General features: G+C 36.4%; 2 protein-coding genes and 2 long non-coding RNA genes across 4 annotated transcripts; 1 reads left to right on the top strand and 3 right to left on the bottom strand.

Annotated features, from left to right (window-relative positions):
• Positions 1-34,257: 34,257 nt before the first annotated feature.
• LOC110800001 (cytochrome P450 734A1) lies at positions 34,258-44,487 on the bottom strand. Its single transcript, XM_022005293.2, has 5 exons — positions 43,846-44,487; positions 42,126-42,349; positions 41,688-41,947; positions 38,883-39,414; positions 34,258-35,247 (listed from the first exon to the last, which is right to left on the bottom strand). Exons 1-5 carry the CDS (start codon positions 44,135-44,137, stop codon positions 34,771-34,773), a joined length of 1,785 nt encoding a protein of 594 aa, XP_021860985.1. The 5' UTR covers positions 44,138-44,487; the 3' UTR covers positions 34,258-34,770.
• A 4,609-nt stretch (positions 44,488-49,096) lies between these two features.
• LOC130467559 (uncharacterized) lies at positions 49,097-52,964 on the top strand. Its single transcript, XM_056836101.1, has 6 exons — positions 49,097-49,237; positions 49,533-49,923; positions 50,189-50,375; positions 50,508-51,186; positions 51,277-52,776; positions 52,842-52,964. The coding sequence occupies exons 1-6, from the start codon at positions 49,097-49,099 to the stop codon at positions 52,962-52,964; spliced, it is 3,021 nt and encodes a 1,006-aa protein (XP_056692079.1).
• Positions 52,965-56,554: 3,590 nt separating this feature from the next.
• Positions 56,555-57,941, bottom strand: LOC130467017 (uncharacterized). Its single transcript, XR_008927177.1, has 4 exons — positions 57,480-57,941; positions 57,339-57,387; positions 57,135-57,249; positions 56,555-56,618 (listed from the first exon to the last, which is right to left on the bottom strand). It is a non-coding gene; the product is annotated as an uncharacterized lncRNA (long non-coding RNA).
• A 5,373-nt stretch (positions 57,942-63,314) lies between these two features.
• LOC110797884 (uncharacterized) lies at positions 63,315-65,063 on the bottom strand. The gene is made up of 4 exons (XR_008927176.1): positions 64,592-65,063; positions 64,451-64,499; positions 64,247-64,361; positions 63,315-63,730 (listed from the first exon to the last, which is right to left on the bottom strand). It is a non-coding gene; the product is annotated as an uncharacterized lncRNA (long non-coding RNA).
• Between the last annotated feature and the right edge of the window lie 2,273 nt (positions 65,064-67,336).

The raw sequence follows: 67,336 nt of genomic DNA, 5'->3' as shown, positions 1-67,336 counted from the left end.
CAAGTGACAAAGTCCATTGAGATACAGTCCCACTTCCAACTCGGAATCTCCAAAGGTTGGACCTTTCCCTGAGGTCTCCTATGCTCTATCTTAACTTTCTGACAAGTCAAACACCTTGCCACGAATTCAGCCACTTCGTTTTTCATCCTTGGCCACCAATAGACCTTCTTTAGATCCTTATACAGCTTGTCACCGCCCGGGTGAACAGAATATGGAGTATTGTGACCTTCTCTCATCAACTTCTCCTTTAGTTCATCATACTTTTGAGGTACACACCAACGTCCTTTATACCTCAAACTTCCATCCCCGTGAATCTTAAAATCAACCTCCTTTCCTTGCGAAATCTTCTCCTTGGTCCGCTCTAGCTTAACATCACCAGCCTGATTCTCCCTGATTTCATCCAATACTGACGACTGGATGGTTAAGGCATTCATCACACCCTCAAGGCATTCTCCACTTACTATTTCCAGATTCAATCGTTGCATGTCCTTACACAGCTCATTAGCAACTACTAACGCATTCACACCATGACTTGATTTCCTACTCAAGCCATCTGCAACTACATTGGCTTTTCCCTCATGGTATTGAATATCCAGATCATAGTCCTTGATTAACTCCAACCACCTTCGTTGGCGCATATTTAAGTCCTTCTGCGTGAAAATGTACTTCAAGCTCTTATGATCCGTGAATATCCTATATTTCACACCATACAGATAGTGTCTCCATATCTTAAATGCAAACACTATGGCGGCTAACATCAACACGCACCCTAAACCATTCTTAGAGGCATCACTATACACATCATAAGTACCGCTCTCATCTGGCAAAGTTAACACCGACGCGGTTGTCAATCGCGTCTTTAAGGCTTGGAACGCTTCCTCACACTGGTCATTCCACTCAAACTTCGCTTCTTTCTTCATCAAGGTTGTCATTGGTTTGGCGATTCTAGAAAAGTCTTGCACAAAGCGTCTATAATAACCCGCTAAACCAAGAATACTCCGAATATCGGTGACACTCTTAGGTGTAGGCCACTCACTAACAGCTTTTATCTTTGCAGGATCCACTGCAACTCCTTCCTTGGATACAAAATATCCTTAGAACGTAACTCTTTCCAGCCAGAATTCACACTTCGAGAATTTGGCATACAACTGATTGTCTCTTAGGGTACTCAACACTGACCTTAAGTGTTCTGCATGATCCTCCTCATTCTTAGAGTAGACCAGAATATCATCTATGAAAACCACTACAAACTTGTCCAAGAATGCATGGAATACTAGGATCATTAAGTCTATAAAGATTGCAGGTGGATTGGTTAACCCAAAAGGCATAACTGTGAACTCATAATGACCGTATCTAGTCCTAAATGCATTCTTTGGTATATCGTGCTCTGCGATTCTCAACTGATGATAACCTGACCTTAAGTCAATCTTTGAAAACATTCCCGCTCCTTTCAACTGGTCAAATAGATCACAACTGGTCAAATAGATCATCTATCCTAGGCAAAGGATACTTATTCTTGATTGTGACCTTATTGAGCTCCCTGTAGTCTATACAGAGTCTCATACTATCGTCCTTCTTCTTCACAAACAAGAGTGGCGCTCCCCAAGGCGATGCACTTGGTCTAATATAACCTTTCCCGAGCAATTCCTCAAGTTGACCCTTTAACTCACTCATTTCTGCTGGAGCCATCCGGTATGGGGCTTTCGAGATAGGTGAAGTTCCGGGTGCTTAGTCTATGGTAAAATTGATTGGTCGATTGGGCGGCATTCCCGGAATCTCCTCCGGAAACACGTCCAAGAATTCACTCACCACTGCAATATCCCTTGGTTTCTCTTTCATTACATGGTCTAGGTCTCTTACATTGCATAAGAAAACAGGGTTCCCTTTGTGTATTAACTTCACGAGTTCCATTGCCGTGACGATCCCTACACTCCTAAGCTTCCCAAAGCGGCGATATGATACCACCTTTCCTAGACTAGACTTCAAGTGAATCTTCTGCTTCTCACAGTCAAACTTAGCTTTGAACATGGCCAACCGGTCCATTCCGAAAATCACATCTAAATCCCCTAACTCAAACTCAATTAGGCTAGACAAGAATATGGTCTTGGCTATGGTTAAAGGTACATCCCTATGGATCTTAGTGCATTTCACGATCTCACCGGTTGGTATCACTATGGGTACTTCTATATCTTCAGGTTCTTCCAATCCTAACTTCTCTAAGGTACCCTTTGATATAAATGAATAAGTCGCACCAGAATCAAATAGTACTTTAACTAAAATGGAGTTAATAGAAAAAGTACCAGCTATGACGTCAGACGAGTTTTCGGCTTCTTGCCTAGTGATCACATTCAGCTTTCCTTGGGCAACTCCCTTGTTATAACCACCACCATTGGCATTTCGGTTCCCATTCTGCTGATAGTTCCCTCCGGGCTGTCCATTACCCTGGCCATTATTGTCATTATTACCATTCTGGTTACCTCTTTAGTTTCCACCATTGTTCCCTCCATTCCGGTTTTGGTTATTCCGGTTGTTGTTCTGGCGGTTGCCTTGGTTGACTTGGTTGGGTTTCCCATTCTTGGCCCAACACTCAAACTCTCTATGGCCTAGCTTCTCACAAAACCTACAGACAACTTGGTTTCCATTACAGTCTCGACCTGGGTGATTAGTATGGCAACGTCTACACTCATAGACTCTCGTTCCATTCCCTGCAGACTAATTCTTATCTCCATTGTTATTGTGGAAGTTGTTCCTGTTTCCTCCCTGGTTTCCCCTGAACTGGAAATGGTTGTTTCCTTTGTTTTTCTTAAAGTTCCCCTGGTTCTGCTGGCCACCACCTTGATTATGGTTACCAACATCCTTCCTCTTTTCACCAATTCCATTTTTCCTTTGCTGCAGACCATACAAATGGGCAGCTTTTCCATATAGGGTGTCAAGAGATGTAAAGGTCACTCCAGCAAGCATTAGTTGCAACACCATAGTCAATCCACTCTCAAATCTTTGGGGACTAAGCTCCTCCGTTGCCACCACTTCCGGTGCAAACCTAGACAACTCTATGAACTTCGAATAGTACTCTGTCACAGACATACCATCCATTTTCAACTCGATGAACTCTTGAGCTTTCTGCTTCTTCAGATATGGTGGGTAAAACTTGTTCCTTAAGGCTGCTTTGAATGATTCCCATCCAAATCCAGGTGTAGCTCTCAAAGCATTCTCACATCTTTTCCACCATAAATCGGCTTCTCCCCTAAGGTAATAAACAACACTACTAACCCTAAGGTCCTCTGGGCAATTGACAGCTACGATAAGCTTATCGAACTCCCTTAGCCAATTCTCAAGTACAGTTGGGTCTATCTCCCCTTGATACAAAGGAGGCTTACTCTGGGACACCTTCTTAAACATCTCACCAGCTGGATCAACTCCCTGGTTATTCCTATTCTGTGCTAAGTTCTGCACTACTTCAGCTAGTTGCCTAACCACGTCGGCAATCCCTTGGGTAGTCATTTCCCTTCTCCTGAATAAAACAAAAGACTAACTTTAACAACTGAGGTTGGACACTGCCTTACTAAAACATTGCACTAACTAGTCATTCAAGGGATACACATGCATGAAATTTTTGGACCCTAAGTAAGATAGGCGCCTGTTATGGGCCGCTTTTCCCCTTAGTCCGCATCACAAAGTTCAAGTGGTGAAAATTTTGACCACCTTGCAAGTATAATTTCATTGAAGAAATACATGAAATTCCTTTGCGATAATCTCTCAAAGAAACATAAACTTAGAATTGAGGGTAAAAGAAGGAATTCTAAGCTTTATTACTTCAATGGAAAATATTACATCCTTTGGATCGTACTTTATTCGGAAAAACACAAAACAGAACTACTAAAACCATAAATAGTAGTGTACTACTTTATTGCTTCACTAAATCTAAGCACTAGCTATTACATTAGAAAAGTCTTTTAGAATGCTACTCTACTATCCAACCACCTCTACAAACTGGTGAAGAGTGCTCATGGTCTTCAAAGTCATCAAAGTCTTCTTCTGGATCAGACTCATACTCCATATCCTCATTGTTCTGCTGTGGCACACTGTTCACTTCATCATTGTTGGTTTCAGGCTCAATTTCTGTGTCACTGGAGATCTCAATAGTGGGTTCAGGAACGATAGGATTAGGGTTCTCAATCTCAACAACATCATCGTCACTATCCTCATCCATCTGAGTTTCTGTCTCATGATATATTCCTACATTGTGAACACTTGACACTATCTTACCATCCACAAAATATTCCTCCGCATGTTCTATAATCGTAGTCATAATCTCCAAATCATACCTCCATCTACCATCTGGAGTACCATACTTGTAGTAATTAGGAATACCATTTTCCATATGCATATCACGAAATCGGTTCTTAAGCTCTATGTATGGGTTCTTGGAAGGTAAGCAATGAATAACCATCTCTGCCATAACATCTTTCTTCCTTAGTTCATGTAAGTTCTTCACTGTAGCAAAGTAATTGCAGGCAAACTCGATCTTCTTCACATAAATGTGTGGGGTTTCACAATCTAGCTTCTCTAGGTTTCCTAGATTTGCGTACTTCGAAATCAACATCTTAACCCTGAAAGTTAACAACTACAAAGTCTTACTAAAGTGTTCCAAAAACAAAGTAAGTTCGTTGAGCCATACAATTTCAATGCACAAGTACATGCATAATCATGAATCTTGATGCAATTAATCACATAAAGCAAAACAAGACATGATCAAACTTTAATTAAAAGATCACAAAAATCAAGGCATAATCACATAAACACTTGATTAGAAAGACATACTTAAATCAAACACATACTTAGTCTAATTGTACCCTTCTTAATCTACCATTTCCTCACTTAGAAAAATAAATAAATAAATTCGAATTTAATTTAAATAAATTACTTCAAATATTCACGAAATTATTAAAAATTAAAATCGAAAATTAAAATAATTAATTGAATAATTTAATTAATTAATTCGATCATTTTCAAAAATAATTAAAAGAAATAAATAATTAATTAATTCGGAATTTACAAAAAAAAAAATTGAAAAATTCGGAATTATTTCGGAATTCAAAATAATTAATTGAAAAAAAAATCGAGTAATTAAAACGATTTTCAAATTCTTGAAATAATTGGTATTTGGCTTTTCAAAGTTTTGAGTACTCAAAAATAACATTTTTGACTTTAGGAAAATAGTTTTCGAAAATCCTAAAATTCCGCAATCGTAGTTTAAGGATTTACCACTTTGCACTATTAATTAATGCAAAACAACTCTCAAACTAGAGCTCTGATACCACTTTGTAACACCCTAATAATTCCTTGCTTTTTATAAAACATTTTCCAACTTAAAACACAGGAATTACCAAGATATTACCGCCACCGTGATAACGGCTAAGGCTATTTACCAGAGTTACGCAGCGGAATTAACTAACTTTTAAAACATAATAAATAAATAGTTAATGGTCATTAAACAAATTGGAACCGTTGAGGCCCAAGTTCAAAATAATAAACCGTTGAAATCCATTAACTGAAAATTGTACTCATGACTTTAAATAAAAAATAACAGAGTTTATAAATTACGGAAAAATAAACTCTCAACTCGAATCCCATGATAACTTCTCCCGCAAGTTATCTCTACAAACCTGCTTTATTGAAAATCTACTCCCCAACCACGCAAATGCACTTGATGGATCATCATAGGGTCATTAAGGCAAAGGCCATGACCAAAAGACATGAAGCACGAAGTCAGCAAAAGCCGAGTACGAACAAGCTAGAATAACATTCTATCCTAACATGCTTCACTCGACGAATTAAATAATCCACATGCAAAAGCCATATAATAAACAATTAAACATGGAGACAAGACTCGACACATTACACGACTCTTGACTCACAGTTTAATAAAAAGATAGCTTCGAACGGGTAAAATAAAGTATCCTCAAAAGGAAAGAAACGGTGATGGGAGCCCACCATACACCAAATAATAATAAGTCGGACTCCTACCAACAGTCGGATCCTTCCGACGGAATTCCAACGCACAACGGCCTAAAAAGAAAGAATGAAACAACGTCTTGTATCATTCGAGGAGTACAAGTTTTCTGGCAAGTCTCCACCCATTGTTCATACTCGAGGTATCTACGTTCCAAGAGTTTTGAAGCTCCTTTGGGTTACGCTTTACGTTAATTAATATATTATGTTCAAGGCGACTCAAGACACAACATACGAACAATTAAACAATGACACTTCATTATTTTACTTCTTTTAGGACTTGTGATCAAACAAGACTCAAGTGAAATTACTCCAATTGTTCCTTCTCAAAAACACTGTTTGAGATAACCCAACATTACCTATTAACAAGCGGGGTGTGCCCTTAGCACGAATTGTCCTTAATTCAATTCACATAGACTCTCCAACATATTCTACCCCTTGGTAGAATATATATTGCTCACTGGCAATATTCGACTGGCTCAATGATTATGCTAGACATCCTGTACTATAGCATAATAATAATAACAACTTGCATGCGCACTACTCATACATGCAAACCAACTTGAACAACATGCTTGACATAATTCAACGATTATAAAAGTCCATAACATGATAGTTCAACGGAATATATAAAGCATAATCCAATTCATAACATGCTCGTTCACATAGATTCAACAATAATAATAACATGCTCGTTCTCAATATTAAACATGAATTCATGACAACATATTCATTCCCAATCATCAAACATGATTTCACAACAACATATAAGTTTACATGATTCGCATTCAACACTTCACAAAGTCCTCAATGGATGGGTGGTCACCCTAGTCTTGTACGTACCTGGAATACCTAAGTACGGGGGCCACTGTGCGAATCACGACTCACTAGAAATCAACTCCTATAAACAAAACAAGAGAACTAAATTATTATCCATGTTTACTAAATTTCCAGCAACTATTTAAGATTTTAAAACTCTTAGTTTAATTAGAAATCATTCATTAATTGGTAATTTAATAGTCTCAAATAGTCAACTCAAGTCCTAACATAAAAACATTGACTTTTTAGCTTTAAAACCCTTAAAAACCAACTTTTTAAAGCTTATAAACATTCTGAAAATTTAAGTTGATTCCCATAATTTAAATTGCCATTAAATTATGTAAATCAATCACTCAATCAATTTGCAACCAAAACCCAAACAATAGTTTAATCCGAAAACATCTTTTGACTTCAAAAATCAACACTTTATAAACTTATTAAATCTGAAAATTATAAACTCAATCATCAAAACCAATCTCTTTAATTAAAACATAATACTAACCCAATACGGTGTTCACAACCGTTTTAATTAATCTAAACAACCCAAATAATTAAACTTAATCACAATAATTAAATCAATTTAAAAACTGAAAATTAATATTTTTGAAAACATAATTTTATTAAACAATTGATCAACACACACACAACGATTAATTGATCGTGTGTGTGTGTGTGCCGACCAACACACACGACAACAACAATAGCAACAGCAGCAGCGCAACGCACCACAGGGCGCGCGCGCAAAGGGGCAGGCGATAGGGCACAACGCACAGCGGGGCACAGCGCACAAGCGGGCACAGCGCACAGGCAGGGGCACATCAGCGCGCGCGCAGACAGCACTGCTGTTGTGCTGCGACGCGTCGCAAAGGGCGAGCAAGGGGGCGTTGGCGAGCACGACCACACACAGCGCGCAGGCACACTCGTGCTACGCTCCGGCTGTGAGGCGGGCGAGCTGGGCGACGGGCTAGGCTGGGCGCGCACGGCTTCCTTGCGCCGCAAGCAAGGACGAACGAAGAGAGGGGTGAGGGGCGTGGAGTGTGCCGCAAGGAGAGGAAAAGAGGAGAGGGAGAGATTTCTGAATTTTTGATTTGGGGGGTTTGAGAGGAGGTCTTTTTATAGGTTTTTTCTCCTTTGTGGGCTAGGTTAGGGTAATTTTGAGTTGGGCACATTACCGGGCTCATTTAAGTTTACTCCTTGCAGGCTTTGTTGGGTTTGATTAAATCAAAACGACCGAGCTTTAAGTTTATTAAATTCGTTTTTGAAATACGACCCAACAATTCCCAATTAAATAAATTCATTGAATTTATTTAATAAAAATACGATTTTCGAAATAATTAATATTTAAATTAATTAGAAATAAAAGCGCATTTAATTCTCATTAAATGAAATTAATTTGTAAAAATACACGAAATGCTTTATAAATATAATAAAATATATTATATTTATAATTATAGAAAAATATGAGGTATTACACATATCGCGTATATTTATTAAATTTGTAAAACATCAATTCACCCCCCCCCCCTCTTGTGGAACTCCGTAAAACTAACAATTGGTGTTAGAGCTAGAACCCTTTTATTGCAGGTAACTCTGACGGGAAAAAGGTTCTGGAACAATGAACACTACGGAGAAACTGGAAGAAGGATACTCTACCCAAAGACCTCCCATGTTCAGTGGAAAATACTACTCATACTGGAGAAACATAATGGAGATCTCCATCTGAGAACTATCAAGTGTAGAGAGTAATCGAAGTTGGAGACTTTCAAGTCACCAAGTTGAACGCCTCTGGGGAGACTGTGCCCAAACCTGTTGCTGAATTTGACAAATCTGATTATGAGAAGTTGGAACTCAACGCCATGGCAGTCAAGATACTACACTGCGGGTTGGGTCCAAATGAACACAACAGGGTGATGGGATGCAAAAATTCAAAACAAATATGGGATCTTCTCCAAGTTACTCATGAAGGAACTAACGAAGTCAAAAGATCAAAAATTGATCTCCTAATGCATAAGTACGAACTGTTCTCCATGAAAGCATCTGAATCCATCCAAGACATGATAACTCGTTTTACTAACATCATAAACGAGTTAAACTCACTTGGAAAAAGCATCACCCCCGAAGAACAAGTCATGAAGGTCCTCAGAAGTCTTCCTCAAGACCCATGGATGGACAAAGTAACTGCCCTTCAAGAAACCAAGGACTTGACCAAGTTCAACCTGGAACGGCTAGCTGGATCACTCCTGACCCATGAATTACAACTAAACGCCAGGCCATTAGAAACTCCAAAGAACAGAACCCTAGCCCACAAAACTGAAAATGATGAGAACTCTGAGGATGATGAAGAAACAACCCTATTTGCAAGAAGATTCAGAAGGATGATCAGAAATTTCAAAGATAGAGAACAAAGGAACAAACCCAATAGGAAATTCACCAAGATAGATACAGGCTGTCACAAATGTGGGAACCTAGAACATCGCATCAGGGAATGTCCCCTCTGGGAACAAGAAAGAGGAAAAGGAAAAGGAAAAGAACCTTCTAAAGTGAGGTTCAGAGAAAACAGAAATACGTTCTCCAAAACAGAAGTTAGAAAAGCAATGATCGCAGCTTGGGGAGATTCCTCATCAGACGAGGAACAGGAACAATCCAATGAAGAAACAACTCACTTGTGCCTAGTTGCTGAAAGCGAAGAAGGAGAATCAGACTCAGAATCAGACAAGTTCCAGGCAAGTCTCGCTCAAATTCATAGTAAACTTGATACCTTATCTAAACAAGAAATCTTTGATTTACTTTCTTGTCTAACTAGTGACTATGAGGATCTCTTAAAAGAAAAATAAGACTCTGAACTAAAATTCCAAAAGGAGATAAAAGACCTTATCGAAGAACTCGAGTGGACAAAAGACATTAACATACAGATAGACAATCGCTTCTTCAATCTCTTTGACCAAAATCTTAGCATTAAAGAAACATACGAAGCCTTAAGGAGTGAGAACCCGTGGATGAAACAGGAACTGGCCAACTCAAAGATAATAAAAGCCAAAAACCTCTACAAAATGGAACTAGAAAGAAATCAACTAGAGCTAGTAAAAGTTCACCAAGAAAAGACCAACCTAGAAGGAGAAATTAAGAAGAAAATAGGCACAAGATTAGAGACGCCTAAATGGATCCAGGAAGCTAGAACCAAACGGACATAAGGCTTAGGATTCAATCACAAAAAATACAACCCAAAAAACACCCGAGTAGATCTCTATAGCAAAATTGTAGGCACCTTCTGTGGTCACGTGGGACACTATAGAGTTGTATGTCCTAAAAATAAAGAGAGCTTGGAAAGAAACATAAAATCAACTAAGAACAAATGGGTAAAGAAAACTGGTTTAAATCCAAGTAAGGAACCCAAGCTATGTTGGGTTCCTAAGAACTCCACCTAACAAACTTGAGCAGGTCGAAGTGAGAGGGAGCAACACATGGTACCTAGACAGTGGTTGTTCCAAACACATGACAAGAGATATTAACAGATCTCTCTCACTCATGACCTACGAAGGCGGAACGGTGACTTATGGTGACAACAAAAAGGGTAATATTATTACAATTGGCAAGGTCGGTAAGTCAAAATCCCATTCCATTGATAATGTATTTCTAGTTGAAGGTTTAGGACATAGTCTACTAAGTATTTCTCAATTTTGCGATAAGGGGAACTATGCTAAGTTCTCTTCAGATAAGTGTTATATCATTAACAGTAAAACTGAGACAGTGATTTTAGAGGGATAGAGAAAAGGGAACACCTACGTGGTCAACGGCAACACTGTTCCTCACTCCAACTTAACATGTATCAGTGTCATTGAAAATCATCCCTTACTCTGGCACAAAAAATTTGGTCATGCTAGTCTATCTCTAACAAATTAAGTACAAAAATCTAGTTGCAGGTCTTCCAAATACAAAATTCACAAAACTATCAGTGTGTGATGCATGTGTCAAAGGAAAGCAAGTTAGAACCTCGTTCAAGTCAAAAGGATTAATCAGCTCCACAAGACCTCTTGAACCTATCCACATGGATCTTTGTGGTCCAATGAGAACTCAAAGCAGAAGCGGTAAGAAATATGTTTTGGTGATCGTGGACGATTTTTCAAGGTACACATGGGTAACCTTCCTATCCAGCAAAGAAGAAACGTTTGATGAATTTGTGGCCTTTGCCACAAAAGTCTAAAGACAAAGTGGTCTTGAGTTGGTTCACATCAGGTCGGATCACGGAACAGAATTTCAAAATTCGAAATTAAATGACCTTTGCAAAGTTCGGGTCTAGATCACAATTTCTCAGCACACCGCAACAAAATGGAGTTGTGGAACAGAAAAACAAAACTCTAGAAGACATGACAAGGACCATGCTAATACCTAGTAAACTACCCAAGAGCTTTTGGGCAAAGGCACTAAACACCGCATGCTACATACTGAACAGGGTACTGATTAGAGCAATCAAAAATAAAACTCCCTATGAACTGTACAAAGGAAGAAAGCCATCTGTAATGCATCTCAGAACTTTCGGATGCAAATGTTTCGTTCACAACAATGGAAAGGACCAACTAGGAAAATTCGATGCACGCAGTGATGAAGCCATATTCTTGGGATATGCTCGAAGTAGTAAAGCTTATCAAGTGTACAACAAAAGAACCATGTGCGTGGAAGAAAGCATTCATATTATATTTGATGAAAATGATCCTTGTAATGCAGGAACAAGCCCCACAAAAGATGAGAGCTTTGATCTAGGACTCACTAAAGCAACAAAAGATGAAGAGATTCGAAGAAACCCTATTGAAGAAGAACCTACTAGTAATGATGAAATTACTGAAGAAGGAACAATAGAAGAGGAACAAGTTCAAAATGAGGAACACTCTGGAATAACAAACAACGAAGTGCAAAACACTAAAGATGTCACAACAGCATTCCAACCAAAGCCATTGAAGCACCAAAGCTCACACCCACTTTATTAGATTATAAGTGATCTCGGAAGAGGAACAACAACGAGATCATAACTTAAAAACTTTTGTGCTTTCTATGCTTACTTATCCCTGATTGAGCCTAAAAACTATAAAGAGGCACTAACTGACTCTGATTGGAACATTGCAATGTGGGAGGAACTAAATGAATTTGGAAGAAACAAAGTCTGACACCTCGAACCAAAACCCATAATCAACAGAGTAATAGGTCTCAAATAGGTCTTTCGAAACAAACAAGACGAACATGCCACTATCACAAGAAACAAAGCCAGACTGGTCGTCAAAGGGTATAATCAACAAGAAGGAATAGACTTTGAAGAAACCTTTGCTCCAATAGCCCGAATGGAAGCTATACACATCCTTATAGCCTTTTCCTCATACATGGGATTCAAGCTATATCAAATAGATTTAAGGTGTGCGTTACTAAATGGATATCTCAAAGAAGAAGTGTATGTGGAACAACTGCCGGGATTTGAAGATCCAGAACATCCCAATCATGTTTACAAGTTAGACAAGGCACTGTATGGACTAAAGCAAGCTCCAAGGGCCTGGTATGAGCGTCTCTCTCACTTTCTATTAAACAATCACTTCTCTCGAGGTAAAGTAGAAAAAACTCTATTCCTAAAATCAAGAGACACAAGTATAGTAATAGTTCAGATTTATGTACGTTGATGATATCATATTTGGAGCTACTAATGAAATTATATGAAAGGAGCTCTCTGACCTCATGCAACAGGAATTCCGAATGAGCATGATGGGAGAACTAAACTTCTTTCTATGACTTCAGATAAAACAAACGGGACATGGCATCATGATACACCAACAAAAATACATCAAGGATCTAATCAAGAAATATGGAATGGAGACAACAAAAACGAACCACACTCCTATGGGAACATCCACCAGGTTAGATGTATAATTTGATTCACACTTTTGCCATTTGGATCAGTATCTAATCTGGTGGTTGTTCCCATGGGAGTGTGATTTACTTTGGCAGATTCTAGCTCGTATTTCTTTAGGAGTTCCTTCACATACTTTTTTTGGTGAATCATGATTTCTTCTTCGGTTTGTTTGATTTGCAAACCAAGAAAAAAGTTGAGTTCCCCCATCATGCTCATTTCAAATTCACTGCTCATCAAGTTTGCAAATTCCTTGCACAAGGATTCGTTAGTTGCTCCAAATAATATATCATCAACATAAATTTGAACAACCAATAAGTCAGTTCCTTTTGATTTTAGAAATAAGGTTTTGTCTATTCTGCCTCGTTTAAAATGGTTTTGTAAAAGGAACTTTGATAACCTTTCATACCATGATCTAGGGCTTGCTTCAGCCCATAGAGAGCTTTATCAAGCTTATAGATATGGTTTGGGAATTCAAGATTTTTGAAACCAGTGGGTTGTTCCACATAGACATCCTCTTCTAAGAAACCATTTAAGAAAGAACATTTTACATCCATTTGATATAATTTAAAACCCATGAAGGGTGCAAAAGCAATTAAAATTCTAATGGCTTCTAGCCTAGCAACAGGAGCAAAAGTTTCTTCGAAGTCAATACCTTCATGTTGGTTGTAGCCTTCGACAACTAACCTTGCCTTGTTCCTTTTAATCGTTGCATGTTCATCTTTCTTATTCCGGAATACCCATTTCAATCCTATCACCTTCTAGTGCTTTGGTTTGGGTTCCAAGTGCCACACTTTGTTCCTTCTAAATTCATTCAACTCTTCTTGCATGGAAATTATCCAGTCGGCATCTTCCAAAGCCTCATTGTGGTTCCTTGGCTCAAATATGGAGAGGAACGCATGAAATGCACATAAGTTCCTGAGTTGTGACCTTGTCTGGGTTCCTTTTCTAATGTCATTCATGATGAGTTTTGTTGGATGGGAACTCTGATGTTTGTCTAGCTTGGTGGAACTCCACATCTTTGTCTGAAACAAGAGACAAACCAATTTCAAAATCTTCTTGTTGCTGGACTACATCAATTTTGTTAGTTTCATCAAAAATTATATGTACACTTTCCTCTACGCACATTGACTTTTTATTATAAACTCTGTAAGCTTTGCTATTTAGGGCATATCCTAGGAACACTGCCTCATCACTTCTTTCGTCAAACTTCCCCAAGTTCCTTTTGCCGTTATTGTGGACAAAACATTTACAACCAAAATCTCTAAAGTAAGAGATGTTGGGTTTAATACCTTTCATTAGTTCGTAGGGAGTTTTATTTAATATAGCTCGAATCATTACTCTGTTGACAATATAACATGTTGTGTTTACTACTTCAGCCCAGAAGTTCCTAGGTAAGGAACTGGCAATTTACATGGTTCTAGCCATGTCTTCCAAGGTTTTGTTTTTCCTCTCAACTACTCCATTTTGTTGTGGAGTCCTGGGAGCAGAGAAGTTTTGATCCATACCTTGTTCTTTGTAGTATTCATTGAATTTGTGATTCTGGGATTCGGTTCCATGATCTGATCTTATGTGAATCAGTTGATGACATGTGGTTCTTTGGATTTTCTTAGAAAAGGAAACAAATTCATCAAACGTTTCATCTTTGCTTGTTAGGAATATAACCCAAGTAAAACGAGAGTAATCATCAACAATAACGAAAACATATCTTTTTTCACTTCTACTTTGGATTCTCATTGGTCCACACAAGTCCATATGGATGAGTTCCAAAGGTTTGGTTGCGCTGACCATTTTCTTAGGTTTGAACGATCTTCTGACATGCTTGCCTTTTGCACATGTATCACAAAATTTATCATTTAGGAACTTGATTGAAGGAAGGCCTCAAACCAGTTCCTTTTATCTTAGTTTGTTAAGTAGTGAGAAGCTAGCATGTCCGAACCTCTTATGCCATAATAGTGGATTTTCTTCAATGGCACTGAGACAAGTTAAGTTGTTCTTTGGAACTGTATTGAGATCCACAGTATATGTGTTCCCTTTACGAGTTCCTTCCAAAATGACCTTCCCAGTGTCATTATTAATGATTTGACAGCTTTCAGAAGTAAAACTTACAGAGTTTCCCTTGTCACGAAAGTGGGAAATACTTAGCAGACTCTACATTAGGCCCTCGACTAAAAATACATTCTCAATGGCATGGGAACTTGACCTTCTAACCTTTCCAATACCAACAATTTCTCCTTTCATGTTGTCACCAAAGGTCACAGTTCCTCCATTGTAGGCTTCTAGTGAGAGGAATTTAGATTTGTCTCCTGTCATGTGTTTGGAACACCCGCTGTCGAGATACCACGAGTTTTTCCCCCTCATTAGAACCTGTAAAACAATCAGAGATTAATTACAGGAACTTGGGTTTCCCCGAGTTCCTTTTCAACTACAACATCTGACTTCTTAACCCATTTTTGTTTCACATAGTTTGAATTGTTTTCATCTTGTTCCTTTTTCTTGGAACACTCAGTACTGACATGCTTACCACTTCCACGGGAGAAACAGACTTTTACACTAGGCAGTTCCACATACTTTTTGGTTTTATTGTGGCTGGTTTTGTAGTTGAAACCTAGACCTTCTGTTCTTTTAGATTGAGCATTTTCAATCCACTTGGGGGGAACCTTAGGTGGTTGTTTCTGGGCCCTGGCCATGGCTAGTTCCCTTTCCAGTTTTTCTTTTTGTTCCTTTGTCGTAATCAGGTCTTTGTTTAATCTTTCTAGGTCGAAATTAAAAATTCCCATATTAATCTCAAGGGATCTTGTAGGGTCTAGACTTAGATTAAACATTTTATATTGACTGAGTTCTACTTATAGAAGGATGTTTTCATTTCTAACCTTTTCAAATGACTCAATAATGGAGGTGTTCCTATCTAACAATTCAAAGAACCTACCTTGGACATCAGATCTAACGTTGTTAAGGTAGTTCATGTGTTCCTTAATGAGTTCCAAGGCCTTAGCGCTTTGACCTTTTAGTATACTAAGCTTTTTATAGTCGTCTAGAGTTTCTAGCAACAGTTGAATTAATTTAGACTTTGAAAGGCAGTGAAGAGAGGAGGAACTTACTTCATCTGATGAACTCGTCCATTTCCATCTGTCTTTTCCATAAGGCAGAGATTTGCAGTTTCTTCAATAGGTTGTTCCTCGTCATCCTCAAAATCTGTTGCTTCACCCGACGCATCTATCATGGCCTTCTTGAAGTTTGGTTTGGAAAAGGTGGACTTGTTGTAGCGTTCCTTGGATTGTTCCTTGCCTTTTTCTTTCCCTTTGTCATTCTCCCACTGAGGGCATTCTCGAATTTGATGATCAGTTTCTCCACATTTAAAGCAGCCTTGCTCAGCTTTGGAACTTGCAGTTTTTCTTGCAAAGTTCCTTCCTTTCTGGTTCCCTGGCTTGATGTTTATGTAGATCCTTCTCATCCTTCTGACCAACATGGAAGCTTCCTCTTCATCCGGTTCTGACTCATCGAGTTCCTCAGCCTTTAGTGCTAGCCCTCGGTTTCTGGAACTCTCGGGAACAGCAGCCCCAAGATGAAGTTCATGAGTCATCAAGGAACCAACAAGTTGTTCGATGTTGAATTTGGTAAAGTCCTTGGTCTTGAAAAATGCAGTGACCTTGGTTCTCCCACAATCGTCCTGTGGCATGCTTCTTAGTATCTTTCTCACCTGTTCACCAGTAGGTATAATTCTTCCAAGAGAAACCAATTCGTTAGTTATGTTAGTAAATCGAGTGAACATCTCTTGAATAGTTTCTTTGGGAAGCATTTCAAATCGTTCATATTTAGACATTAAAAGATCAATTTTTGAACGCTTAACTTCATTAGTTCCTTCGTGGGTTACTTGAAGTAAATCCTAGATTTACTTTGCGCTCTTGCACCCCATGACCCTATTGTGTTCATGTGGTCCAATGTCGCAATGCAAGATTTTCACAGCCATAGCATTAATCTCATACTTTTCAAAATCTTCTTTGGCATATTCAGACATTGGTTTAGGAACTACCTCGTTTTCTGCATTGGTAGTTGTTACCTCGAAATCTCCAACTTCTATGACACGCCAGACTTGGTAGTTCTCAGCTTTGATGAATATTTTTATCATGTTTTTCCAATAAGTGTAGAATTTGCCGTTGAACATTGGTGGCCTTTGTGTGGAGTAACCTTCCTCGAGTTTCTCGTGTGTGTTCATTGAAGGAAATAATGCCCTTGGTCCAAGTATGCATTCTATGTTAAGTCTAATAAATGCGGTTCAGTATTAATTAACAAGTTAATAATTCAGTGAGATCAAGTGAGCTGAATGCCTAGCTAGAGGCCGCTTCAGTTCAAGTGGAATTAATGATATTAATCCACAGCTTACTCTTGACTGAACCCGTAGGGTCACACAAATAGTACGTAAACGGATCAAGTATTTAATGGCATTAAATACTCTATCTATGGATATTCGGAATCGACGGATCTTGGTTTCAGTGGGAGCTGAGATCGTCACAAGCAAGAAATGAATACTCCGGAAACGATGATATTGCCGGAAACGGAAATATGGATCGTATCGGAAATATAAATATTATCCAAGTCGTAGATGTTGACGGAAACGGAAACATGGTACGTATCGGAAAATATTATCGGAAATGGAAATATTGCCGGAATCGTAAATATTGCCGGAAACGGAAATATTGTCAGAATCGGAAATATTATCGAAATCGGAAAATAATTCCGGAAACGGAAATATTAAATATTTGTTCGAAACGGAAATTAATTCCGGAATCGGAAATATTAAATATTGTTCGTATCGGAAATGAATTCCGGAATCGAGAATTTAATCGGAAGCGTATCGTACGAATTAGCATCGGACGAGGCCCGCTAGACGAAGGCCCAGCACGAAGCCAGGCCATCGCCCATCGAGCCGCACGCACCAACGCACGCCTCGAACAGGCCCAGCGCAAGGCCAGGCCCAGCCAAGGGCGCGCGCACGCGAGAGCACATCATCGTGGGTCGAGCGCTGTGCGCCTGACGTGGGCCGCAAGGCTTGCGCGGGTGCACGGCTCGTGCAACATTTGTGCGGGAATCCTAATCCTATTGGAATTCGTGCAAAGATTAAATCTTAATCCTAATAGATTGATTTTGTTATTTAGAGTCCTAATAAGATTCTAACTAGCAAATCCACATCCTAGTAGGATTACAATTCCTTTTCCATACCCCTATAAATAGGTGCCTAGGGTCACAATTTATGGGTACGATTGAAGTATTCAAAGGGTAAGTTTTTGAAATATAAATCAGCCATACACTTGCAATAAGAGCCGAAAATCCTAAGCACCTTAAGGGCGATTCTAGTTGGTCTAACTTGAGGCGGATCCGGACGTACTGTGGACTATCTACGGAGGGACGACATTTGGAGTCCTAAAGACTTGTTCTTGTTCGGTTCGGGCGCAGCTAGGGAAGGCACGCTACAACATGTATGCATCTATTCTATGCTAAATGATTATGTGTAAATAATATGCTTTCCTGGCTTTATGGTTTTTCCGCATGATTTATGAATTGTCATATGTATCATAACCTAACAGTGGTATCACGAGCATCTTATTATTTTCATAATCTATATTGCATGAACATGGTTAAATATTACAAATTTGCAAGAATTAAAAGGGGTGATTAATTTTCGTAATTGTTAATTAATTGCAAATTGCGTTTATTTAATTATACGTACGCAGTTTTTCGGCAGTTTCTTCGTTACTCATCCAAATTGAGTGATTTTTGTGTCAATTCCGCATGTAAAAGGCATTCTAAAATTTTGACAAAAAGAATATTTTTCGGCCGAACCCAGAATTCTCAAATTCGAAGCCTAACTATGACTTTTCGGAGGTTTTAGTTTTTCGAATGCAAAATTTCGTAAATTTAAGATGTTAAATTAAATATTTGCGATTCTTGTTGATAAATCTTGAATTTTTGATTGACCTACTGCATATGTTTAACAAGTTTGAATGCCTAGCCTTGTTAATTATGCAATCTAATTTGTAATTATGATTAATTTGTTGAAAATTGGAATAATTTAGAATTAATTTGATTTTCATAATTAGTTATAATTTAATTAGATACCTATGATTAAAAACCACCATAAAAATTGTAAATTTATGTTAAATTTTAAATTTTTTATGACCTAGACTTGAATCCATGTTAATCGGAAATCAATTAAATGATAAATTTTTGATTTTTCGCCCTAAAATTATGAAATTAATATTATGTATTAATTTGTCATTAATTTTGAAAATAAATTTTTAATTTTTATGCGATTCGCTCATATAACTTGCACGCACAAAGCAATGGACGCTACGTGTTACCCTTAAGGGGTGTTGTATAGTGCGGGCATGCGACGACGAGCAAGGGAGCTCGTCGCCCATGCGGTACGAATGCAGCGAGCAAGGGCATGGTACACGAGCACAAGGCAGCAGCCCTGCCTTGTGTCGTGGGCTGTGTGCAATGGGCGCATGGGCAAGGGCGAGAGCAAGGCACGAGCAGTCGCGTGTGGGCAGCAAGCGAGGTGCGCCACAGCGCGCACTGCCTCGCGCAAGCGTGCGGAGCCTCGAGCGCAGCGAGCGCAAGCTCGCGAGCGACAAGCGCTGCGCCCAGCGATGGTGAGCAGCGTGCGACGTTGCGACGAGCGCTGGCGCGCGCCTTGCGATGGGGAGCAGCAGCGATGCGACGCAGCGCATAGGCTGCGCGCACATGGCCAGCGATGGCTGTGTGCGTGTGGCCCATGGGCGTGCGTTGCGTGGGGTTGTTGCGTTGCGATTAGATCGTTTTGAAATTTTAATTTGAAATTTTCAGTTTACGTAATTTTAATTAATTTTAAAATTAATAATTTAAATTATTTTCTTGGATTTTAATTTTGAATATTGTAATTATAATAAATTTTATTTATTCTAATTATTTTACTAAAATTAAAATCATGAATTAATTTAAATACGACTGAAATTAAATTAAATTTATGGATTCAATTATAAATTTATATGAGCTTTAAATTTTAATTAAATTTGTACGTTTCCGGTTAGACTAGAAATACATTTTTATGTTTAAAATTAGTGAAGCATATGAATTTATTGGTTTAAGTGGGAGCCCTTTTAGTCATATACTCTTGATTAGGTCTACAAATCCTTAAGGTTAAAACAACTTGATTAGAATGAATAAGGACTGAATAATTTGTAGATTATTGGTGCCCTTGATTAATTGCTGCAAATATTTATATGATGCATAACGTGTTTTACTAACCAGCTATGTGGGCCATTCATGATAATGAATGGATGAATGGTATATATTGTATATGTACTGTTTTGCAGGTTATGAAGTGACTAGTATGGCCCAAATAGGATAGAAAATATGGTCTGCGTACCATTAATTTGAATGTAATTGGTCTAAAGTACCAAAATTGTTTTTCAATTCAAATATTGTCTGCGTACCATCAAATAGTTGTAATTAATTTAATTATGGCTTATCCTATTTGAAGAAAATGGTGCCTCCCACGGGGATTTTCGAGACGGACTTTGAAGTTGAAGCTTCAAGATGAAGTCGAGCCATACTAGATCACATTTATCTTATGCATGCTTTAAGTTATTTATTGCTTTAAATATGTCTTAAATATGCATGAGATTGTGGCTTGATTATGTTGCATGATTAAGGATTTTAGTTCACTTGAAATCTAACCAACATAGTAAGAGCCTTAAGTTCCAAACTTAAAAATTGAGTTAAAAGGTGTCATGCCAAAATATACACTTGCTTGGATATCCTTTACATCAATCTAGTAATAGTTTTCGCTCAGCGAGGTGTTACTTATTGGTCCTAAAGGGGCAAGGTACACAAATAATTGTGAGTACATGTTAGTTTAGGTGAAACTCAACGATATAAGTAAGGAGTCCTTTTATGTCGTGGAAAAATCGATAGGTTTACCTAATAAGTTCTTAGACGTACCTATCAACCAAGAATAGTTTCTAGACTATTAGCAAAAGGCTTTTGCTTACCTAAAATGTTTTAGAATTGAGTCGACAAACCGTGCTTAATTCTTCAATGGTTTTAGGGTCTTGGAATCATTTTATTCACACCTGCCGGAACAATAAATTCGAATAAAATGCTAATAACTTGTTTGAATTGCATGATTGCTTTAATTTCAAGTTATTATTCATGATAAATGTTTAGACTTTGCATGCTTCAATGTATGTTTTAATTATTGTTTATAATTAAATATCTTGCACTGCAATAAATCCTTTTAGAAAGGTAACAGTAAATTTCCTCGATTGGTAGTGAATCCAAGAACGATTCACGGAAATGAGAGAAAATGAGCAATTTAAAATGTACGTTTCTTTTAGCGACTTTTATGGTTGTTTTCGAACATCAAAATCGAATGGCGAACCAATTGGTGCTTGTGAAATCAAAATACAATGTAGTTTTGAAATCATGAAGCATTGAGTTTAAACGCTCAGCCTTACCAATGGTTAACAACCTAATATCTTTGTCCATTTAATTCTCGAATGAGTCTAGTCCCTAGACATTCGAATAGACCGATGCTTAGAGAACTTTACAAGCTTCTGGTAAGATCATCTAGTTGAAACAAAATATTCAACATAAATTAAATGGTAAGAACCTTGTTGGAGTGACATTGGACATGTCAAACAAAGTATAAAAGTCAACACTAAAGAATTCAATTCTCAAGACTATAAGTAAGGGTACAAGAAATAGGAAAACAAGGAACAAATAAAAGGAATTTACGATTCCGTTTCTACCCATAAGTTTATGTTTAAAGAGAAGTGACCTAGCAATCAAACTTCCTTGGTATCATATACCGCTTGAGGTTCTTACTTCGGTAATAACTCAAACTATGGAAGCTAGGATACACTAATGGCCTACAAGTGGGAAATGACGCATGGCAATGCTACATTAGTTGTAGGGTCATCTAGTTTGTTTTAAGTCCTTTCATAGGCTGGAACTTAATGGCTATTTTGTTCCACAATCAACATACCTAATTTCTGTTTTCAAAACACAGAAAGACTCACATTCAGAAGAACAAAAACAATGTTTGTTTGTTTATTTGAATGAAATGGTCATTTACGGGTTGAGTCAATATGCTTGATTAAAACAAACAAATCTTTAACGATAAAACTTTACTAGGTTCAAATCAATCTCTTGATTTGAGTTCCACTAACCTTTAGCATTGTTGCTTAGACCATATCAACAAGTTAACATTCAAAAGCTCTATTTTGTTGGACTTTTGAAAGTTGATTGATTTCTAGATCAATTTAAGACAACTAGTCTTACTTGTTGAAAGTAACAAAAGATATGAACTATTGTTAGAACGCCTAGACAATAGAGTTCAAAGCTAAAGAAAGATTTTATGACTTTATTATTTCACATGGATTTGAGTGAATATAGGTTTATTTACTCAAATGTGATATAAGTTGAATCTGTTTGGCTAGTTCAAAGATTCAGATGTATAAAATCCACTTAACAAGGAGTCATAAAGATCTGGGTCAGATCATGTTGATGATTACTTAAGTCAAAAATGATCATCAATGATTGTGTGTTGTAAATTCACGATCTAGCTCCATAAGATATGGCATATCTACGTTGGAATAATCGAAGTCAATTAGTACTTGATTCGATCAATGATGAATCATAAAGACTTTTCCTATAATTTCTAAAACAAAATGCTCAACTACCACCAAACTAAACCAAATTCGTCAAAGCTATTGAAAAGTAATTTCAGAATAACTTTTCATAAAATATATCTAGAGAGTTGCAAAAACTCAGTGGGAGCTTAGTGTTTGTCATTCGATAAACTAAGGCCCAAGTATAGATATATGTTTCATTGTGATTTATTCAAATGAGACACAAGGGTATTGTTTCTACCACGAATTTTTGAGAACATAATGTTTGTTTGCTCGAAATAATGTCCTTTTGGAGATTCGTTTCCAAAATGACAAGTGGGAGAAAATAGACCTCGAAAGTCTTCGAGGCGAACAACAAACATAAACGGACATTCAGGAGGCTTTTCGAAGTTCTTTAGAAAACCCGAACATGTATTCTTTAAGGACTTTAGAAGTGGCTTTAAAGAATAAGACATCTCTTAGAAGACTTTACAAGTGCTTCAAGGAGAACAGAATATTCAAAGAACTTTCAAGTGGCTATTGATATTCTATTGTTTGATGTTCTATACCCAAGTAGGCATAGAGTTCAAGTCACTGAAACTATGAGATTCTTCTATTAGATAGTGAAGAAACCTACAACTTGCAGTCAAAATATTATCATATAGATTAATGAGTTTGTGACCTGTAAGAAAGCTATGACGAAACCCAAATTCCCTAAAATGGTTAGAGGCCATATATACACTCAAATGTTTTAATGGTTAGAGGCCATAAAACATGCTCAATGTTTTGATGACAAAATTGAAATTTTGTTGATTTGCAAGAATAATTTCACACCTATTGGTTGCAAGTTTGTTTTAAGGATAAAAACCATCAAACATGAAATTGTGTTCACACACAAAGCTAGATTAGTTGTTAAAGGTTACAAGAAAATTCATGACATGGATTGTGTTGAAACCTCATGCATAATCGTAATGCTCAAGTCTATAAATCAAGCAATGATTGCATATTGGTACATATGGCAATTGGATGACAAAACATATTCCTCAATCAAATGTTGGAAGAAAACTATGTACATGGCATGTCATAGGATTTGTGGATCCAAATAATGCTTGAAATGAATGCCAGCTTATGAAATCTAAGTACAGATTTAAGCAAGCAATTGGGAATTGGAATTGTATTTTAGTGAAGCTAATAAGTATTTTAGTTTCATAAAATGTACATGATTCTTATAGATATATAAGAAGTTTAGTGGGAGTACATAAAAACTTAATTGGTCCTGTGTGTATCACACACATATCTCTCTATTGTGAAATAACATTCAAATGCTAATGACTTAGATTTGAAATTATTCATCAATGATGGACCAAGGCGAAACTTAGTACATACTGGGTATTAAGATCTATTTACAAAGATCTTATATTAATGTTTTGGATTAAGTAATGGCATTTACTAAATCAAACACGAAATACTCCATTGGAGATATTCGACCCATGTGAATAAATCTAAGTAATGAATGTTTGAACTATGTATAAGCATTTACTAAGTTAAACATCAAAGGATCGAAATGTGATTCTTAACCTATATTATGTCAAAGAATTTAGCTGGATTCAGTATCTACTGAGATTGAATGAGCTAAAGTTACATGAATAGAATTCAGTTGAGAATTATTCTGCAAAAGAATTTATCATGTATGATATAATATGAGGATCGCCAAAAATGTATCGTATGGCTTTAGACATGACGAACATATACCAATCTCTATTGATCTAAGTGAAGATCAACTAGATTGAGATCAAGAAAAACTTATGGTACTTGAAAAGGTACATAGGAATAGTTCTTGATTCAAGGAAATAAAGATATGCTAAATATTGATGCTACACGCATAAACACTGGCAAAGGATCAAGCAAAAACCCTTTGGAGTTAACCATTGATAAGGACGAGCTATAGAGCATCGTGTTTTGAAATGGCAACATGGGTTGGAGACCATGAGTTGTTGCATGGGAAATTAAATATTAATTTCTATGTTCTAAGATACAGCTGGAAAGTCTTCCACATATCTGTGAACTGCTTGGATAAATAAATCCAAACAAAGCATCACTAGCAACCTATACAGTTGAAGTAAAAGTACTTATTGCCTAAGAAGCAATAGAGTTGTTTGTATTAATGGGTTCTTTATTGAACTTAGTGTTAGGTTATGATACATATGACAATTCATAAATCATGCGGAAAAACCATAAAGCCAGGAAAGCATATTATTTACACATAATCATTTAGCATAGTTTAGATGCATACTCTTTGTTGCGTGCCTTCCCTAGCTGCGCCCGAACCGAACAAGAACAAGTCTTTAGGACTCCAAGTGTCGTCCCTCCGTAGATAGTCCACAGCACGTCCGGATCCGCCTTAAGCTTGACCAACTAGGATCGCCCTTAAGGTACTTAGAATTTTCGGCACTTATAGGCAATTGTGTGACTGAATTTTTGCTCTCAAAAATCACTTTGAATACTTGAATACTCGATGTAAATATGTGACCCTAGGCACCTATTTATAGAGTTATGGAAAAGGATTTGGAATCCTATTAGGATACTAATTTATTTAATTATAATCCTACTAGGACTCTAATTAAATAAACTAAATCTTTTAGGATTAGATTTAATCATATGACAAATCCCGGTAGCCTTAGGATTCGAGTAACACACTTCGAGTGATACGCTAGCACCGAACGCAGGCCTTGCGGCCCACGCACAGCGCCAGCCCACTCGTCGCAGCCCCGCGCGCGCGCCAAGGCCATTGCTGGTCCTGGCCTTGCGCTGGACCGGGCGTGGCTTGGCAGCGTGTTTTTGGGCGCTTGGGCTTGCTGAGCGTAGGCCTGGCTTCGTGCTGGGCCTTCGTCTAGCAAGTCTCGTCCGATGCTAATTCGTACGACGCGCTTCCGATTAAATTCCCGATTCCGGAATTTATTTCCGATACGAACAATATTTAATATTTCCGATTCCGGAATTAATTTCCGTTTCGAACAAATATTTAATATTTCCGTTTCCGGAATTATTTTCCGATTCCGATAATATTTCCGATTCTGACAATATTTCCGTTTCCGGCAATATTTCCGATTCCGGCAATATTTCCATTTCCGATAATATTTTCCGATACGTACCATGTTTCCAATTCCGGCAACATCTACGACTTGGATAATATTTATATTTCCGATATGATCCATATTTCCGTTTCCGGCAATATCATCGTTTCCGGAGCATTCATTTCTTGCCTGTGACGATCTCAGCTCCCACTGAAACCAAGATCCGTCGATTCCGAATATCCATAGATGGAGTATTTAATGCCATTAAATACTTGATCCTTTTACGTACTATTTGTGTGACCCTACGGGTTCAGTCAAGAGTAAGCTGTGGATTAATATCATTAATTCCACTTGAACTGAAGCGGCCTCTAGCTAGGCATTCAGCTCACTTGATCTCACTGAATTATTAACTTGTTAATTAATACTGAACCGCATTTATTAGACTTTAACATAGAATGCATACTTGGACCAAGGGCATTATTTCCTTCACTTAGGTAGATCACATGCCTGCTGACTTGATGATTCTTCATTGAAAAATGCGTAGAACCACTCTTGTAGCTGGACAGACTAGATCACAAAATAAACATACTCAAAAGATCTTATCATCATATCCGGAAGAACATTCGATGAAAAAGATTGGCAAAGCATGATAACTAAACCTATGCAACAAGTGAGAAGCAACACTCACGTTGTAGCACTGGAAATCAAGCATAGCTTTGAATTCCATGAAATGTTTTAAAGATGGGTTTGAGGCCCATGGTTGTAAAACGTTGGGTTGAACGTTTATCATATATGAAATGTATTTCAATATTCCATTTAATCTTGGTTTAGTATTAAATGATGAGTCCCTTCAATTTGACGATATATTCAAGATAGACTGTCAGGACCAGTCATGTGACTAAGAAATGTCTATCAAGTGAACTTGAATGTCAAAGGTTGAAAATGGTCCCTGGTCGGAGTTTTCTATAAAATTGGACGCATAGAAAACGTTAGACGACTAGAATGCAAGATGACTAGTAGTTCTGTTTCTTGAACTATGTGGACATGGCAATGTCGTAATCATTTGCATAGATACTTACTTTGGGAAGACTAGTGTCGGACAGACCTATGAAACTTTACTGTAAGAGATGAAAATCTGTCATAAGTAAATTTCATTAAAATTATTAGACACTAAATCCTCAATACCTGAGTGATTTGAGATTACTTGTTTGAGAACTGGTTGCTTTGACGTTGACAAACCGTCGCACCGTAAAAGGAGGCTATAAAGGCAACGCTCAGGTAATCACCTATCAAACGAAGTCTAATCTCAAGATCGCAAGATTGGGATTGTCCTCCCATAAATCGGGATGAGATGCTTAAAAGTTGTACAAGGCCACTCGGAGAGCTAGAAACTGTGAAATGCATGGTCGTGCTCGGATGAATCATAGGCTATGATTATCTGTTTATTTGATCAGTTGAATCTGAAACCGAGAAACACCTCTGGACATAATAAGGATGACAACTCTTACCTTATGTTCAAGAGCAAGCATCGAGCGACAAAGGAATTAGGAAATGCACACTTGTCCCTAAGGACAAGTGGGAGACTGAAGGAAATAATGCCCTTGGTCCAAGTATGCATTCTATGTTAAGTCTAATAAATGCGGTTCAGTATTAATTAACAAGTTAATAATTCAGTGAGATCAAGTGAGCTGAATGCCTAGCTAGAGGCCGCTTCAGTTCAAGTGGAATTAATGATATTAATCCACAGCTTACTCTTGACTGAACCCGTAGGGTCACACAAATAGTACGTAAACGGATCAAGTATTTAATGGCATTAAATACTCTATCTATGGATATTCGGAATCGACGGATCTTGGTTTCAGTGGGAGCTGAGATCGTCACAAGCAAGAAATGAATACTCCGGAAACGATGATATTGCCGGAAACGGAAATATGGATCGTATCGGAAATATAAATATTATCCAAGTCGTAGATGTTGACGGAAACGGAAACATGGTACGTATCGGAAAATATTATCGGAAATGGAAATATTGCCGGAATCGGAAATATTGCCGGAAACGGAAATATTGTCAGAATCGGAAATATTATCGAAATCGGAAAATAATTCCGGAAACGGAAATATTAAATATTTTTTCGAAACGGAAATTAATTCCGGAATCGGAAATATTAAATATTGTTCGTATCGGAAATGAATTCCGGAATCGAGAATTTAATCGGAAGCGTATCGTACGAATTAGCATCGGACGAGGCCCGCTAGACGAAGGCCCATCACGAAGCCAGGCAATCGCCCAGCGAGCCGCACGCACCAACGCACGCCTCGACCAGGCCCAGCGCAAGGCCAGGCCCAGCCAAGGGCGCGCGCACGCGAGAGCACATCAGCGTGGGTCGAGCGTTGTGCGCCTGACGTGGGCCGCAAGGCTTGCGCGGGTGCACGGCTCGTGCAACATTTGTGCGGGAATCCTAATCCTATTGGAATTCGTGCAAAGATTAAATCCTAATCCTAATATATTGATTTTGTTATTTAGAGTCCTAATAAGATTCTAACTAGAAAATCCACATCCTAGTAGGATTACAATTCATTTTCCATACCCCTATAAATAGGTGCCTAGGGTCACAATTTATGGGTACGATTGAAGTATTCAAAGGGTAAGTTTTTGAAATATAAATCAGCCATACACTTGCAATAAGAGCCGAAAATCCTAAGCACCTTAAGGGCGATTCTAGTTGGTCTAACTTGAGGCGGATCCGGACGTACTGTGGACTATCTACGGAGGGACGACATTTGGAGTCCTAAAGACTTGTTCTTGTTCGGTTCGGGCGCAGCTAGGGAAGGCACGCTACAACATGTATGCATCTTTTCTATGCTAAATGATTATGTGTAAATAATATGCTTTCCTGGCTTTATGGTTTTTCCGCATGATTTATGAATTGTCATATGTATCATAACCTAACATTCATACCTTTAGGAACTGAACTCAAACAGGGTTTCCTGTGTTTTTCGTGAGTGCTGGCTCTGATACCAATTGACAATCTAGCAGGAACACGTACAAGAGGGGGGGTGAATTGTAATCGGAACTATAGATGAGTTTCTTGCGGAACATAGAAACACTAAAGGAACTGAGAAACACAAAGACAAAAGATAAACAATTTGAGGAAACTTCTTGACACTAATCAAGAAGAGAAAACCTCAAAACCTTTTTATATTAAAGTAATGCCCCGATTACAGTAATACAACAACTCGAATTCCTCTCTGATTCGAGTTCCTCACAGTAATCAACTTTGATTACGACTCTCTTTTTGCTTCTTTTTCTCTCAGACTTAACTCTAAGTCTTAACAGGATAACTCAATCCTCTCACACTCGAATTACAATTTAGTTTATGAGAACTCTAGATATTAATAAAGCTTTTAGATATATATATATATATATATATATATATATATATATATATATATATATATATATATATATATATATATATATATGGAACTTAGGAACTTGAATTATACTAGGACACAAATCGTTTTTGAAAAGCTCTTTAAAACGTTTTAGAAGAAAGAAAACTCTTGGAATGTTTGTGTAATCTCAACAGAAAACGCACGGCCCTTTTATAGAGATATAGATAGATCATTAGGGTTAGTTCCCTTCAAATCTTAACCGCCAACATCCTACACTCCTTGGTCTCCACGTCCCTTGTCTTGAGGAACAAGGGAAAACCACTTCCCAAGTAACTCATCATAAGTTGGGCATGGGTTGGGACCAGTTCAACGTTAATAGATTTTCGAAAACTGTTTGTTATTTAATCGAATCTTAGGAGAAGTTTTAGGGATTGTAAAACTGTTTTTACTTTGATGAAAAATCTGATTTTATTAAGTAAAGTAAAAACAATAATTATTTATATAAATTTAATCTTTAAAAACTTGTTGCCATATATTTGATAAAATCGTTTTAATAAAATTAATATCCTTAAGTTCCATAATATATCTTTAGCTAATATTATTATCTTACGCGAATTCTAAGAGTATTAAAGTACCTAGTTTCGTGTCTTCCTTTTACTGGAGCTGCGACTCAGAAGCTGCAGTTGTTCCTACTCCGGAACAGGTGCATGAGTTCCTCGGGTAATAAGGAGGAACTCAGATCTTGGGAACTTCACCATCCTACGAGAACATGGAGATCTTATGAGTGCAATTGTTCCTCTAGTTTGAGTCAGCTTGGTTGCTCCAGCTTTGCTCAATCCAACCCAGTAACTTCAGTAGCTATCTCTAGTTCCTCTCAGGAACTCGAGCACTTTACTGTAACCATCAATTAACAATATTAGGAAGTTTGCCTTTTGTCATCAACCAAAACTAGGGTCAACAATACATGATTGGATATATTAACGGTCAAACATTGCACAGGTGTCCGTGCAAATAGTAAGTGTAAAGATTTTTTTTGAAACAGAGGTAGTACAAAACAAATATATAAAATGAATTAAACAGCAATATATTTGAAGAATATTATTACGCAAGCACACATGGTAATTGAAAATCTACTAAACTCCGACTAATCTAAATTTAAACTGTGTCATGTCCCAAATAAACACCCTTCCAACAAATATAATTGCATTCCCGAGTTTCAAACCCAAAACCTTATATGGAGTAAATCGTATTTATAGAAAATAAATCCTTGTTTGCTTGATGTTTCGCCAATGACCAAATCCAGAAATAGTATTTCTGTTGGATTCATAAAATTATAAAAAGCTGCAAAAGGTACAAACAGTTAGATTTCTGTTGCATGCATTAGACCTCAAGTACTTTATAGCACACTATTCAAGTACTAATTGTATAGTAATTAAGATCAAAATAACGATAAGGAGGAATAATCACTCTAAATTTTGCTATTAATGCATAGCCCTATGTCTACCCTTTCATGTGGGGGAAACTATATAGTATACCCATGATATCATTAGATAGATTCACATGCTTCATAGCATGCTTTGACTCTCTAATCATTCTTTAAAAGTAATTAGTGCTAATATCTACTCCATCTGATCCTGTTTCTGTATACTTATGGCTTTGACATTTACGGAGTATACAGTAATTGAAGGTGAGGGAAATTATATGTTTTATTTGTCTTACAACTAGAATTATTTATTACAGATATCTATACTACTCTTAATATTTTAAAACACAAAAACTTACTTCGTATATGCCAATTGTCATTTTTTAAAAACTCTATTTATTTTCATTTTATTTTTCAAAATAAAGATAATAATTGCCTCTTTTAAAATTTTAATTAAAAAACTATTTGTATTCATAACCTCCCTTCATCACCTTCAACTTTTTATCAACATTTTTTGTTACTCTTTTAGATTTTTCTTGAGGGGAAGATAGAGCAGATATTTTGTTAGTTGTTACTTTTTCAGATAAGTGTTGAATAAATTGGATTTTCGAATTTCAAATCCATATGAACATAATTGTAAAAAACACGTAATTCGTGTGTCGCACAGGCTGAAAACTAGTCAATTTCAATAGTACATACGAGTAATAATGGTTGAAATTCTTTTGAAAAAATTATTTCTCTTACAAATACTCTCCAAATTTCTAGTTAATAATTCCCGCTCCATTTATAATGATGATCAATATTTTAGTGTAATAACTTAAGATATCAAAATATTAATTACATTAATAAAAAAATCCTTCTAAAAGCAAGGACTCTCACTTTGGAACATTAAAATTATGCTATGGCCCCTAAAAATCCTTCTTTGAAAAAACCAAATTTCTGTTAGAAATAATATTTTTACTGATACTCCAATTAGAATTTAGCCCTCTTCCTTTACCAATTTTGTGTAGCTTATAGATTTTATAGTTTTTAAATTAGATTCTGTCATACTTGTTATTAAAAAAAAAGGGTAACATTTTAAGCTTTGTACTTGATTATTTTTTTCGTATACAAGTTAAATTTTATACTCCCTTCGTCCCTTTGCATTCTTTACGTAATCCATTTTAGTTGTTTCATTTAAATCTTGACATTTGGAATATTTCTTTCATATTGTAACATAAATTTATATATTTTTTAAACTAGGTTTTGTCATCCTTTTAAAAGAAAGGGTAACCTTTTACGCTTTGTACATGATTATTTTTCCATATACAGGTTAAATTTTATACTCTCTTTTCATTCTTTATGTAATCCGTTTGGGGTGTTTCATTTTAATTTTTATGTTTGGAATATTTTATTTTATATTGTCACATAAATCCCCAAATATTATATCAAATCTTGTCAGTTATTATTTTAATCAATCAAATTCACTAGGGCATTAAATCTAATTATTGATCAAAATATTATTAATAAACTTAATTTGCATTATTTAAGTAAATAAAAAAAGAATCTTTATCCATATTAATTATTTGTTAAATCGCGTGCATGATATCAAACGTAAAGAATAAAAATCAGCAGAGGGATTAGTTTTTAAACCAACTATTCTTGTTTCCATCGTGTGTTAATTTGGAAATTAAGATTCATCGTTATTTTGGGCGGGCATCCGCGGCGATAGAGCGCTGCCTGAAACCTAGTATTCTAAAAGCGACAATTAATTAGGAACATATTCCCTCAATTCTATTTCATTTTGTTCTTTATACACATTTCCTAGTTCACACCTTGATCATTAATATCTTTAATTTCAAATCAAATAAGACTTGATCACAGGACTAATCTTTTTATATATTGGGAATGAATAACTAGAAATTCCTCAAATTCTAAATAAATATAGGATTTCAAATTAAAAAATATGAAGTATATTATAAAATAGGAGTAGAACTTTAGCCAAAGCGACAATTATTTAATGGATGCATGGAAGTATCGAAGAAATAGAAAGAGTATGTTCCTCCCTACTCCCTAGCCACATGCTTCCTTGGGGCCAACAAAAAAAAGTCTCTAACGCATATACAATTTTATGCTCAATCTCCGTATTTGAGTACGGACTAATGGAGTGAAGTAGTAGATTTTGTATGATCGAGATCCCAAAAAGTTTAATTTAAAATAAATAAAAAGAAAGTGGTCCTATATTACTTGTAATTTCATGTATCACAATTCACAACTCAGAAGCACAAGGTCCCAAATTCTATAAAGTTGGAATACATATTCCTAAAAGGACATTTGCATGCTACATTTTCACTTGCTTTGCTTTCGAACAACATCTCTTTTGCCCTGGGAGGTGTAAGGTAGGGTTCTTGTGCACAACAATCCGACCCTATCCCTTTTCTGCTGGATTCAATCTACTCCAATTTGGATTGGAAATTTTACTGTATTTTGGTTAGCAATTCGAACCTGAGACCTATAATACACAAGCCTTTGATCTTAACCACTAGGTCAGAAACTTATTGGTATTAGAACTATATATTATACACAAACGAGAAGCATGAGTTGGCCTAATGATTTCTCCTTCCACCTCCGTAATTGTAGCAGGGGATCAATTTTCACATCTTACAATCATCTCTATTTAGTTTCTTCCATATGACTAAAGAAGCAACCAAAACCTCTAATTTTGGAGGTTTTCTAATTCTCTAACCGTTAGAGATTAGAAATGGTATACTAAGGACAAAATAATAACTTCAGGTGGTATACTAAGGACTAAATGGTAGCTTCGGATAATAAATCGAGTCTGGCCCACATAAAATAACATTTACCTTTGACTTGTGAGTAGCAAACTATGTTGTTTGGTACCAAATAAAAATACAACCATGTTACCTGCACATGAGAAAATTCAATTACTCTCGTTCTACCAAATTATTATATTATAAGTATAACATTTCAAATCTCTACCTATTACTACGCATATAACAAGACTTCCTGCTAATTTTTGTTTGACAAGTGTCTTTTTTGTTATGCACAATGATTTCTTTAAGGGCTTCATTTTCTATTAACGTACAAAATTGTTTTTCCTTTATTACTTTTAAAAAGTGACAAACATTGTGTATAGGTTATTACAATCACAATTCAAGAGCACCTAAAATCTAGGCTCTCTAGCCGTGATCTCGCCGGACTTCAATGAAATAACCTGCATTGGTATTTGGTAGCTCATTTATTTAGCTAATTAACTTCATTTAGTAGTTAATTAATTCATTAATCAATGCAATCTTCTCTTCAATTTCCACCTTTTTGTGTTTCTCAATTGTCATTTACCTGGTTTCTTTTCTTCCTTCCTCTCCCCATTTACGTAGTTCCTCGATTTCATAATATACTCATTGTATTGATATGCATGTGTAGGGATTTCATTTTGTTTAGGACTTATTTTAGGAAAAACAAGTTCAAACAAATTAAGTTTAACAAAAATACGTTTTTCAAACAATTTAACACATAAATAAATTCTTTCATAAAAAATAAGTTCAGATAATTTATGTAAGTTCAATAAAGTTCAATTTTAGTCAAATCGAACGAAAAGAAGACTGGGGATTTATTAGTTGTACTCATAAAAGTATTAAACAATGTCAATTACAAAGTATAATATATATTTTTCAAAAATGTTTGTGGCTAGATGTTTAAATCGATTGTTTTGGCCAATGCTAATTGTCATATCAAAGACCATAGGCCCATAGCTATTTTATTTATTGTTATATGTATAATTGATCGAAGTTGGTCTTAGCTTGTAAAAAATATACCATCAAAGTGGGTCGTCCATAAAATTTTGAAGAATAATTAGATAGAGAAAAGAAAACATATTCTCATAAATTAATTACTCAATAATAAAATATCAGCAAATAAAAACGTAGCCACGTTGGACCAATACAAATACTTCATTTCAGTTAATTTGAGGGGAAAGGCGGGTAAATATCATACACTGTGAAATATCATAAGATCATAAAAATAAGGATTGTCGATATACAATTTATAACTAAAAGATAAATTCTAATAGTTCAGAAAAATAACGTGAAAGTCAAATATATAGAACGCATCAACGCACCCTTAAAGGAGCTCTTGCGTCGATAACTTCCATACCGTTCATCAACATATATTTTTTTTTAACCACCACCTAGTTAATTAATTATATCCCACATAAGAAATCCTAAAAATAAATCTAAGTAGAGAGTCAAGATGCTACAACCTAAAATTCCTGTGACCTTTGGTAATATTACAAGATTACATTTGTTAAGAACTCCATGTTAGTAAATAACGATCGATAACCGGAACTTTGCTTCCTTTTTGTTTTACCAATGAAGAAATCTCGAAATCTCGAAAACGATACGACAGATAAACACAAAATTATCGATTAGATAATTACTTATATGAACAAAAAACACGGGGGAGCATACAGAAAAGGACATTATGCTAATTAAAACTCTCTCGACCTGACTATACAACCTGATCAACACGACAACCCGGCCCGGTTTCTTTATCGTGTTCGGACAGTTGTCGAAACACAATGGGTGCACCATGTTGAGGGTAAAGGAGCATCAACACTGTAGGAGCATGTTGGTAAGATGGGGCTAATGTGAAGGAGAAACGTCGTAACAAGATAGTGAGTACGAGCTTAGATTGTAGGATCGCTAGATTTTGGCCAATGCAAGTTCGGGTCCCAAGCCCGAATGGGATGAACGCCACAGGATGCTTGGCTGCACGAGATACACCGTCCGAGAATCGCATGGGGTTAAACTCATTGGCATCATTCCCCCAGATTGCCTGATCGTGATGGACGGCTAAGATCGGGACAAGTAGCTCGGTCCCGCATGGGACCCGACACCCTCCTAGCTCTACGTCGTATTTTGCCCGTCTGATTGTCGCGATTGCGGGTGGGTATAGGCGTAGGGACTCATTCAATATCATGTTCAACTGCGTTCAATCAAACACCGTTGTTCCATCATACATACAAAAACAATACGAAGTACTACTTTTTTTTTTTATTGGAATATTATTATTATTAGGAAAGATCTCAGACAGATAACCTGAATCATCCTTTGAGATGGTGTACAAAGATGATCTCAAGATGCAAAAAAAATAATGAAAATGAAAGAAGAGAGTACAATGAAATACACATCCTACATTATTCCAACCCTCAAATGACTTAGACCCTGTTCTTTTTTGCTTAAATGTAACTTCAGTACTTATTTCGCAGTCGGTTCAGTTCAGTTCATAAACATTTAGTTCAGTTAATTTCAGTTCAGTCCAGTTCAGTTAAGTTCAGTTTAATTCAATTTAATCGAACTTGTTATCATTATTATTATTATTATACTCCCTCTGTTCTTAAATATTAGAACCATTTTGACTTTTTCATCCGTTTCAACTCAATATTTAAATGTAAATATTTCAAATATGTATGTTAAAAATATATAAAATTTGATATCGTTAAACTACACAATGAGACGAATAAAACAAGATCACACATGAATATATTTTGAAATACAAATTGGAAGGAAATTAGAAGATTCTCTTAAATTGTGAATAGTGTCAAGATTCCAAGAGGACTAATATTCGAGAATGGAGGAAGTATATTATTACATTATTTATTATTTATTATTCTTTAGTTATTAGTTATTAATTATTTAGTTGTTAATTATCATTATTTATTTTTATTTAGTAATTAATTATAGATTACTAATTATTAATTTTTATTGTTTACTCCGTATTATTTAGTTCAGTTTAGTTAAGCTCTAAAGAACATTAGATTCACCCTTAACTATGTCTAAACCAACTTTTGCTTTAAGATATTGAGTTTAACTAACCTTCATTTAATTTTGATGGCTAACGTGGTAAATTTGTAACAGTTGTTTACTACAAGTATTTTGTACGGAGTATACGAAGTATTGCTATATTCAAGGGAACGAAGGTACATTATCCTATTTCTAATTAAAAATAATTACCACATACTACCTCCGTCTTATAAAGATGTTTATAGTTACTATTTGCATAAAGATTAAGAAAAAAATAGATAAATTGATTGAATATAATAGAATATGGATAAAGTAAGAGAAATGTGTAAAAATGTGGTTGAGTGTAAGAGAAAAAAATGAATAAAGTAAGAGAAAGTAAATGAAAAATTGTAAATATTAAAGGTAAGAAAAGGTAGGGTAGTAAATTTCCATGTCCAAAAATAGAATAAAGCAAAGTGTAAAGAACATTATGAAAATGAGTAAAACGGAAAATCTAAAAATCATTTTGAAACGGAGGTAGTATATCTTCTTCCAAATTACTCCCTCCGTCTCGGAATACTCGCAACGGTTTGACATTTTGCACTATTCACATAATTCACTCTAACCCTATTTTATTTATAGTATATGAAAATAAGTGTTAGCATATAATATATTGTAAGCTTCATCTAATATATATTTTCAAATTATTAATATTTTATAATAATATAATTGAAGACATTGATGGTCAAAGTTGTGCATTGGCAAACGTGTCATGTTAAACCGTTGCGAGTATTCCGGGACGGATGGAGTACCTTCTAAGTTATGATTTTTTGGTATTTACTTCCTTAAAAATACACCACTTTTGTATTTATTACCTTATGAAAATTTTATTTAAATTACTACCTTAAAGTTCCAATTTATTTTTATTTACTACCAATTTACAGTTTTCTCATTTTAAAATTGAGATATCTCTTCCATTTCTTAATCATTTGAAGTGATTCAAAGCCCATTCTTCTCATATATGTGTAAAGATTCCATAGGGATCTTGCTTTTAAAATTTTGTAAAAGGTAAAACGACTTAAATATTATTTGTAAAAGTTTAAAATATATATGAATTATCAAACGAATTGTTTTGAAATGTCATTCTCAATGAAATCCCTATAGATTAAGGAAAATAATAAACTTTGAATCACTTTAAAAAATTAAGAAACGAAAGAGATATGTTAATTTTAAAATGAGAAAACGGTAAAGTGGCAGTAAATAAAAAAAATAGAAGTTTAAGGTAGTAATTTAAAATAAAAATTTCATAAGGTAATAAATACAAAAGCGGTGTATTTTTAAGGTAGTAAATACCAAATTTCCTCTAAGTTACCCATAAAATTTTTCTTATCAATAGGGCAATTTTGGCAAATAAAACCTAATAAAGTTTCTTATTTGTCAATTACAACCTCAAACTTCTAATTTTGCAAATTACAACCTTAAACTCATACATGCATTTAAATTACAACATAAAGTCATTTTCCCGAAAAAATTGCCGAAATATGATGTCAAAATGTTATTAAAAAAAGTTACATAAAAAATATTATTTTTCAATTTTTTTAAATTCTTATTTTTTGATTTATTTGTTTTAGTTCTTATTTTTCGATTTAATTTTTTTGTAGGTATTATATCATTTTTTAATAACATTGTGACATCATCTTCAGGTGATTTTTGCTGAAAAAATGACTTTGGGATGTAATTTAAAATAGATATATAAGTTTAAGGTTGTAATTGACAAAATTAGAAGTTTGAGGTTGTAATTCACAAATATGGAACTTTATTGGGCTGTATTTGCCAATTTTTCCTATCTATAGACATCGCGTCTTATTTTAAGTAGTAATTCATTGCAATAGCGATTACTCCATAAACAATTGAATTATACGCATTATAAGTATCAAAAGTCATAAATAGTAGGGGAAGAAAACAGAAAGTGTTAGTTGTTCTGAAACAAATGGAGTATTACTCCCTCCGTCCCTTAATACTCGCACCGCTTTTCTTTTCGGGTCGTCCCTTAATACTTGCACCGCTTCTATAAATGGAAATTTATACCAATATTATATTATTTCTCAAACTTACTTACTAATCCCACCTACACCCCTATTCCCTACAATAAATCATTTAAAAATTCACACCCCCACTCACCACTCTCCACCTCTTACCCATTTCCCACTAACTATATTAAAAAAATATCCCACTATCAACTAACACCCAGTAAATTAATAAGTCAATTTAAATGTTTTAAACTCCGCACCGGTCAAACCGGTGCGAGTATTAAGGGACGGAGGGAGTATATAAGCAGCTAAATTATACGGTTTTGGATCCTCTAGAGTTCTAAAATAACTCTAAAATGTAGAGTTTGAGCATATCAATCATTGGATGAAAAATCAATGGTTTATATATTATCTTTCCAAAATTCCTCTTACTTTTTCTCATCAATATGAGTCATTGATTTTAAAATGTATGGTTTAGATACAACTCCACCTTGTAGAGTTTTATTAAAACTCTAGAGGATTCGGACTCAAATTATACGTATAATAGAAAAGGGACAAAATAATTATTTCCTACCACATTATTAAAGTATCCCTATTACCCTATAATGTAACTATAAATAGGTAAACTCTACCATTTGTTGATGACCTTTTCAAAGCAATAGAGCACCTAGATATCTATACAAAAAATAAAATAAAAACATAGGCTATTTTAGGAATGTGATTATGTTTATGTTTATTTTATTATCATTAAAGTCATTGACACTAGAACACAAAAAGTTGGAAAAAAAAAAGGAAAAGGGAGACATACCATCTTAAGCTTAGCAAGATCATCTTTAGAAGGGATGTCACGTGATGTGCAGACTCTGAAGACTTCCTCACGTGCCAGGTCCTGCCAGTGAGGATGCATAGCAAGGAGCACAGTGGTCCATGTCAGCAGATTCGACGTCGTTTGTTTCCCAGCAAAAAAGAAGCTCTTACACTCTTCCACAATATCTTGGACCGTTATTTTATTTTTATTATTAGTGCTTGATAATTGTGGGGCATAATTATTTAATGAAGAATTATTAATTTCTGGAATATTATTATTATTATTGTTATTGTTGTTGTTTTTCTCATCCTCTCTCATCCCAGCCTGGATCATTAAGCCCAGCAAATCCTTTGGCCCATCTCCCCCTACTCCTACTTCCTCTGATCCAATGTTATTTCCCATATTAATATTATTATCATTAATATTGGTATTGCAATTCTCTAATTTTCTCTTCTCAATTAGCTTCACTAATGATTTTCTTATCTCCTTGTCCAATTTCCATGACTTCATATTCCCCTTTGTTGGCATAAATCTGCATCACATTTCAACCCGAACACCAAAAAAGTTTAGTATTAGACGCAAATTATATAAACGACAATGTTAAAACAAACTTTTAATATTTCTTTCAAATTTACTAATCATCAACGGCCCGAATACGGCCCAAAAATATGATGGGTTTGCGCAAAAGCCCAAACCCAACTCCAAAAACCCGTTTGGCCCGAAAGCTCACATTTGCGGGTTTGGGCATGGAATTTTATAGTAAAGCACAACCCGGCTTTTGAAGACCTCAAGAATTTACTGGATACGATTAACTTATGTTTGTTGATTAGAGCTGTCAATTAGAAAGTGCGGACAATTATAAATTGAATCTAACCAGTTTAGACTATAGCAATGAAATATTTAATTGTTACGGGGTACAACTTCCAAGGGCTTACCTAATGAGCCAAGGTACATATATGTGTCAAAGTTGATAATAGTACAAAAATATCCACTTCGAAAATTTAGGAGCAAAGTCATAGACTACAATCAATTAGAAAATGAGGACCAAGCTATGAAAATGAAGCCTCGATGGAAAAAAGGTCGGTGAATCTAAGAAAACGGGTATTAAGTAGTTGATAGATGATACGTGGGAGCTTCTTAGAAGGCCAGGTCACCATTGTGGTATTAATTAGGGAGAATAACATAGTGAGCCTGGTTTAGATGTTGATTGTCCAAGTGTACAGAAAATTAATAAGGAAGGTGATTTTTTTGTGAATTTATATTATATGTGGTGGTTGGGTTAGGGAATATTTGAGAGTACATCTCATAAATACCTAAAATTCATCCAAAACAATGGAACTAATTTCGTACAACTAGCAGCTAGCTAGTAGCAATAAAGGTTGATACAAATCATTTGAGCATAGTAAAATAGATAGTGTACTCTAGACATGCATACCTACAATCCGCGCTCTATTTTAGAGTTACTGTATGTATGTACAGACAATCATACATTATTGATATAGGGTCAAGATTTAGCGTATGTATGTAGATATTGTCAATCGAACAACATTTTGCTACCTACGCGACGCTCCTATTGTGTACGGAGTATTTAATAATTTCTTGATATTACTTTTTTGTAATTACGAGAGAAATCAAAATAACAAGTATGGAGTAATTGCTAAAATGTCTAAACATGGAGTATTAAACTCTTATTTCTTATGTTGCCAAAAAATAGGGTTGTAACTGTTGTATTATGTTGTAAAACAAAAAAAAATCTTATTTCTTGTGAAATGCAATTGGGTGATTAGGGGGATTGGCGGGGCCGTGACCTCCCCTATCATGCAATTTGTTAAATATGTTTAGTATAATAAGGGTGTGTTCTTTTCAATTTATAGGATTTGAATTTATATGAACTTATCTTATCTAAATTTATCTGAACTTATCTGAAATTATATGAAATTATAGGAACTTATTTAACTTAATTATAAGACCTTATTTAACTTACAGGAACTTATAAGACCTTATTTAAATGTTATTATATTATTACTAAATTTTTAACCATTAGAATATGGATAATAGTTGATTGTAAATATTAATATATAAAATACTCCGTATAAATTAATAAAGCAATTATTATTTAGTTCTTTTATTAATAATTATGTTTTTATGTTATTTAATAATATAAATTATTACTCAGGATAATTGTCCAAAATTTATAAAATTCAAGTACGAATTCAACCAATTTAGAAAAAAAAGATATTTGTCACTAACTCTTTAATATAACATCTCTACTCTCTGTAATGTAACTTTATCACGGATGAAAAACAACTCTTTGATACTCCCTACGAGAATATCACTTGATGCATTGATGTAAAAAAGTAATGTTATGATTATTTGCGTCTCATTAAAAAAAAGCGTCCATTGTTTTGTAATGTACACATAATTCTAAAAATGTATATTAAGTTTTTCCCTTATAATTATATTGATAGTAATTAATAATAACATAGTAATTCATATTTACGTATCATTGATAATTATTATCGTCAATAAGTAACCACAAATTATTTTAATATAATAATATAAATATAATTTTGTTTAATATAACAACTCAAATAATCATACACATTTTATTTAAGACCTTATTATAGGAACTTATATACTCAACTTATAGAAACTTATATGAAGTTATGTGAACTTGTAGGACATGAAAATAAGATCCTATAATTAGTTGAAGAGAACAGGGGCTAATAGTATTAGAATACAACAAAAGTTGTATTGTGAATTGCATCTCTTAAAACGAAATAAAGAGAAGTAGTTAAAAATTACCTATAGCCAGGAATGAGAACCTTCTGAAAAGCATCAGCAGCAAGGAGCATTTGGTGGCTTTGTAACCTGAAAATGGCTTTGCCTTGTTCGTAGCTACTTCCAAATGCCATTCTTGTGATCACATCCTCTGTCAATCCCTGAAACCACTCCGAAACTTCGATTTCCACTTCTCTCTCTCCTCCTCCTCCTTTCTCCCACATCATCTGGTCCCACTTGTCCAGCATTTCCTCTACACTCTTCCCAACCATTGGTATCAACAACTGCATCCATAATCATTGGGAAAAATCAAAAATATAATGTAGACGGGTTTCATATATTTTTTTTACTTTAGTTTATCACGTAATTATCGACATAAGACTGTTACACTAGAACTCATATTGACATGGTAATAAAGTAGTTGTGTCGTTTTTATATGAATGTTACTTATTGTATAGTTACCTTTAGATTTTCCATGTGGAAGGTGGGGGTTATGATTTTTCGATGGTGAGCCCATTTTTCACCCTTGAGGCTTATCAGCCCGTTTCCCTCAAGCTGTTTCACAAGCGGGTTAGCCTCGATTTTCTCGTACAATTCGGACTTGGTACTGAAGATTTCTCGGATGAGGTCCGGATCTGATACGGTCAACCTCGCCGTGGGTCCAAACCACACTATGAATGTTGCACCTACACATACATACATATGCATGGGAAATTTAAAAGATTAAAAGGAGATACACTTTCTTTAAACGTTCGTATTTTAAACTGAGATACCATTTCCTTTTTTAAAATGTTTTTGGTCCTCATTCCAAATTATATTAATATTTCTATTTTTCTTGTAGTACCCGCACTTACTTATATCATTTTTACTATAATAAGTAATTGACCCACTACTCCACTTTCTATCTTATTTTATTAAATTTAACTCACTCTACTAAAATTACGTGCCGGTTAAAATTTATCTCTTTTTAAAGTACGAAAAAAGTAATGGGTAAAAAGGAAATCCCTTGCAACTTCAAGAGTATCAAGTTTGCAAAAATAGGAAATGAAAACCTTGTACGGAATAGTAAAAGTAAAAAAACGATTATGTTGAACGGAAATTATGTAGAACGGATATTACGATAAATAATAACCCTAGACTCCTAGAGAGAGAAACAGAAAGATGACGATTCAAGGCTGCGCCACTAACAAAGAAACAAGTAGTACAAATTTAGGGGTTATCAAAATTTGAGCTTCCTTTAGTATCAGAAGGAATTCTGAAATAGGGCAATGATTATTAACCCCACATACATTTAATTTTTATCTAGAATACTTAATTTTGGGTTGTATTTTTTGGAAATTTAAGCATTTAATAAATAATTTCAAAATAAATAAAGTGTTTCAAGAGAACTCATTTTCTTATTATAATTTTATTCTTTAATTTTGGGTGTATTTGTTGGAAAATTAAGCATTTAATAAATAATTTTAAAAACCCAAAATAAAAATTTAACCAAAGTTGAAATGGAGATAAATATTGAACGTTTATAACTGAAATTGATGAAGAAATACAAACAATTTAAAGATGACTGCACTACAACATCATGTCAGAGAGAAATAACAGTGGAAGAAGACAAGTTATAATTATGAAGAGAATTTTGGATGATGCAACAATAATAATTTTTTAAAAAAAAGTTGATAAAACAAAATTAATATTGAAAATCAACAAAAATAAGCTTTTTATTAAACAATTCCAAGAAAGTACTCCTCCCCTTTCTAAAAAAGTTGGATGATAAAAACTCAACAAAATCCAAGAATTATTTCCTCCTCGATGGGTCCAATTATGAAACAAAATCAACAGTTCCCTTTTCTCAATACAATGAATTGATAAAGGAAAAAAACCCAAAATTCCAATTATTAAAAAAATTGTCAAATCATGTTACATTCATATACTTATCAAACTTTTGTGCATGAGAGAGATCGATGAGAAGGGGGTCAGAGGTACATAACCTTACAAGAACAACTACAAAGATCGAGCAAAAAACATAAGGAGAAGGGAAAAGAAGAAAGGTTACCAAAAATCCATTTTCAAAAAAGTGTAAAATCATATTACATTACCATACTTATCAAACTCTTGTTGGACAAGATAAGAAATTGGTTCAGATTCGAAAACAAAAGGGAGAATGGAAAAGAAGAAGAAAAGTTACCATAGATTTTCCTCCAGTGATGGTAGAAAGAGAAAACTCTAGGAAGAATGTTGTGAGAGAAAGGCATAGGATGAGAAGAAGCCTTCAACATGAGCTGAACAATTTCTTTGACATTACCAATGAAGAAATGGTAAGGAGGACCTTTGATCCCCTGTTTAGCAAAATGATATTCAATTTTTCTTGGTCTCCACCATAAAACTACCATTATTCTTAATGCTAAAACCAACAAAATTGATGTCAAAATTATGGGTTTTAATCCCCATAGATTTCTTAACAACCCACCATCATCCATTTTCTTTTGTTTTTGTTTTTGTTTTTGCTCTGTTTTTTCTGTTTTTGTTGCTCTGTTCTTGAAAAACAGAGCAAGGCTGTTACTGCTGCTTTTGTCTGCTTGTCTGTGCTTTCTAGTAATAATATTGGTGTTTTAAGAAAAGTGTAAACTGGTTTTTTGTTTTTGGTTTTTGGGTGTTTGGTTTATGGGTTTATGGTTTGTTTAAGTTTGAGTTTGTTTTTTGTGTTGGAAGAGTGTGGGTTTGATTCGATAGTGTAATTGTATTCTCTCTTTAATAGTGAGAAGGTATGGAAGGAGAAAGAGAGAGAGAAGGGAGAGGGCTTGGCAAAGGCAACGGCGTAGGGGCCGCAATTGTATATTTGGGAGGGTCAACGAGGTTGAGTTTTATATTGTTTTCCAAACATTCTTTTTTGACATTTTTACCCTCTTCATTCTCATAATTTTGGTTCACAATGAGTAAAGGGTAAAACTAGAGCTAATTTTACGGGTTTGTGCATGAGCTTTTTATTTTACCCTAATCGGACCGACTTTTAATCGTGTACGACTGTTTTAATAAATTCGGGCAAGTGGATTTACGATTTGTACTCTTCACCTGAATAAGGAGTTAGATCTTCCCTCAAAAAAAAAAAAAGGAGTTAGATCTAGAGCTTATGAGATTCGATAAGTAATATCTAAATGAGTCGGGTTTTAGTAGGGTATGATGAACACTACTTGAACCACAAGATTTTACTCGTACTCATACGGTCATACCCTAGCCTGATCGATATAATCTGAAAAACCAATTGGACTCTTGTCTGGACTCCATAGGGTCTAATAGACTAATAGGGTATGGTCTAGGGTTCAAAATAGGTCACTTATCATTGTTTATAAAATGAGTAAAATGTTGATGCGTGATCAACATTGATATGGTAATACTCCGTACAGTTAAAATATGGGAATACAATTAAAAGAACTATTAGTGACATGGAACAGCTTAATTCGTACTTGCATCACTAGCGATGGCCAACGGGTGTTAGAAGAATAGAACGTTACACAAAATCCTATTTGAAGGTGGTGTACAGTACATATTGTAATATGAAAGTTACTAGTTTAGGACTCATGCAACACACGGTTATTACTAAAATAGTTTATTATTTATTTATTTCAATAGTAACTAATTAAATAAAATATTTGTGATCTTAGGAAAACGTGAAAGTAAAAAGAATACATGCAAAAGTATAAATCCAAAGTGTGTAAAATAAAAATAAATATTCAAATGAACTAAATATGCATATTACAAAACAACGTTAAGGATTATAGTTGTATACTTGTATGTAGATCGATCTAACAAAGTTAACCAAACCCGAATGACCAAACCAAGACTTATTTTGTCATAAAAGAGTGACTCTGGAGCTATTTCCCAAAATAGATAACCAGAAAAACTAAAGCATAACTGAGTTTGTCAAATAGTTTGAATTGAATACAATTTTGATAAATGGATTTCTAATGTTAGTCTACTTACCATGTATTTTAATTAACACTCGTACTCACAGTGTATCATTATTATTAACAGTAGACTAACATTAAAAGTTCATTCCTCAATACTATTTAAAACTAATTAAAAAGTTATAATAATACCAAATAAAATCAAATTATAAAGAATAAAATAATATTGATTCATCTTTCCTCAGCTCCAATAATGTATTATGCGGTTACATTTATGGTAATAGAATTTTATTTTTATCTTAGTTTTCACACAAAAAAGTAATTTCATTTTTTTTTAAAGTAAAAGAATAAATAACAGTTTTGGCCAGAAAAAAATTGCACTGGAAAATGACATGTGTCATTCCTGGTGTCTGTTTTAGTATAATGTAATAGATGTTAACCAAATTTGGTTAAAAGTTATCAAAAAACGGTTAAAGTTATCTATATTTTTCGCTTTAATAAAATTATTTCTTCAAAATCATTAATAATGTATTATGTAGCATAAAGGTAATCATGTCACCCTTTAAAAAATTTATCCATAAAAGTTTACTCGATTGTATTAAATGTCAATCAAAATATGTTAAAAGTTATTAAAAATGAGTAAAAGTTACCCTAATATACAATAAATTTGTTATACAACTTGTGCGCGCAAAACCTTTTGAAAAGATTATCGATGATCAACAAGTCAATATTAGGTAATGAACAATTGATTGCATTATGAAAAGAGTAGATCAACCGGTGACTATCTATCTGATTTAGGCCACATCACAACAACTTGTATATATTACTACCTCCGTTCCTTAAATACTTAATCATGATTGATATTACGCTCTCCAATACATGATTTTGACAACGTACATCTAACTACAAAATAATGTAAGATGTTAGAGAGAGAGAGAGAGAGGGAGAGAGAGAGCGAGAGCGAGAGAGACCCCCCCCCCCCCCTCAACCACCAGATCCCACCGAAGAAGCCGCCGCTCAAGCAGCACAGTTCTCGAACGTCACTGGCAACCACATTAACCAACCACAACAGAAACCCTTGACATCCACCCTCCAAAAACCACAAAAATCATACGCAGCCATACTCCAACACCAATCCCACCAACCCAAACCCTACTGCTCTATCACCACCTCCTTAATTGGAAACGTGTCTACGATTTCCTCCATCATCGCAACTGCCCACCCCCCACCTATGACCCCTCTGTGGAAGCATTTATAAGTTTGGGGAAAGAAGAAGTTACATCCATGTCTGAAAGATGGGTTCGATCCCTTACTATTAAAGTTGTTGGGAAATCATTCTCAGTTGATTTCCTCAAGTCCTCTGTTCAAAGAATATGGAAGCTTCATCAACAACCTCAACTAATTGCCCTAGGCAAAGGCTTCTACAACATCACTATGGCGACAGAAGAAGAAAGAGAGATAGTTCTATCTAATGGACCGTGGTTTATTGCGGGGTATATGCTAATAGTACAACCATGGACCCCGGGTTTCAAACCATCACAAGCAATAATCTCCAAAGCCCCTGTCTGAGTATCCCTACCAGAGCTACCTATTGAATTCCACACCCTACCAATTTTGCAGAGAATTGCGAACGAAATGGGAGATTTTATCAAGACAGACATGAATGCATTGGAACAAAACAGAGTCAGGTTTGCCAGAATCCAAGTCTTGATCGACCTGGCAAAACAGAGGAAAGAAAGTATATGGTTAGGAGCATTCAAGAAGAGTATCCAGTATGATGAACTTCCAAACTTCTGTGGAATCTGCAATACAATTGGCCATGGGAGTGAAAGATGCCCTAGGAGAATTGTGGAAACAGAGAAGAGAAGTTCGGAGAAAGAAAAAGAAACAATCTGTACCGTTGAAAAAACGGCGCAACACGTGTCTGAAGCACAAGAAATCACACAACAAGAAGAAATTGGAAACCCCTGGATCCATGTTTCAAGGAAGGGAACAGCAGAAAAAACAAAAAGAAACACAAAAAAAGTAGTGCCAGAAAGAAAGAAGGAAACTGACAGGAAGAAAACAGAGAAAGGTGATAAAGGGAAGCCGCGAAAAGGACAATAAAAAAAACCTATTGGGTTCCTAAAGAATCACACGGTTCTAGTCCAAAAGGTGGTCACAAGGCTTTCAGCCCAACTGGAGAAAAAAGGCAAAGAAAAGGCCCAAACCAATCAGCCCATTGCCGAAAAACAATGCCAAGGAAACCCACAAAAAGTGAAAACGGTTCATGCTGAAACAAACATGGAAAGTCAACAATCCCATTTACTCCCACCCATAATCAACCCAATCGACACCACCCAACCAGATTCAATCTCACCCATCCATTCTTCACCGCAGATACAACCAATCACAGTTACTCATGACCAACCTTTCACCTTCTCATCCACAGTAAAACCTAATTCTAACCCAGATCAAAACAATACAACTCTTCCCTCCCCTTCTCTCTCATCACCCCATTCTCCACTTTCAAATCCTAAACCACCAAGGAAACTACCGCCACCAAAAAATATCGAACTCACTCGACGAGCAAATGGTCGATCTTGGAAGCGACTCGGAGGAAACGGATCTAACAAAACCACCACCATACATCCAACGATACTTCTACAGCCGCTACACACCCAACCCCAAGTTCACTCTTCCCTTCCAACCTCTCCCACTCGAGTTTCCATTCCCGATCATAGAACCCACCGCAGATCAATCTCTCAACCATTATGTGTGCAAGGATGCACCAATTCCGACCTACCCAGAGTTCCATGTCAACAACATGAGGTTCACCATCAGAACCCCTTCCCAGTGGCACGATGTCAACCCACCGGCGATACGCCACTTCATGATGGAGCCACAGTGGCTCGAATCCCCCTACAACAACATGGAAATGTCGCCAAAAAAGGCGGTATGATGATACCCTTCCATCTTCCGGATCTCAAAACACTGAAGGCACTCTCCCCTGTTTTGGAAAAGTTTGTGAGATGGTGGATGACCAGCAAGGAAGCAAGAGAGGGATGGGATGTATTTCCACCGGAACTGGAGTTTCTGAGCGACCCAATCCCAATTCTCCCCCAAGTCAGGACGACTTGGCAATTAACCAAGAGGAACATACTCAGGGGAACATTTGGAGAAGGAACGAATGCGTTGATGGTGATCTCAACAACAGAGGACTTACCACAAGTGGAAATCAAGGTGCTCCCAGTGAAGGAGATAGAGGAGGGAGACTGCGAAATGGAGTTGGAATTTGTGGTGAGGAAACAAATCCTGTGGAGAAAGAGGAGCCAGTAGTTCATAGACAAAACCGATCCTCTCACCTAGAAGAAGTACAAGGAGTTCTCACGAACTCACAAAATCCCTGATCCCATGATAATTGTCGCATGGAATTGCAGAGGAATTGCCCGTCGTGGCTTCCAGGCAAACATCAACCACCTCTACAAAGAACACCTTCCCCAAATCCTCATCTTAACTGAAACCAAAACCAGCCCCAAACACACTGAAAGAATAATGAGGAAGACCCCTTTCGAGAACTATGTGCTTGCTGAGCCGTACGGAATCTCCGGTGGGATCGTAGTCATGTGGGACCCAACCTTCATCAACTTTCAGTTGATCGGAAAGGACCTTCATGCTATCCATGGTGTGGTTGAGGTAAACACTAACCACCCCTTTAAATTTTTTCTTTCTGCAATTTATGCTAGTACTAAATATAAGAGTAGGCTAGAATCATGGAGTGAACTAATAGATATGTCCAATCATATAAATCTTCCTTGGGTGGTAATGGGAGACTTCAATGAAATAACTTGCCATTCTGAGAAATTGGGGGGGGGGGGGGGGAAATGCCATAAAACAATATAGAGCTGACCGGTTTGTTGATGCCATGAATAAATGTGGGCTAGTGGATGCTGGTTGTGTAGGAAGTAGGTTTACTTGGTTTAATAAGCAGAAAGATAATCCTATTTATCAAAGACTGGATAGGGCTTGGGTTAATATGCACTGGTTAAATCTGTTTCCAAACACTACTGTCCACACTCTCCCCAGAGAAAGTTCTGACCACAACCCCATTAAATTGATCACTGAGCAAGAAAGTAATCAAAATGTTTTCAATAAAAAGCCTTTCAAATTGGAACCACTTTGGTATGCAGAACCAGGTTTTGCTAACATGATTAATGCTGAACTTAGTATGGATGGGTCTGAACTTGTCAGTAAACTCAGTAACATTTCAGATACAATGGAATCATGGGTTAAAAATAACATAGGAAATATCTTCCACAAAAGAAAAAAGTTGTCTGCTAGACTAAGTGGCACTCAAAAGGCTTTAGAGACTAGGCCAACCAGTAAGCATCTTCTGGAATTATATGAGGAACTCTCCAAAGAATTGAACCTCATATATGACCAAGAGGAAGTCTTTTGGATGGCTAGGTCAAGAAAGAACTGGATTAATAGTGGAGATAAAAAACACCACCTTTTTCCATACCTCTGTCATAATTAGAAGGAGAAAGAATAAAATCTCAAGACTTAAGAATGAAGTTGGTGGGGACATAAAAGGGAATGAATTAGTTAACCATATTGTGACCTATTTCTATAACCTGTTCTCCTCAGAAGTCAACATCCCCTCCTGTCAAGACCACCACTATAGAAGTGACATCTGCATTGACCATGCCACAAATGTAGAAGAAATAGGGAAAGCAGTGTTTGACCCAGGACCCTTGAAAGCCCCTGGGATAGATGGATTACATGCCTATTTTTACCAACAGCATTGGGGAAACCTGTGGCAGGACCTTTATAAGTTTGTGGACAATGTGCTTCAGACCAAATCCTTTCCCTAAACCATAAATGACACCACAATATGCATCATTCCCAAAACTGACCATCCAGAAACCATTAAACAGTTTAGACCTATTAGTCTGTGTAATGTCAGTTATAAGATTGTCTCCAAGATCTTAGTCAATAGAATTAGACCTCACCTCAAGGACATAATCTCCCCAAACCAAAACAGCTTCCTACCTGGAAGAGGATGTGAGGTAAACTACATAGCAGCTTCTGAGATCCTCCATTCAATGAAGTCAAGAAAGGGAAAAAATGGGTGGTTTGCTTTTAAAATTGACTTAGAAAAGGCCTATGACAGACTAGAGTGGAACTTCATTAGATTCTGTTTAGCTAGGAAAGGCTTTGATAAAAACTCAACTGACCTAATCTTAAACTGTGTTGCATCCCCTTCCACCTCAGTGATTATCAATGGTAAACCATCCCCTACTTTCAAGACTTCTAGGGGAATTAGGCAAGGGGATCCAATATCCCCCTACATTTTCATAATATGCATGGAGTACCTATCTGACCTAATCACAGAAGCTGCCTCTGAGGGAAAGTGGAAACCCTTTTGTCTAAGGAAAAATGGAATTCCTATCACTCACTTAATGTTTGCTGATGACTTGTTACTCTTTGGGGACACCTCACCTTCTACCTTGAATAGTTTGAAAGAAGTTTTAGAAAATTTTTGGGAATGCTCAGGTCAGAAAATGAATAACTCCAAAAGCAGAATCTATTTCTCTAAGTACACTAGCCAACACCAGAAGGACTTGTTCTGTACCTCCCTTCATGTAGACCCTAGTGATGACTTAGGAACATATTTAGGCTTCCCACTTACAGACAAAAGACCAACTAAAAGTCAAACTTCTGAGATCTGTTAGAAAATAAAGAGCAAACTTGCATCATGGAAAGCTAAATGCCTTAGCAAAGCTGGTAGGTTAGTCCTCATCAAGTCCACCCTCAGTTCCATTGCTAGCTACTCAATGCAAGCCCTGTATCTCCCCCAAAAAACTCTTCAAGAGATAGACCAAACTTGTGCAAACTTTCTGTGGGACTCAAATAGCCAAAGTAAGAAAACTCACCTTGTAGCTTGGCTAAAAGCTTGTAGAGATCCAAAATTAGGTGGACTTAGTGTGAGATCAGCCATTCTTCTAAACCAAGCCCAGATGGTCAAACTATGTTGGAAACTACACACTGGAAATAATTTGGGAACTAGATTGGTTAAAGACAAGTACATTACCAATAGAGTTAATCCAACTAGGTTCTCAAAAGGATCCCACATCTGGCAGAATGTGGGGAAAGGGTGGGATCTGTTCAATAGACTCACCGCCTGGTGTATTGGGGATGGAACACACATCAATTTTTGGTATGATAACTGGACTGGTAAGGGTAGACTTAGAGACCTTATTCATGCCCCCTTGAATAGAGAAGAAGAAAATAGAAGGGTAGAATCTGTTATGAGAAATGGGCATTGGAACCTCAATATCTTGCCCTTTATCCTTCCAACTAACATCATCACTTGGATCCATGCTATTCCCATTCCCCTCTATGGTGAAGATGCCCCCTACTGTGGACTGTCCAAAGGACCCAAATTTAACTTAAAAAGTGCATACAATGAAGTCTGGAACAGCAAATTCCCAGTAGTGAACCCAAATGACAAATGGAGTTGTGTATGGAAAGCCAGATGCCCTCCAAAGATCCAGTTCTTTCTTTGGCTCACCATTTGGGGCAGACTCCCAACTGCTTCCCACCTAGCCAATAGACATGTAATCCCAAATGGTAACTGCCAATTCTGCCCTCACACTCAGGAAGATATTGCACATTTGTTCATCCACTGCCCTAGAGCCATTGAATTCTGGAACAACATTGAGTTTACTGACAAGTTTAAACACCTCTATAATGATGTTGAAAAATGGATTTTGGAAAACCTGAATTGCAAAGAACCATCTAATCAGGATATCCCCAATCAAACTATTTTTGCTTTTTGTCTTTGGAGGTTGTGGAACAGAAGAAATCTCTGGGTCTTTCAAAAAGAAAACAAACACATTGTTACTTGGTGTAAGCAAACCATATGGCTGGCAAATGAGTTTGAAAATAGAGACAATCTCCTCATCACACAGGGGAAACCAGTGCAAATAGAAAACCCAACCCTAACTAAGTTTATTGTTAAATGTGATGCTTCTTTCTGTACCTCTACTCTTCTTGCCTCCTATGAAATTGTATGCAGAAACGAAGACCACAAATTCCTTGCTGGAATAGCTGGAACTTTTACTACTGTCACACCTACTTTAGCAGAAGCTCAAACAATATTAATGGCCACCTCATGGACCATAGCTAAAGGGTGGCAGGATACCACAATCATCTCTGACTGCAAGGAAGCAGTTGATAACATCAACAATGATCAAGCACCAGTCTCTTTTCTCACAAATCTGTATGGCAAATGCAGGGAATTGCTAAAAAACCAAAGGCACCTATGGTTGAAGTTCAGAAGAAGGCAACAACTCGTGGAGGTGGATTACATCGCAAGAAAAGCCAAGAACCAGCTGAGTCTGTTGGATCAGTGCATTAGCATTGCCCCCCCCCCCCTTGTGTGAGGGGGTCGAAAAAGCACGAGGCTAATGCGTGACCTCGTCCCTCGTGGGTGTGACGATTCTTTTTATTCAATCAAGTGTAATTGGATTTCCTGTGAGTTTACACCCAATTGACTAGTAATATAGGAGTCGCCATTCAGTTTTTAACGACAATGAGAAAAACTGACAAAACCCGGTTATCGTGACATAAAGGGAGTGCAATTATGTTTGACCACGACGGCCGTAGGTTCCCTTATGATCCCTGGTGTGGGGATCTCTCAACATACACCCGCAAGGTAGAGATTGAGGGTTCGGGGGACTGTAACTACCGAGAGGAGTACTCGCTCGTCGATAACTCCAGAGGCAGGATATCCTTACTAGCTCAGCATAAATAATTGAAGGGACATGCGTTAACTATTAAACTAATCTGAGTTGATTTTAGCAATATGCAACATATAATACTAGATCGATCGCGATTATCTGATTTAAATAGCATTAAGGGACCTAGCATAATAATCCAATTTCCCAAAAATATTATATTTGTTAGGCGTGATAGAACAATCAGATTTAGTTAGTTTAACAGTTCATAAAAAGGGCGAGGAAAGCAATTAAATCATCGAAAAGGGACACATTACGACGCACCCTTGAGAGGTGCGTCACGGTTCTCAGAAAACTAACCACCTTGACTTTGCTATTTCTCCTTTTTATTTAACAAATCTCAAATTATGGGACAGGATACGTTCTGTTCGATTTATGGATCGATTGCGACAGAACACGTGAACAATTTCGCAGCGTGAGGCTTAGGCTAAGGGTTGGAGTCAATACTCAGAATATGAATTGTGTGTTGTTGTTCTTTTCACGTCGAACTTAAGGCCCTATTTATAGAAAAGAGTTCGTGGAAAGATAGATTTTCAGGAATTTGAATACGAAACGGATTAGGAAAAGAATCCGTCTCAGGTATTTTCGGCGCCCAGCTCTGGGCGTCAAAGATTTCGGCGCCCAGGGTTGGGCGTTGAAAATAGGGTCTGGCAGAATTCTTTGTCAGATTGGACTCTAGAGTACGGAGTTCATTAAGAGACTTAATCCGAGTTATTTTGTGCGTATCAATTTACGACGGAATGCGTCTGGGCCCTTTACGAACTCTAGGTTCGTTATGAGTTTAATTAATACGTTAACTCTTTTATCGAACTGCGATAGGAATAGAATTCTTTTTACAATTTCTATCTCTTTTAGGATTTATGTTGGAGTGCAACACCTAATTCTGACAGGTTTCTATCTTTTTATTCTTACTACTTTTAGCAACTACCCTTTACGGTAGTTACTATTTTTAGCTGGTTTCCATAAATAGCAGGCTTCAGGTGAAATGAAAAGGGTGATTGAGATTCATTATTTTATAGGAGATGCGTTGTCAAGTGGAGATTTATGTTTTCATCATCGAACCTTCCCTTTCGGGAATGGGGACAAAAGTAGGTGTCTACAGTTAGCCCCCACTTTGACTGAGTCTTGGAGTAAGACGATGGTCAAAGTATTAGACGGAGTGCGTCGCACAAGCCATAGTGACCTGTTTTGGCGAGGGTCTCACGAGCCCCCGAGTGATAACATTTGACTTAAGGGTCATCACTTGAAGTGTCGACATATCCCTCACGTGTCATTGGGATTTGGCAACTGATAGTATAGAAACTTCCTCACTTTGTGATTGGAAGGATCTAAAGGGGCGTAGGAACTCCCTCACTTTGTCATTGGGAGTAGCTACAGATGTTTTCGAAATCAAAGCTATAAAGTGTAATTGGGCCTGGCCAAGCCCAACCACGAGGTAAAAATATTTTTAAAGATTCTCATTTTCAAGGCTAGTTAAACGAGAAAACCCCCTTGTTTTTATGGGACGTAAAACGAAGGAAAATTCAGCACATCGTTCTTTTTTGGAAAAACGGAAAACCAATCCTTTAATTTTTTGGAAAAAAGGGAAAACCAATCACATCGTTCTTTTTTGGAAAAACGGAAAACCAATCCTTTAATTTTTGGAAAAAGGGAAAACCGATCCTTTAATTTTTGGAAAAAGGGAAAACCAGAAAAAGTTATCGCTGCAGCGACTAAGGACCTACGCGACTTGTGACGTAGACCCCGCCGGCTAAAGATGGCTAGCCTGTCCGCTAAGGGTGGACGCCCCGTCCGAAAAGTGGACAAATCTTGTTTTTGAATATTTGAAAATAAGGACCTACGCGGCTTGTGACGTAGACCCCGCCGGCTAAAGATGGCGTGTAACACCCCGACAATTCTCTCTTTTCTAAAATAACCTTTTAATATAAAATATAGAGAATTATCAAGGCATTATCGCCCGTGTGAAAACGTAACGGCTTATTCAGAATTTTGCAGCGGAAAACATAAAACTAACTTTTAGGTTCATAAATAATCTATTACATATTAGGTCCAAACCAATTAACTGGAATAAGGAAATACGAATAGTACGACAAATTTCAAATCCAAGTTAATAAATTAAATCACTTAATTAAACAAATATAACTACATGCTCTCTAATCCCGATCCCAATGATGCATCATCTTCAAACCTGTAGATGGGCAACGCTTATTGATTCTTAGAGACTGCTCACCAAAGATGGGTCATCACAGGATCAATAGGCATAGCCATGATCAACACACACAAACAAAGCACGTAATCAGCAAAGCTGAGTACTACATACTAAAGCAATAATAATCCTAACATGATACTATTAAACATAATTAAGGGCAGACAAAACATGATAATTTGACGACCATACTTGACTAGACTAAGCTAGACTTAATAACCATAATATTATTTTAGTTGAAATAGACAATGGACCGAGTTGTCCAACCAAAAGTCTTCCCCAAGGAAGACGAGGTACGGGCGCGACTCCGTAACCTCAGTGACCTGCGATATCGAGGAACGTTTGAATAAAAATAGAACACGGTGATCAATCCGATCCCAGAAAAGGCCATGGGCTACCACCATGAACCCCAACTCCTGTTTGTCCGTCACTTCAGACGTGCACAGTCTAAAGCTATTGCTATTCAGTTTCACTTTACATGATTTACAAATTGAGATTCCGTTATGACTCAACCATCACATAAGACATACAATTCACATTTGTTCACAACTGTTTTTATCTTGGAATTAAGTAAGTGATCATAAAAGCATCAATCAAGACTCATTCCAATTTATCCAACCTTTCCTTTAACCATGAGCAACCCTGTATATGGGCATAAAGTTTCAACTTACTAAACAAGGTCCTCCGCCCTCATAAAGTAGTGAAAAGATAGAAAGGGAATAACAACCAATCGATCCAAACCAATCATATAGAATAATCTAGTGTTCCCAACCAACATGTTTGTATCAATCATCCATACTAACATGTTACAGTTCTCATAGTGCAAAATAAGTTCAATAAGTTTGTCCAACAGTATTAAACATGCACATTCAATATAACCCAGTTCGTCCATAATATCAACATCACCAAGTTCAACAATAATATCAACATAACCAAGTTCAACAACAAGATTCAACATGGTTTCAACAATTAGCACACATTCCAAGCACACAGGTATGTACGTACCTTGTGTAAACAAACTGCAAGACCACTTTAATAATTCAAAAGTCGCCTACGGAGAATTCTCCACCTAACAACAACCAATATAGACTCATATCAATTCATATTGAATTTTCAGCAACATTAGGGAGCTTCAAACCCTTCCTAAACATAATTAGAAAATTTTACAATATCGAAACTTGAATATTTGATTTCCTAGCATCATAATTATTATATTAATTATTGAAATTCGTTGAAAACTCTTCAAAGCATCATACTTTAAATTTCCAGCAATCTAACTAATTTCAAACTACTCCAAAACATAATTAACATGTTTGAAATCATAAAAAAACAATAACTTTAATAACTTGTAATCGTCCTACCATGGTTTAAAACTATAAAAACCTTAAAAATCCATGCTTTAATAATTAAAACCCCTATTTTTAATCAAAATATATAATCTGAAAATTAGTAATTCAATTATGCAATATTAAAATCTGAAATTCATAAATAAATCACAAAAATCATAAATTTAATTCAATCAAAACATAAATTAAATTAATAATATAACTAAAACATTTAAATAACTTAGGGTTTAAGAAATAACCACAAGGAGAGAATGAGGAGGAGGCTGGCCGGCGGTAGACTTTGCGGCGCGGCAGCGACGGTCGATTGAGCTGACGAAGGTGGTGTTGTGCGGGTGGCGAAGAGACTCGCGGAGGCTGGGCGAAACAGAAAACCGAGTGAGGGGAGCAAGCACGACCAAAAGAGAGGAAGGGACAAAAGAGAGAAGGGGGAGGAAGAAGCATACCGGCGGCGAAGGCGGTGGCTCAGCGGCGCGGCTAGGCGCAAAGGTGGTGCTGTGAAACCAATAACACCGTTAAGGAGGGGAAAAACGACGAGGAGGAGCAGGGAAAGACAACCGAAAGAAGGGAGAGGAAGAAGGAGTTACCACGAGGGTCGACGGTGGTCGTCGGTGCAGGTGGTGGTCCGGCAGTGGGCGACGGCGTGGAGGGGAGGAAGGAGAGATGGCTGAGTTGTGCGTGAATTGAAGGAGGGTTTCTCTTTTTTTTTTTTTTTTTTTCTTCTTTTGGTTTCACGTAAGAGTAGAGAAGAGGAGGGAGTATTTAGTTGGGTTTATTGGTTTGGGCTTTGCCCAATTGGGCTAGGAGTAGTATTTAGGTTGATGAATCCACAATGTTTAGTATTGCTTTCTAATTTCAATAGAACGTGGTTTCGTAATTCGAAATCGTTTTAACGTAAAATTCAAATATACATTTTGATTTCGTAAATCATTAAAAGTATTCAAAATGAAATAAAATAATTATATTTTAATTACATATTCATTTCTGAAATCCGTAAATTATATTTAAATATATTAATATACGTTAAAATATATAAACAAAATATATAAAATTATGGGGGATTACAATCTACCCCTCTTAAAAGAAGTTTCGTCCCGAAACTTGACACGAAAATTCACATATCTTTCCAAACTTTCCAACTTATTCTTATTGTAGAAGTACTTTGTGCCACTCTTGTGCACTCTTTTGCCAACTAAGAGTTACTTGTAATATTCAAGAACACATTTTCTTATGCGGAGAATCTATTTCCTTTACATCAACATGTATAAGTTGCTAAAAATGAGCATAAAATGCATAAAATACCATAAAAACAGGTAAAAAGCGCGAATTTCTATCGCATTCTACCCCCCTTAAAGAAAACGAGTTACGCCCTCGTAACTCATCTCAGGGAATAACTTTGGATATCTTTTCTTCAACGAATTCTGCTCCCAATACTATATTTTCACTAAAATCATCTCAACAAGTGGAACCTCTACACTTCTTTCCCATACAATGCCTCAACATGTGACATCTTACTGCTCGCATGGTATCTATTTTTCAAGAAATTCAATCGAATCTAGGTGGTTCCCCAGTTACTCTTAAAGTCAATAACACAGGCTCTCAACATATATTCCGTAGTTTGGTTAGTCCCCTCAGGCTGACCATCAATTGCAGGGTGGAAAGCAGTACATTTTTCGATGTTGTCCCCAAGATTCAACTGGACCTTATTGCCAAAGTTTCAGACTTTTGTGCTCGGTAAGGATCTTACATGTTGCCCTATAAAGGTAATGTCTCCAAATATTCGCAGGTAACACAATAGCAGCTAACTCTAGGTCATGGGTTTGGTAATTAGGCTTATAAGGTTTCAATTGACGCGACAACAGTTGCGGAGGTCAAACATTCCCTTAAAATCTGGAAAGCTTCTTCACAATTCTCACTCCACTTGAATTTCGATTCCTTTTCAACAAGTTGGTCACTGGTTTTGCTTTCTTCGAAAAGTTTTCCACAACCTCCTATAATAGTCATCTAGGCTTAGAAAACTTCAAATATCGGACACGTCCTTTGGAGTAGGTCACTCACTCACAGCTTGAATCTTAGCATGATCTACAGAAACTCCTTCTGTTCAACTTTCCTTGTTACCGAACCTCATTACACTTTTCATGGGTGTATAACTTTTGGCTTAACTCTTAGCTCTTGCACCAATTCATGTATTTCTTTTCATCTTTTCCAGACAACAATGATTTCTAACGATCCTGGACCACTCAAATCTTCTCTTAAATTTATTCCCTTACGTAACATAGTTCTCAATCAATTTAACCCTTCACTTTTCTGTCGGTGTCACTTATACCCATATGACTTCAAGATTTGTATACTTCATTTAATAAAACTAGATTCTTCCTAAGCGTCTCCAAGTAATCCTCAAGTGTTTGTCATGCTCTTTCTCATTCCTTGCATAAATAGGGGTATCATCAATAACATCATAACGAACTTAATTCGGAATTCTTAGAAAATCTCATTCATCAAATCCATAATTAATGCAGGTGCATTGGTTAACCCAAAAGACATTACTCTAAACCCATAATGACAATAACGAATCCTAATGAGGTCTTAGGCCCTTATCAGCTATTCTCAATTGGTGGTACTTTAAACCCAAATCAGTCTTCGAGAACACACTCGCCCAATTCAATTGGTCCAATATGTCATCTATCCTAGGCAAAGAATACTTGTTCTTGATGGTGTTTAGTTCCCTAAAATCGATGCATAATTCCATACTCTTATCTTTCTCCTTAACAAACAACACAGGAGCTCCCCACGGTTATGCACTAGGCCTAATATACCCCTTAACGAAACAACTCTTGTAATTGTGTCTTAATTAGCTCATTTCAGGAGGTGTCATTCTATATGGTGCTTTTAGATATAGGTGTCGTTCCAAGAATTAAGTGTATAGTGATCTCAAAGGCTCCAACAGGTAACATACTTGCAATTTCACTCAGAAACACATCAATGAATCCACTCACAATGGCAACATACTTGATTTTCACTCCAACTTCTTTACCCACTTCTAACACACTGCAGAAAAATAGTTCACACTCCTTATTCATCAAGTCCTCACTTGCATTACAGAAAAAACTAAAGGTTTTTGGACTTCTCAAAACATCTATACGAGGTCAATCTTCCAATATGGTTCCTTAAATTTACTTTCTGAATTTCACAGTACGTCTATCTTAGCCTTGTACAAATTTAGCCAATCCCATCACGAGGTTTATCAATTATTGTGCCTTTTGCTTTCTCATTAAAGGAGTTTCCTTAAGGCAGTAACAACGAAGCCCAATTGAATCTCTCAACAGCGCTAAGTCTAACCCCATTTTCTCTCCACCACAAATCAGCCTCATCTTCCAAGTACAGTACAACTTGACCCACTCTCCTGTTCTCAAGACAGTTCACATCCCCAAACAGTTTCTCAAACTCTCTAACCCAGTTCTCTAAAAAGGTAGGATCAACTTGCTTCTTAAAGTATGGTGGCTTAACTTTGGTTAGTCTCTCAAACATGTCCCCAGTAGAATCAGGACGCTCAGTTCTCTCTTCAGCCAGTCTTCCCGCCAAAAGGCGAATAGTAGCAACTAACTCACTATTGCTTGACATTCTAGTGTGCGACCTAAAATTAATTACTCTACGATACATAACTCATATGTCCCCTCTACGAAAGAAATTTAGATTTGATCATAGAAATCGCATCAACAAACACTTATTCAAGAATGTACACCAATAATAGAGCAATCATCGTCACTCATTCAAGAAAATATCCCCATCAAGGACATACAATTTGAAAACCAATGAATGGAAGTTCAATCACAACAAATAAGTAATAATATTCCCATTCGGGTGCCCAAAATAAACTCATGATCATTTGGATTATCAATAATCTAACTCTATTCCTCGGAAGAATGTTAATAACAATTTCTAAACCATAATAACGCACTTGTCCTCAAATTAACATAAAGGTTCTATGACACAAACATAAACTATTGTTGGCGAATAATGGAATTCTCAAACTGGAAATGAATACTTTAACTTCTATTGCTAACTCTATAAAGGTTTATTACATCCTTGAAAATAATAAAGAACATTTCAAACTTCAATAAACTTTAACTTTAAACTGTTGTAGCGTCACTACTTATTCTTTAAAACATAAAAGAGCTAATTAACTATTTATGACTTCAAAATATTTGTGGCCTCTTGCCTATCCATTGCTCCTGAAACTTGCGGAGTGAAATTTAGATCTCAAAATCATCAAACTCTTCTCCAGGGTCTTCATCTTCTTCCATATCTTTATCTTGATTAGGCTCACTTGCCACCTCCTGTTCACTTTCGAGCTATGCATCTGAATCACTAGAAATTCAATGGTTGGCTCATGGGCCACTAGGTTAGGATTCTCTGCCTCAACACCTACATTCTCATTCTCCACAGCTACATCATTTTCTTCTAGGTCATTATTTACACTTATTCCCATAGGTTCTTCTGTAACTGCATCCCAAGCATGACTCCATGAGTTTCTACCCTCCTTGAACCCATTTTCTACGACCTCAATAATGGTGGTCATGATCTCTAAGTCATATCTCTACCTACCATCCCTAGTCCCATACTTAATCAACTTTGGTGTTCCATCATCAGAATGCATGTCTTTAAACCTATCTTTGAGTTCTAGGTATGGCATTTTGTTAGGTAAGCAATAGACAATGGTGGATGCTACAGTATCCTCTCTTATTAAGATGGGTTGGTCTTGTATCTAGCAAAATACTCACATCCAAACACGACTTTCTTCACAAAGAGATATTTTATTCCTGAAAGAAGCAACTTAAGATCTCACTAACGATTTCCCAACCAAACCATAATCAAAGTTCAATATAGCAATAAGTTCGGTGGAATCAAACAATCTCTCTAACGCACATTTGACTGCAACACTTGAACATTTAACACATGCATATAACAATTAACTTCTTATGCTAGAATTAACTAGTATGCACACATAATTCTATCCTATATGCCCTTCTTATATTACCCATCTCTCGTAATAAATCAAAATAAGTAAACATTGAAACGCTTAAAATAAAACAAGAATGATTAATAAGAAAGAAATTTTTATTAAACGAATAAATAACGAAAAAATAGAATAAGGTTTTTTTTTTTTTTGAATATATTTAATTTAAATACGAAAAGAAGAACTTACTTAATTCACATAAACGTAAAGTTTCGAATAAATAAATTAATTTCAAACTTAAATAAGAAATATTAATATACTTTTTAAACAAAATAAAATGAATTTGGTCCCCAAAAAAAAAAGTACCAATTTTTGAACACTATAATACGTAGAAACTCGATTTTTAAGAAATTTATTTTAAATAACTAGATAGTTAGGCACCTAAAATTTTATTAAAGTAAAACCTTAGCTTCTAGATACCACTTTGTAACACCACGACAATTCTCTCTTTTCTAAAATAACCTTTTAATATAAAATATAGAGAATTATCAAGGCATTATCGCCCGTGTGAAAACGTAACGGCTTATTCAGAATTTTGCAGCGGAAAACATAAAACTAACTTTTAGGTTCATAAATAATCTATTACATATTAGGTCCAAACCAATTAACTGAAATAAGGAAATATGAATAGTACGACAAATTTCAAATCCAAGTTAACAAATTAAATCACTTAATTAAACAAATATAACTACAAGCTCTCTAATCCCGATCCCAATGATGCATCATCTACAAACCTGTAGATGGGCAACGCTTATTGATTCTTAGAGACTGCTCACCAAAGATGGGTCATCACAGGATCAATAGGCATAACCATGATCAACACACACAAACAAAGCACGTAATCAGCAAAGCTGAGTACTACATACTAAAGCAATAATAATCCTAACATGATACTATTAAACATAATTAAGGGCAGACAAAACATGATAATTTGACGACCATGCTTGACTAGACTAAGCTAGACTTAATAACCATAATATTATTTTAGTTGAAATAGACAATGGACCGAGTTGTCCAACCAAAAGTCTTCTCCAAGGAAGACGAGGTACGGGCGCGACTCCGTAACCTCAGTGACCTGCGATATCGAGGAACGTTTGAATAAAAATAGAACACGGTGATCAATCCGGTCCCAGAAAAGGCCATGGGCTACCACCATGAACCCCAACTCCTGTTTTTCCGTCACTTCAGACGTGCACAGTCTAAAGCTATTGCTATTCAGTTTCACTTTACATGATTTACAAATTGAGATTCCGTTATGACTCAACCATCACATAAGACATACAATTCACATTTGTTCACAACTGTTTTTATCTTAGAATTAAGTAAGTGATCATAAAAGCATCAATCAAGACTCATTCCAATTTATCCAACCTTTCCTTTAACCATGAGCAACCCTGAATATGGGCATAAAGTTTCAACTTACTAAACAAGGTCCTCCGCCCTCATAAAGTAGTGAAAAGATAGAAAGGGAACAACAACCAATCGATCCAAACCAATCATATAGAATAATCTAGTGTTCCCAACCAACATGTTTGTATCAATCATCCATACTAACATGTTACAGTTCTCATAGTGCAAAATAAGTTCAATAAGTTTGTCCAACAGTATTAAACATGCACATTCAATATAACCCAGTTCGTCCATAATATCAACATCACCAAGTTCAACAATAATATCAACATAACCAAGTTCAACAACAAGATTCAACATGGTTTCAACAATTAGCACACATTCCAAGCACACAGGTATGTACGTACCTTGTGTAAACAAACTGCAAGACCACTTTAATAATTCAAAAGTCGCCTACGGAGAATTCTCCACCTAACAACAACCAATATAGACTCATATCAATTCATATTGAATTTTCAGCAACATTAGGGAGCTTCAAACCCTTCCTAAACATAATTAGAACATTTGCCAATATCGAAACTTGAATATTTGATTTCCTAGCATCATAATTATTATATTAATTATTGAAATTCGTTGAAAACTCTTCAAAGCATCATACTTTAAATTCCCAGCAATCTAACTAATTTCAAACTACTCCAAAACATAATTAACATGTTTGAAATCATAAAAAAACAATAACTTTAATAACTTGTAATCGTCCTACCATGGTTTAAAACTATAAAAACCTTAAAAATCCATGCTTTAATAATTAAAACCCCTATTTTTAATCAAAATATATAATCTGAAAATTAGTAATTCAATTATGCAATATTAAAATCTGAAATTCATAAATAAATCACAAAAATCATAAATTTAATTCAATCAAAACATAAATTAAATTAATAATATAACTAAAACATTTAAATAACTTAGGGTTTAAGAAATAACCACAAGGAGAGAATGAGGAGGAGGCTGGCCGGCGGTAGACTTTGCGGCGCGGCAACGACGGTCGATTGAGCTGACGAAGGTGGTGTTGTGCGGGTGGCGAAGAGACTCGCGGAGGCTGGGCGAAACAGAAAACCGAGTGAGGGGAGCAAGCACGACCAAAAGAGAGGAAGGGACAAAAGAGAGAAGGGGGAGGAAGAAGCATACCGGCGGCGAAGGCGGTGGCTCAGCGGCGCGGCTAGGCGCAAAGGTGGTGCTGTGAAACCAATAACACCGTTAAGGAGGGGAAAAACGACGAGGAGGAGCAGGGCAAGACAACCGAAAGAAGGGAGAGGAAGAAGGAGTTACCACGAGGGTCGACGGTGGTCGTCGGTGCAGGTGGTGGTCCGGCAGTGGGCGACGGCGTGGAGGGGAGGAAGGAGAGATGGCTGAGTTGTGCGTGAATTGAAGGAGGGTTTCTCTTTTTTTTTTTTTTTTTCTTCTTTTGGTTTCACGTAAGAGTAGAGAAGAGGAGGGAGTATTTAGTTGGGTTTATTGGTTTGGGCTTTGCCCAATTGGGCTAGGAGTAGTATTTAGGTTGATGAATCCACAATGTTTAGTATTGCTTTCTAATTTCAATAGAACGTGGTTTCGTAATTCGAAATCGTTTTAATGTAAAATTCAAATATACATTTTGATTTCGTAAATCATTAAAAGTATTCAAAATGAAATAAAATAATTATATTTTAATTACATATTCATTTCTGAAATCCGTAAATTATATTTAAATATATTAATATACGTTAAAATATATAAACAAAATATATAAAATTATGGGGGATTACATGGCGAACCTGTCCGCTAAGGGTGGACACCCCGTCCGATAGAAGTGGACGAATCTATTTTTAAATTTTTTTGTGTTTATTTTTTGAAAATAAGGACCTACGTGGTTTATGACGTAGACCCCGCCGGTTGAAGATGGCGAACCTGTTTCATTTTGTTTTTTGAAGATTCTATTTTTTGAAAACTGAGGACCTGCGCGGCTTGTGACGCAGACCTCGCCCGCTGAAGGTGGGCGAGCCCTGTCCGCTAAGGGTAGACGCCCCGCTCGCTGGAGGTGAGCGAACCTGAATTCGTCTTTTCGATTTGGGATTCGCGTGGTTCGTGGCGCGATCTTGCCCGATTGAGGTGGACAAGTCCCTATTTCATTTTTTCTTGTGATTTCTCTTGAGAATTTCTTTTCTTATTCATTCTCGCAGGAGCGAATTCTTTCGAGGGATGCTCGGATTTAGTTGCAACCTGAATGTGGGTTGACAACGGGCTTAGACGGACCATTGTCTCGTGGTCATCATCTTTCATGGTCTTGAGCTAGTCTTTACGGCTCAATTTTTCCACTACTTGGGTCCTTGATTAGGGGACTACGTATAGGTATCAACGGCGACCTTTGTGTTGAGGTCGTAAACCGGTTTTATTTTTTGAGACATCCAGACACGTAGTCTGGGAATATTGTTTTAACTTTGCATAATATATATTTTCTTTCGAGCCCCCAAGCACTCGTGCTTGACGGTCATTTCTTGTCAAAGGGGTTCCTTTGGGATACGCAATTTGTGATGTCCTTGATCATGTTTGGGATTGTACTCGTAAGTGCGAGCGATCTTTGTAGTGGTGTGCTACTCTTGACAAAGTCGTGAGGTGCGACTTTCAGTAAGGAAATCGGCAATTTTCGAGTCGAATGGATGCGGCAGGGCCCAATAGAAGTTAGGGCCCTTTTTTTTGAGCCTGGGTTCATTTTCGGCGCCCAGGCCTGGGCGTTGAAATAATTCACGCCCCAGGTGGGGCGTTGAAAATGTTGTTTGGGCTGGTCTTTTGATGACACAGTTGGCCTCTTGTTCATTCATTTATTTCACTTGGAAGTTCTATGTTTTTTCTTTATTTTTAGAACGTAATGATTTTCTTGAGAAGCCGTAGCCGATTGGTGGACTACGGTGCTTGTCGCTTTGGGGCGATTATTTTAAGGAACTGTTGCTCTTAAGGCGTACAGTTATTGCAATAGTTGGGCGAGTCTATTTGGCCCGAGGAACATACCTTGAGGCGTAAGACTTTGTCCGCTCTTGTTGTTATATATTTTTCCTTTTGAATGCGTTCGTGAATGTTCGATACTTAGAATGATGATATGTATGTGCGAACGAGCGTTCATAGAATGGCCGTTGTGTGCGATCCATTAATCAGTTTGTTTGAATCATTTTTTTTTGAGCAAAGACTGATTTTGAATAGTTTGCTTAGAAGCTTGATAGGGTTCAGGTCCATTCACGAGGTGGTCTCAAACATCGTGCCCTTTCGATTGTTCAAACATTTGCTTCGAGATTTTTTTTTATTTTGCTATGGTTGTTTCGTAGCTTGGAGCCCCCAAGTATGCATGTTGGGATGCTTCCTTTTGGCGTACGATTTTTGTAGGTTCTTTCGAGAAAGATGCCCTGGGGTTCCGCTCGTGTAGGTGCGAGCTATCCCTTTCGTGGTAGGTAATATTTTGCTACCTTTAATCCTTAATGTAGAAGTCGTGTGGCTTGCATTTTGAATTTGGGCGATAAGTACTCTTTGCCTCTTTTACACATACTTTTTGGTCATGCCCGCATTAGTGCAGTCTGCCTTACTCTTTTTTTTTAGACTTGTACTGTGGGATGGTTAAACTTTATGGTGCGACGTAGGCTTGTGTGGCCTAACGGCGTGTCTTAGAACATTTCTCCAGGTGTTGGGATATCATCATTATTTTTTGCATTGGAGTACTTCATCACGCCTCGTTCAGGTGCTCGAACAAGTGTAGCACCTTCTGCGTGGGTTTGCATGGCTTATTACTTCGTTCGATGCGAGGATTCATAGGTGTTTCTTTCTTATTTTTATATCTGGGCAAAACTTGGCTAGCAGAAAGATTCAGCGCCCAGGCTGGGGCGTTAAAGATATCGGCGCCCAACTCTGGGCGTTTGAAAATAATTTCTGGGTATATTTTGACAGTTCTTATCCTTGATTTTTTTCTTTCGCTTTTGCTTTGGAACGAGGTAGACTGTGTAACGGGCGCTTATAGGGCGAGCGTTAGGTGTAGTAGTTTGATCGGAGTTT

Source organism: Spinacia oleracea, chromosome 2 (genome assembly GCF_020520425.1).
Source record: "Spinacia oleracea cultivar Varoflay chromosome 2, BTI_SOV_V1, whole genome shotgun sequence".
In the NCBI taxonomy this organism is placed as follows: domain Eukaryota; kingdom Viridiplantae; phylum Streptophyta; class Magnoliopsida; order Caryophyllales; family Amaranthaceae; genus Spinacia; species Spinacia oleracea.
This window is presented reverse-complemented; position numbering and strand designations above follow the sequence as displayed.

Bases quoted from the DNA above. Each gene is read 5' to 3' on its own strand.
- LOC130467559 (XM_056836101.1), top strand. From the start codon at position 49,097: ATGAGGAAGACCCCTTTCGAGAACTATGTGCTTGCTGAGCCGTACGGA. The intron at 49,238-49,532 runs GTAAACACTAAC...TTTAATAAGCAG, and splicing joins CTATCCATGGTGTGGTTGAG to AAAGATAATCCTATTTATCA. The intron at 52,777-52,841 runs GTTGATAACATC...TGGCAAATGCAG, and splicing joins TCTCTGACTGCAAGGAAGCA to GGAATTGCTAAAAAACCAAA.
- LOC110800001 (XM_022005293.2), bottom strand. From the start codon at position 44,137: ATGGATGATGGTGGGTTGTTAAGAAATCTATGGGGATTAAAACCCATA. The intron at 39,415-41,687 runs GTAATTTTTAAC...AATGTGATGCAG, and splicing joins GTTCTCATTCCTGGCTATAG to ATTTATGCCAACAAAGGGGA. The intron at 35,248-38,882 runs GTATGTCTCCCT...GATTGAACGCAG, and splicing joins ATCTTGCTAAGCTTAAGATG to TTGAACATGATATTGAATGA.